The sequence below is a fragment of the Oncorhynchus tshawytscha genome, linkage group LG06 (genome assembly GCF_018296145.1).
Source record: "Oncorhynchus tshawytscha isolate Ot180627B linkage group LG06, Otsh_v2.0, whole genome shotgun sequence".
NCBI classification, from domain to species: Eukaryota; Metazoa; Chordata; class Actinopteri; order Salmoniformes; family Salmonidae; genus Oncorhynchus; species Oncorhynchus tshawytscha.
In genome coordinates, this window is record NC_056434.1 from 39,216,661 (window position 1) to 39,277,608 (window position 60,948).

At 41.8% G+C, this 60,948-nt stretch overlaps 1 protein-coding gene across 2 annotated transcripts; it reads left to right on the top strand.

Annotated features, from left to right (window-relative positions):
* The first annotated feature begins 29,271 nt into the window (after positions 1 to 29,271).
* On the top strand, positions 29,272 to 52,394 carry LOC112245352 (ammonium transporter Rh type C 1). 2 transcript variants are annotated; one of them, XM_042323245.1, is made up of 11 exons: positions 29,272 to 29,563; positions 31,386 to 31,578; positions 43,995 to 44,145; positions 44,352 to 44,499; positions 44,592 to 44,758; positions 44,924 to 45,061; positions 45,243 to 45,379; positions 45,500 to 45,624; positions 46,437 to 46,528; positions 46,918 to 46,985; positions 47,936 to 52,394. In XM_042323245.1, exons 1-11 carry the CDS (start codon positions 29,341 to 29,343, stop codon positions 47,973 to 47,975), a joined length of 1,482 nt encoding a protein of 493 aa, XP_042179179.1. In that variant the 5' UTR covers positions 29,272 to 29,340; the 3' UTR covers positions 47,976 to 52,394. The 2 variants fall into 2 exon arrangements, with proteins under 2 accessions (XP_042179179.1, XP_024269168.1); XM_024413400.2 differs by having other exon boundaries at positions 46,455 to 46,528.
* The last annotated feature ends 8,554 nt before the right edge of the window (positions 52,395 to 60,948 follow it).

The window sequence follows — 60,948 nt, forward strand, 5'->3', positions numbered from 1 at the left end:
ATTTTGATTTGTTTAACACTTTTCTGGTTACCACATGATTCCATATGTGTTATTTCATAGTTTTTATATCTTTATTATTCTACAATGTAGAAAATAGGATAACATTTTTAAAAAAACCTGGAATGAGTAGGCGTGTCCAAACTTATGACGGGTACTGTATGCAACTACACTGTATATACAAAAGTACGTCGACAACCCTTTAAATTAGTGGATTCGGCTATTTCAGCAACACCCATTGCTGACAGGTATACAAAATCTAGGACACAGCCATGCAATCTCCATAGACAAACATTGGCAGTAGAATGGCTTTACTGAAGAGCTCAGTGACTTTCAACGTAGCACCGTCATAGGATGCCACCTTTCCAACAAGTCAGTTTGTCAAACCTCTGCCCTGCTAGAGCTGCCCCGGTCAACTGTAAGTGCTGTTATTGTGAAGTGGAATTGTCTAGGAGCAACAACGGCTCAGATGGGACCGCCGAGTGCTGAAGCGCGTCAAAATCATCTGTCCTTGGTTGCAAAACTCACTACCGAGTTCCAAACTGCCTCTGGAAGCAACGTCAGCACAAAAACTGTTCGTCGGGAGCTTCATGAAATGGGTTTCCATGGCCCAGCAGCCACACACAAGCCTAAGATCACCATGCGCAATGCCAAGTGTCGGCTGGAGTGATGAATCACGCTTCACCATCTGGCACTCCGACGGACAAATTTGGTTTTGGCGGATGCCAAGAGAACGCTACCTCCCCAAATGTATAGTGCCGATTGTAAAGTTTGGTGGAGGAGGAATCGTGGTCTGGTGCTGTTTTTCACGTCTCAGGCTAGGCCCCATAGTTCCAGTGAATGGAAATATTAACGCTACAGCATACAATGACATTCTAGATGATTCTGTGCTTCCAACTTTGTGGCAATAGTTTGGGGAAGGCTCTCTTCCTGTTTCAGCTTGACAACATCCTGTGCACAAAGCGAGGTCCATATAGAAATGGTTTGTCGAGATCAGTGTGGACCTCACTAATGCTCTTGTGGCTGAATGGAAGACGGTCCCTGCAGGAATGATCCAACATCTAGTGGAAAGTCTTCCCAGAGTAGTGGAGGCAACTACATATTAATGCCCATGATATGTCAATGAGATGTTCGAAGAGCAGATGTCCACATACTTCTGGTCATGTTGTGTATCAGTGAGTGAGTCTGCACACATCGTGCTTCTGCACATGTACAGGGCCTTCAGAAAGTATTCACAGACCTTTCCTTTCCTACACACAATACCCCATAATGTCAAAGTGGACTTTGTTTTTAGAAATGTTTACAAATTAATACAAATTAATTTTGTCAGTTAGTATTCAACCGATTTATTAAGACAAGCCTAAATAAAAATGTGCTTAACAAGTCACATAAAAAGTTGCATGGACTCACTCTGTGTGCAGTAATAGTATTTAACATGTTTTGTATTATGACTATCTCATCTCTGTACCCTACACAAGTGAATTTCACAAACAGATTCAACCACAAAGACCAGGGAGGTTTCAATGCCTCGCAAAGAAGGGCACCTATTGGTAGACGGGTAAAAAATAAAATAAGCAGACATTGAATATCCCTTTGAGCATGGTGATGGTAATAATTACACTTTGGATGGTGTATCAATACACCCAGTCACTACAAAGATACAGGAGTCCTTCCAAATTCAATTGCCGGAGATGACGTAAACCGATCAGGGATTTCACCATGAGGCCAATGGTGACTTTAAAACAGTTACAGAGTTTAATGGCTGTGATAGGATAGAATGAAAATAAGGAAGCCTGTACAGAATACAAATATTCCAAAACACACATCCTGTTTGCAATAAGGCACTAAAGTAAAACTGCCTAAAAAAAAAATGTTTTGTCCTGTTTTGGGAAAATTCAACACGCCACATCACTGAGTACCACTCTTCATACTTTAAAGCATGGTCGTGGCTGCATCTTGTTATTCGTATTTTTGTCATCAGCAAGGACTAGGTCATTTTTTGGTGGGATAAAAATAAACAAAATAGAGCTAAGCACAGGAAAAATAATAGAGGAAACTTGGTTCATTCTGCTTTCCAACAGACACTGGGAAAAAAATGCAACTTTCTGCAGGACAATAACCTAAAACACAAGGCCAAATATACACGGGAGTTGCTTACTAAGACTGCATTGAATGTTCCTAAGTGGCCTAGTTACAGTTTTGACTTAAATCGGCTTGAAAATCTACAGCAAGACTTGAAAATGTCTGTCTAGCAATGATCAACAACCAACTTGACAGAGCTTGAAGAATTTTTTTAAGAACATTGTGCAAATATTGTGCAACGCAGTTGTGCAAAGCTCTTAGACATTTACCCAGAAAGACTCATAGCTGTAATCGCTGCCAAAGGTGATTCTAACATGTATTGACTCAGGGGTGTGATTACTTATGTAAATTAAGATATTTCTGTATTTATAAATGTGCAAACATTTCTAAAACATGTTTTCACTTTGTCATTATGAGGTATTGTGTGTAGACAGGTGAGAAAAAACATATATATTCAGGTTGTAACACAACAAAATGTGGAAGGGATATGAATACTTTCTGAAGGCTCTGTATCTTTCTGTGCTTATGGGAGGAGAGGAGTATACTGTATATACCGATAAAGAAACATGCTAAACCACATCTGTTATCCAACCCTGTAACTGTACAACTTGAACTATTGTGATATAACTCCCTTTTCTCCCCATTACCGATCCTCTACCCTCCCCTCCTCATGTTCTGCTTATTCATACTCCATACATTTAACCACAACAGGTATTTTGAATTGGGTATAAATACAACATTATATGTCAAACTGAATGTCCTTTCTTTATCACAGACAATGGTTTAGAGCACTATTCAACATGGTGACACATCAACCAACAATTTTCACCACCGTGAAACTGGATGTTACTGGGAAATGACACAGTGATGTAGTTCGTGGGGTGGTTCATATGTTCATATTTTCCAGCTCGGATAGCTTGTTCATTTCCACCAGAAAACAGCTATTGAGAGAGGAATTTGTGCATTTATCACCTAGATTAGTCACAGCTGTTATCAGACACAGGGCGTAATGTTATAATTCCCCTGTCTTCAGTAGTGCTATAAATCACAGCAACATCAACAACAGTAGTTGAGACCCATTCACTTAGCCAAATTTAGTCCTGTGTTTTTAAACACCAAGAGTGTTTCATAACGAATGGACTGTCGTACTGTATGTGGGACATCAGCCCTCCAAACCCCCACACAGCCCTCCAAACACACACAAACACATCCACACACACTATGTGTGTGGTGTTTTCATTTATGTACTGGTACTGTGGGTGTCAGGATAAGTAATGAGTTGTGGGAGCTACAGTGGTGTATGTCTTAACTATGTCTTAACTCCTAACTCAAAGCTCCTATTGCATGAATTGCTGAGGTGTGAGTGCCCTCTAGAGGTTCAATTGATGGGACACAGCAACATAGTGGCACTTGGATGCCGTTTTGCACCAGACACGGTAGTGTGTGTGTGCATTGTGGACGGTATGGCAGGGGATATGCTGATTTTTCTACCAAAAACAAACCTGACTTTAATGTCATATGCAAGCTAGAAGAGAATATCAGTGTCATGTTGTGAATGTAGCCAGTACCAATATAGCCTATTTTGTCCATAACCATTATTATTAGGTTTACAGGCTGATGTTTGACATAACAGCCACACAGTCAAAGTTTGACACAACTTTAAAAGCTGGTTGGACTGACAGGATGCACAGAGGGTTGTTCTGACATCACCTTGCATGAACTTGTAGACACAGACTCTTACCTGTGTCGGTATGTTGCTCTAATGAATACCAAGAGAGTGAGAGAAAAGAAAACCGTGAAAAAAATATTCAGCACTAAACAAGACTTTGATGCCAAGCCGTTCAACTTCAGAAGAAATCCTGTTTGAGATGAGTAGGACTATAAAGCAAATCAAACCTAAACCTACAGCCATTCATCAAGCTGGGGACCCCAATGAAAATAGATTCACAGGTGAACCCTGTAGAATAATGATGGTGGCCAACGTGAGCCCTTTGGAATTCGGGCACAGTTGATTTATTCCCAGGCTCAACCGGTCCTTTCCACAGGCCGATCCTGGCTCCCACTGGCACCATCCAAATCAGAATCGAATCTGTGCTCTGGGCCCAGTTTTTAGGAACTTCACATCTGGATCAGAATGATCCGGATTCTGTAAACCTCGTTTTTGCAATCCAGGATCAGATCGATCTGGCTGTTTTAAAGATGTCAGAAAGGATCATTCTGATCCAGATACCACAACATCAAGATCACAAAATCTGGATTTTCAGGGCTTTGAACAGGCTTACACCTTGCTATCTACTAGACAGGTTATGGTACTACTTCTACTCTGTCATAAGGAAACAGAGAAGAGTAAACTACATGAATAAAGGTAAAAATAATATGTAAGTACAAACCTTTATTTGACACTTCTCAATATAGCAACTGACCATATACCTATATTGCTGTCAATTTAACATAATGAACCTTTGCTTTCAAGTACATTACAAACAAGACATTTCAATGTAACTAAGGTGACAAGGTATATACATTTTTTATACATTCTTTCATTCGCCTTTCTAAATCCACCCTTCCAGTAGGACCAAGATAATCCCGATTTTCAGCATGAAAACTATCCTAATCACCTTTGAAAAATGCAATAAAGACATTTGATCCTGACTAAAGGGCAGATTGGATTACCAGATCCAAATCCCTATACGGAGGATCAGAATCAAATTTTTCAGTTTTGAAAAACCCAACTATAACATTTATTCCTGCAAATTTGAGGAACTTTTAAACATGCTACCTGAAGAAAATCAGCGTGATTGTTAATGTAGGCCTACTTAATTTGTGCTCAACTGGAATGTTTATTGGAATATGCAAGTCAAGTTCCCAAAATACTGTATCTGGTTTCCAAGCTTGCACATTTTGGTTCCTTGGAAGTTGTGGAAAATACGTTTTTGGTTTCCGATTGACTCTGGATTCTGAAGGATTTGCGATTTCCAACTTGTTGTATAATGTTTATGTCCAATGGCTATAATTTCTTGTTATAATTTCTCTTCATATGACAAGGATTGAAAAGGATTTGCCAGTAAATTGTCGACTTTATTCATGATGATGACTGCTAGCTTGCTAGCTAAGATTTTGAAGTATGACGTTTACATGATTAGTCCAATCAAAGCTGTGGTTGATATTATGTGATTTGATGTCATTTTATCTGTGGCCAATGGCCTTGAGCCCTCTTGGATGGGCACTCTATTGTAACTTTATGGCAGCACCCAAGGGGCTTGAATTGTTTAGCTCTACCCTTAGATTTTGCGGTGACGTAGTGTCCCCATGAGTGACAGAACACTGAGCCAATCACGGCGCAACTGGAGAACATTACCAACCCCTACGCTAAGGAATTTTCAACAGGCTGCCACACCACCAAAGAAAGCACTGAGCTAGCCTGAAACACCTGCATTCTGGAACTGCCTTACTCAAGAAAGCAAAAAAGAGATCATGTTCATATGCGGCTTTATTAAGTCAATAATTTTTTTTATTTTAAATTGTTTGCAAACTTATATGTGACACGTATTAATGCCAAAATAACATGCAAAACAGACAAAAAATAATAATAAAAAAGGATGAATAAATATATATTTTATTTTGCCCCAACTGCCCTGAATGACGAGTCGTCACTGGTCCTGTGTGAATTTAAGTATGCTCCCTCTAATTCTCTCTCTCTCTCCCTCTCTAACCTCCCAGAGGACCTGAGTCCTGGCTGTCCCCAGTCCACCTAGTCATGCTGCTGCTCCAGTTTTAACTGTTCTGCCTGTGGCTATGAAACCATGACCTGCTCACTGGACACGCTACCTTGTTCCGACCTGCTGTTTTTGACTCTCTCGCTCCTGCTTTCTCAACCTCTGAATGCTTGGCTATGCAACTGACATTTACTCCTGAGGTACTGACCTGTTGCACACTCTACAACCACTGTAATTATTATTTGACCCTGCTAGTCATCTATGAATGTTTGAATATCTTGAAGAACAATCTGGCCTTAATGGCCATGTACTCTTATAATCTCCACCCGGCACAGCCAGAGGAGGACCTGCCACCCCTCAGATCCTGGCACCCCTCAGATCCAGATTCCTCTCTAGGTTTCTTCTTAGGTTCCTGCCTTTCTACATCTGCATTGCTTGCTTTTTGGGGTTTTAGGCTGGGTTTCTGTAAAATCACGTTGTGACATCTGCTGATGTAAAAAGGGATTTATGAATAAATGTGATTGATTGTCTATATACTAATTCATCTGAAAGATACAGTATTCACAAATGCCCCTTTACCAGTTTATTTCAATTTTCAGACCACTTGCAATTCACCTCATAATCTGCAAGTATAAGTGTGGTAAGATAATTTATAATGCTAAAAACGCAACAATACATTTTCACACATTTCTTATTCAGTTCATTAAAATGTTTATTTTTATTCTTTCATACTTAGAATTAAGAATTGATTAGTTACATTTTGCAATTACTTACTACTTTTGAGCTACTACATAGCTAATTAGCTAACCCTTCCCCTAACCCTAACCTAACTCCTAACGTTAACTTTAACCTTAACCCCTAACCCTATCCCCTAGCTTAGCCCCTGTCGTGCTGCTGCCATGTCGTGTTGCTACCGTGTTGTTGTCATGTTGTTTTGCTACAATGCTGTGTTGTCATGTGTTGCTGCCATGCTATGTTGTTGTCTTTAGGTACCTCTTTATGTAGTGTTGTGGTGTCTCTCTTGTTGGGATGTATGTTTTGTCTAACTTTTTACATTTTTTATCCCAACCCCCGTCCCTGCAGAAGGCCCTTTGCTTCTTGGTAGGCCATCATTGTAAACAAGAATTTGTTCTCAATTGACTTGCCTAGTTAAATAAAGGTTAAAAAAGCAAACGTTAGCCACCTAGCTAACATTCGCATTAGCCACCTAGCTCACATTCACATTAGCTACCTAACTAACATTAGCCACAACAAATTGGAATGTAACATTTCAAACGAATTGCAATTTATAACATGTACAAATTACAATTCGTAACATATCATACGAATTGTAATTTGTAACATATACAAAATGGATGATGGACATCCACAAATTAATATATGTACATACCATATGAAACGTAACATATCATACGAATGAAGTGTCTCGGATTTACATTTACTATGTTACATCTACACCTGAGTCCCAGTTTTGCCCAGGGATGAATGAGATCTGCAGGAAGGATCTACTGGCTAGGAATATGAACAGGATGCTTCGACTCGTCCCTAAAGAGTAGAACATCTTCCCCAAAACCTGGTGCCCTCTTGCAGGGTAAAAGCTCACCATGGGAGACTGTGGAACAGCTGCATGTTGGCCTACTGTGTAAATCGCACATGCAAACACACACACATTTTCCAAAGGCACCAAAGTTCACAACACTGTGGGTGCAAGGGTTGAAGAAAATATTATGAAGGAACTAAAGCCTTAAATACCAAAGCTATAAAATGTAATAATTTGAAACCACACAACATCCCTTGCATTGCAGGTACATTGAATTTCAAGGTTACTGTAAGAGTGTGGAAGCAAAAGACCTTTATCCGCAAACTCGAAAATGGTTGCCATGGCAAAGGGAATCACATCAACCATCAGCCCCGGGATATCAACCCTGAGGAGCACATCATCTGCCAGAACTACATCTCCAAGGTAACCATTCCAAGACATGCAAGGCATGGCTACCTGCTCATCCATATGAACTGCCCTGCTGATTGGGCAGTCAGTTGAGTGTGATGTGATTACTGTACCTGCAGTGAAGGTAGTTGATGTGTAGGAAATAGGAATATACATTGAGTGTACAAAACATTAGGAACACCTTCCTACTATTGAGTTGCACCCCCTTTTGCCCTCATAAAAGCCTCAATTATTTGAGGGCATGGACTCTACAAGGTGTCGAAAGCGTTCCAGAGGGATGCTGACCCATGTTAACTCCAATTCTTCCCACAGTTGTGTCAAGTTGGTTGGTGGACCATTCTTGACACACACGAGCGTGAGCGTGAAAAACACAGCAGCATTGCAGTTCTTGACACACTCAAACCGGTGTACCTGACACCTACTACCATACCCTGTTCAAAGGCACTTAAATCTTTTGTCTTGCCTATTCACCCTCAAAATGGCACGCACACACAATCAATGTCTCAATTGTCTCAAGGCTCAAACCTTCTTTAACCTGTCTCCTCCCCTTCATCTACACTGATTGAAGTCGATTTAAGTGATGTCAACAAGGGATCATATCTTTCACCTGGTCAGTTTATGTCATGGACACTTACCCTACTACTATTCTCCTCTTCTTGTTTGCTGTGTGTGTGTACCCATCTTTTTGTTGTGGCAATACAGTGTGAATTGTATCCATGTCTCCAACTGGTCATTATCAGTCCTCTTACTGGGATTCTGGGACAGTTGCACCTATAATCGAAACCTGCACCTATATTGGAGGCCACGATATGGTGGCACTCTTTTTCAGACGGGGAAGATGTGGTCATTAAGAACCTGATCACGGCCCACCCGACCCTGAGGCAGAAATACAGCACAGGCTTCCCAAGCCAGCTAGGGCACAGCTCCAGAGATCCTGGACTTTAACATCCTGCTGGATGCCAAGCTCAAACCCTGGCTCCTGGAGGTGCGTGGTGTTATGCATGGATCTGGTAACCTAGCCAGGACCTAATCAAAACTCCTGACCTTAGGCTGTACGGTATGACGTGATTAATCTGTTGTATTTAGGTTTAATATGGCCTTTGGTGGGACCAGAGTTTTACTAATCAGGTCACATGGTTTTTTCATACTGCCCCAATAGATCCAAAGACGATGCAATCGCCATCTCACTGCACACTGCCCTATCCCAAGTGGACAAGAGGAATACCTATGTAAGAATGCTGTTCATTGACTATATTCAACATTCAACACCATAGTACCCTCCAAGCTCATCATTAAGCTCGGGGCCCTGGGTCAGAACCCCGCCCTGTGCCACTGGGTCCTGGACTTCCTGACGGGCCGCCCCCCAGGTGGTGAAGGTAGGAAACAACACTTCCACTTCGCTAAGCCTCAACACTGGGGCCCCACGAGGGTGCGTGCCCAGCCCCCTCCTGTACTCCCTGTTCACTCATGACTGTGTGGCAATGCACACCTCCAACTCAATCATCAAGTTTGCAGACAACACAACAGTAGTAGGCCTGATTACCAACAATGACGAGACAGCCTACAGGGAGGAGGTGAGGGCACTGGGAGAGTGCTGCCAGGAAAATAACCTTTCACTCAACGTCAACAAAACAAACTGATTGTGGACTTCAGGAAACAGCAGAGGGAGTACACCCCTATCCACATCGACGGGACCGCCATGGAGAAGGTGGAAATCTTCAAGTTCCTCGGCGTACACATCACTGACGATCTGAAATGTTCCACCCACACAGACAGTGTGGTGAAAAAGGTGCAACAGCACCTCTTTAACCTCAGGAGGCTGAATAAATTTGGCTTGGCCCCTAAAACCCTCACAAACTTTTACAGATACACAATCGAGAGCATCCTGTCGGGCTGTATCACCGTCTGGTACGGCAATTGTACCGTCCGCAACCGCAGGGCTCTCCAGAAGTCTGCTGCGGTCTGCCCCACGCATCCACGGGGGCAAACTACCTGCACTCCAGGACACCTTCACCACCCGATGTCACAGGAAGATCTCTTTGTTTCTTGGGACCTAGAACTAGCATCTATGTTTTGTCCGAGTTTAAAAGTAAAACATTTGCCGCCATCCAATTCCTTATGTCTGAAACATAGGATTCCAGGGAGGGCAATTTTGGGGCTTCACCATGTTTCATCGAAATGTACAGCTGTGTATTGCCCACATAGTAGTGAAAGTTAACATTATGTTTCCGAATGACGTCACCAAGAAGTAAAATATATCGTGAAAACAATATTGGTCCTAAAACGGAACCTTGAGGAACACCAAAACTTACAGTTGATGTCAGAGGACAAACCATCCACAGAGACAAACGGATATATTTCCAACAGATAAGGTCTAAACCAGGCCAGAACTTGTCCGTATAGACCAATTTAGGTTTCCAATCTCCCCAAAAGTATGTCATGATCGATGGTGTCAAAAGCAGCACTAAGGTCTAGGAGCAAGAGGACAGATGCAAAGCCTTGGTCTGACGCCATTAAAAGGTAATTTACGAGTGCAGTCTCAGTCCTATGATGGGGTCTAAAACCAGACTGAAGCATTTCAGATTCATTGTTTGTCTTCAGGAAGGCAGTGAGTTGCTGCGCAACAGATTCAAAAATATATTTTTAAAAGGAATGGAAGATTCGATACAGGCCAATAGTTTTTTATATTTTCTGGGTCAAGGTTTGGCTTTTTCAAGAGAGGCTTTATTATTGCCATTTTTAGTGAGTTTGGTACACATCAGGTGGATAGGGAGCTGCTTATTATGTTCAACATAGGAGCGCCAAGCACAGGAAGCAGCTCTTTCAGTAGTTTAGTTGGAATAGGGTCCAGTTTTCAGCATGATTGTTTAGAGGCCATTATTATTATCATGAATGTGTCAAGAGATATTGGATTAAAAACTTGAGTCTCTCCCCTGCGTTCCAATTTTCTGGAAGCTTGCTTCAGGGCAAGCGTATTTTCTGTATACCAGGGAGATAGTTTCATTTGACAAATGTTTTTTGTTTTTTGGGTTGTGACTGCATCTAGGGTATTAAGCAAGGTTACATTTAGTTCCTCAGTTCGGTGTTTAACCCGATTTTTGTACTCCAACTTCCTTGGGTAGGTGGAGGGAGTCTGGAAGAGCATCTAAGAATCTTTGGGTTGTCTGTGAATTTATAGCACGGCTTTGGATGATCCTTGGTTGGGGTCTGAGCAGATTATTTGTTGCCATTGTAAACGTATTAAATTGGTGGTCCGATAGTCCAGGATTATGAGGAAAAACATTAATATTCACAATATTTATTCCACGGGACAAAACTAGGTCCAGAGTATGACTGTGGCAGTGAGTAGGTCCGGAGACATGTTGGACAAAACCCACTGAGTCGATGATGGGTCTGTGGACTTTTCCTTGTGAATATTAAAGTCACCAACAATTTGAATAGTGTCTGTCATGACTACAAGGTCCGATAGGAATTCAGGGAACTCAGTGAGGAACACTGTAGGCCTGTACCCAGGAGGCCTATAAACAGTAGCTGGTTTTGGTTAACAGTATTGGTTAACAACATGCATAGTAAAGTTTGCTATATATCTTTGTCTGTCGTGACTACAACACGAGGCATATTGAAACATGGTAGCAGCGGTACTCAAAATAAACTGGATCTCATGTATGTAAATGAACAAGACATCCCAGATGGCAGTTTGGAAAAGTGCCGCGTTTACAAGCTAGTCATCGCACCGAACGTCAACGCTGCCTGGCTATTGTGAGTGACTCTGTGCTAAAAGCTAACTGGCTATTGGACACAAGCAGATTCGTGTGTAGCTAACGTTCCATTCTACAAATAAATGGCCATGGAAAACGCACTGAAACCTCGGAGAAAAATTGCCTTTGATGATTGTAATTTAGCACTTACCTGGAAAAGATGGAAAGATAAATTCAATTTGTACATGGCTCTTACAATGGAAGAAAAACCTGATCACTACAAAGTTAAGCTACTGTATTATCTCATTGGGGGAAAGGTAGAGATTTGTAAGACCCTCTGTGCAGGCAGTACAAAATACAATCTCTTTGTTGATGAAGTAAATGCAGCACTGGATGCATTTTGTGATCACAAGAAAAATTAAACAATTGAGAGATATAATGTTTTCATACGCAGTCACTGCCAAGATGAGAGCTTAGACAAATATCTCACTAAATTGAGGACTCTAGTGGAAACCTGCAACTTTGGAGTAATCACACACTCTCATATCAGGGACAGGATTGTGTGTGGCACATGTGACCCATTAAGAGGGCTCTTACTCAGAGAGACGGATCTCAGTTTAGAGAAATGCATACAGATTGGAAGAGCTGCAGACTCAGAGAGTGTTGAGGATGTTCTCTGCATCACATTAGGGCCAACGTTCTCCTACATCAACAGGAGAAAATCACAGACCCCAATGCAGTTCTCTTTGCAACCTTGCTGGTCAACTAGCGCTAGTTGTAATTGAACCTTTATTTAACTAGGCAAGTCAGTTAAAGAACAAATTATTATTTACAATGACGGCCTACCCCGGCCAAACTCGGACAACACTGGGCCAATTGTGCGCCGCTCTATGGGACTCACAATCACGGCTGGATGTGATACAGCCTAGATTCAAACCAGGGACTGCAGTCTGAGATGCAGTGCCTTAGACTGCTTCGCCACTCGGAGAGCCAATGTTATCACTGAAAACCTCATAAAAGACAGTCACCTAGAGCCCATTGGTGTTGTATAACAAGAGTACTCTGACACCACTGGGGAAGTGCATACTTAAAGTGATCAATCCACGCAATAAGAAAACCTACAGGGTTGAGTTCATCGTAGTCAACAAGAATGTGCACAGGCCCATTCTAGGCAGTAATGCTATCCAGGCAATGGAATTGATTACTGTGCAGCATCACAACATCCTGGCCATCGTGAAAATAACAGGATCCTGGACTAAAGAGCAAATAAAACAGGAGTACGCTGATAACTTCCAGGGAGACGGATGCTTACCCGGCAAACTGAGGCTGGAAGTGGATGAGCAAGTGGACCCTGTCCATCTGCCAAAGAAAAGCGTGCCAGTATATAAACCACTCGAAGAGGAGCTTGGGGATCTAGAGAAAATAAGGACGATAAAATTTGTTGAAAAAGCACAGATTGGATTAGTAGCCTGATCATAGTGCAGAAACCATCTGGAAAACTATGATTGTGTATTGATCCAAAACCCCTCAACAAGGCGCTCAAGACGAGCCATTACCCACTATCCACTATTGAAGAGGTGCTGCCAAACCTGAACAGAGCATGCGTGTTCTCTGTTTTTGATGTAAAAAAATTATTTTGGCATGTGGAACTGGAGGAGGAGTCTCACCATGTTCTCTACACCCATGAGATGCTACAGGTGGCTGCGAATGCCAATGGGAATCAGTCCAGCCCCCAGAGATCTTTCAGAGGATGTTGAACCAGGATATGGAAGGTCTTCCAGGAGTCAAAATTATTGCAGATGACATCCTGATTGTGGGAGAAGGAGACAACCATGAAGCAGCGACTCTGGACCATGACAATAACCTGAGAATGCTCCTGGACAGATGCAGGAAGCTCAATATCAAGATGAATCTGGAGATGCTGCAGCTCAGGCTGAAGGAAGTGCTCTACATTGGCCACCTGCTAACATCCAATGGGTTGAAAGTGGACCCAGGAAAAGTGATAGCCATCAGACAGATGCCTAGGCCTACAGATGCCCCAGGTGGCAATAAAGTAATAAAACCAAAAGCTTACCTAGACTTGGAAGAGTTCCAGTGTTGTGTTGGGTAGTCATAGCCAGCTAGCTAACATAGCATCCCTCTGTTTGAGCCGGGTGTTTGAATAGGCTAAACTAGCCAGCTGCATTTGCTTGCCTCGTTTTTGAAGAAATTAATTTGTTGAAAACTGTTCAACTGTTGTCTTTCTCTCTCCTTGAGTCAATTACTCACCACAGTTTATACACTGCAGTGCTAGCTAGCTGTAGCTTATGCTTTCAGTACTAGAGTCATTATCTGATCCTTCGATTGGGTGGACAACATGTCAGTTCATGCTGCAAGAGCTCTGATAGGTTGGAGGACGTCCTCTGGAAGTTGTCATAATTACTGTGTAAGTCTATGTACGGTGGTGAGAACCAAGATCCTCCAGGGTTATGTATTGAAGTCAATGTACCAAGATGAGGATGGAAGCTAGCTGTCCTCGAGCTAAACCATGGTGCTATCATACAGAGTGCTGTTGAGGCTACTGTAGACCTTTGTTGCAAAACAGTGTGTTTTAATAAATTATTTGGTGGAATGTGAACATATTTAGTATAGTTTTATCTAAATACTTTTAAAATGTTTTACACATTTTTATGAAATTCACTGAGGAGGATGGTCCTCCCCTTCCTCCTCTGAGGAGACTCCACTGGTGCTGACCCATACCTGGCCATGCTGGATCACAGAAATACACCATCACAAGGAACAGACAGCAGCCCTGCAATTGCTCTCATGGGAAGACGTACAAAGACACTACTATTAATGAGTGAAAATCTGCTGACACCGGTGATGACAAACTGTCAGAAGGAAAATCTGAAAGAAATACAGCAGAAATAGACAAAATACTATGATACCTCTGCTAAGGATCTCACAAAGCTGAAACAAAATGACAGGGTGAAATTTCAGCCAATCACAGGACAGAAACAGTGGTGGCAGTGGGCCACAGCAGTCAGACCTGTGGAGCAAAGGTCCTACGAGGTGAAGACAGAACAGGGACAAGTGTTCAGGAGGAACAGCTGAGGAAAAGTGGAGAAGTAGAGGATTTTCCCACTGTTGAGGAGCCTAGCACATAGCCAGTAAACAGAGCCCCTAGCTGACACCCAGCAGGGTGCAGAACACAACCCAGAGGTGGACGCTGCACCTCAACAAAAAGATCCAAACATCTCAGGTCAAGCACCTCCAGATGTAACACTCCCCACACAAGGCCTGGTAGGGCCACCCGAAATACTTATACACATGAAAGACTTTGTGTGAATGTACATTTCTTTAAAGAATTATGGTATTGACAGTCAGAGACATTAAGCAAACATTCAGTTCACATTCAGGTTTATTGCAGACATGGATTACAAGCCAAAGTTAGGTGGAGTCTGCCTTTGTTGTAAAAAAAAGAGAACATTTAGCAATATTGATGTTTCTCATATTGATGTTACACAGGAAACGGAAACCAATTTGAAAACGGAAACCAATTGTTGTTTACCGTCTTCATGTAGTTGATGTGCAGGTTAACAACATGCATAGTAAAGTTTGCTTAACTATATGCAGTTGAAGTCGGAAGTTTACATACACTTAGGTTGGAGTCATTATAACGAGTTTTTCAGCCACTCTACAAATTTCTTGTTAACAAACTATAGTTTTGGCAAGTTGGTTAGGACATCTACTTTGTGCATGACACAAGTCATTTTTCCAACAGTTGTTTTGCGGACAGATTATTTCACTTATAATTCACTGTATCACAATTCCAGTGGGTCAGAAGTTTACATACACTAAGTGGACTGTGCCTTTAAACAGCTTGGAAAATTCCAGAAAATTATGTCATGGAAGCTTCTGAGGAAAAAGGGGGTCGCTTGCAAGCCGAAGAACACCATCCCAACTGTGAAGCACGAGGGTGGAAGTATCATGTTGTGGGGGTGCTTTGCTGCAGGAGGGACTGGTGCACTTCACAAAATAGATGGCATCATGAGGACGGAAAATTATGTGGATATATTGAAGCAAAATCTCAAGACATCAGTCAGGAAGTTAAAGCTTGGTTGCAAATGGGTCTTCCAAATGGACAATGATCCCAAGCATACTTCCAAAGTTGTGACAAAATGGCTTAAGGACAACACAGCCAAGGTATTGGAGTGGCCATCACAAAGCCCTGACCTCAATCCCATAGAAAAGTTGTGAGCAGAACTGAAAACGTGTGTGTGAGCATGGAGGCCTACAAACCTGACTCAGATACACCAGCTCTGTCAGGAGGAATGGGCCAAAATTCACCCAACTTATTGTGGGAAGCTTGTGGAAGGCTACCCGAAATGTTTGACCCAAGTTAAACAATTTAAAGGCAATACTACCAAATACTAGTTGAATGTATGTAAACTTCTGACCCACTTGGAATGTGATGAAAGAAATAAAAGCTGAAATAAATCATTCTCTTTACTATTATTCTGACATGTCACATTCCTAAAATAAAGTGGTTATCCTAACTGACCTAAAACAGGGAATTTTTACTCGGATTAAATGTCAGGAATTGTGAAAAACTGAGTTTAAGTGTATTTGGCTAAGGTGTATGTAAACTTCCGGCTTCAACTGTATCTTTGTCTGTCTTGACTACAACACAAAGTATATTGAAACATAAACTATTTGTACTCTAATATCAGTCTGTCTCTCAGGAAGATGCTGAAGGAGATGCACATGAAGGAGGAGCTGGGTGGGAGCAAGTGGTTGCCTGGAAAATGGTGGAGCTGCACTGGTCTACAGCTTTGTGCAGCCCCTCGTCACCCACAGCAACAGCGGGATCAAAAGGGTCCCTTTCCCCCACCGCCATGGAGAGGTATGTACTGTATGTACCAGAGATACTGTAGTCAGTGCCGACTGTGATTCAAACCTGAGTGTAATGATTTGAGTTCTGATCAGATTTTACTTTCTGTTATCTGCCTAGTTAAATAAAGGTTCAATAAAAAAAATACAATCTGCGTAGGAAGTCAATACATGGAATGCAGGTAGAATTAGTTATCAAATCCACATATCATTGAATATACAGTGCCTTGCGAAAGTATTCGGCCCCCTTGAACTTTGCGACCTTTTGCCACATTTCACGCTTCAAACATAAAGATATAAAACTGTATTTTTTTGTGAAGAATCAACAACAAGTGGGACACGATCATGAAGTGGAACGACATTTATTGGATATTTCAAACTTTTTTAACAAATCAAAAACTGAAAAATTGGGCGTGCAAAATTATTCAGCCCCTTTACTTTCAGTGCAGCAAACTCTCTCCAGAAGTTCAGTGAGGATCTCCGAATGATCCAATGTTGACCTAAATGACTAATGATGATAAATACAATCCACCTGTGTGTAATCAAGTCTCCGTATAAATGCACCTGCACTGTGATAGTCTCAGAGGTCCGTTAAAAGCGCAGAGAGCATCATGAAGAACAAGGAACACACCATGCAGGTCCGAGATACTGTTGTGAAGAAGTTTAAAGCCGGATTTGGATACAAAACGATTTCCCAAGCTTTAAACATCCCAAGGAGCACTGTGCAAGCGATAATATTGAAATGGAAGGAGTATCAGACCACTGCAAATCTACCAAGACCTGGCCGTCCCTCTAACCTTTCAGCTCATACAAGGAGAAGACTGATCAGAGATGCAGCCAAGAGGCCCATGATCACTCTGGATGAACTGCAGAGATCTACAGCTGAGGTGGGAGACTCTGTCCATAGGACAACAATCAGTCGTATATTGCACAAATCTGGCCTTTATGGAAGAGTGGCAAGAAGAAAGCCATTTCTTAAAGATATCCATAAAAAGTGTTGTTTAAAGTTTGCCACAAGACACCTGGGAGACACACCAAACATGTGGAAGAAGGTGCTCTGGTCAGATGAAACCAAAATTGAACTTTTTGGCAACAATGCAAAACGTTATGTTTGGCGTAAAAGCAACACAGCTCCTCACCCTGAACACACCATCCCCACTGTCAAACATGGTGGTGGCAGCATCATGGTTTGGGCCTGCTTTTCTTCAGCAGGGACAGGGAAGATGGTTAAAATTGATGGGAAGATGGATGGAGCCAAATACAGGACCATTCTGGAAGAAAACCTGATGGAGTCTGCAAAAGACCTGAGACTGGGACGGAGATTTGTCTTCCAACAAGACAATGATCCAAAACATACAGCAAAATCTACAATGGAATGGTTCAAAAATAAACATATCCAGGTGTTAGAATGGCCAAGTCAAAGTCCAGACCTGAATCCAATCGAGAATCTGTGGAAAGAACTGAAAACTGCAGTTCACAAATGCTCTCCATCCAACCTCACTGAGCTCGAGCTGTTTTGCAAGGAGGAATGGGAAAAAATTTCAGTCTCTCGATGTGCAAAACTGATAGAGACATACCCCAAGCGACTTACAGCTGTAATCGCAGCAAAAGGTGGCGCTACAAAGTATTAACTTAAGGGGGCTGAATAATTTTGCACGCCCAATTTTTCCGTTTTTGATTTGTTAAAAAAGTTTGAAATATCCAATAAATGTTGTTCCACTTCATGATTGTGTCCCACTTGTTGTTGATTCTTCACAAAAAAATACAGTTTTATATCTTTATGTTTGAAGCCTGAAATGTGGCAAAAGGTCGCAAAGTTCAAGGGGGCCGAATACTTTCGCAAGGCACTGTATGTCTGAACTGTAAGTCACTTTGGACTGTGCTTCTACACCTGCATTGCTTGCTGTTTGGGTTTTAGGCTGGGTTTCTGTACAGCACTTTGAGATATCAGCTGATGTAAGAAGGGCTATAGAAATAAATTTGATTTGATAAAAATATCAATAAAATGACCGTATTGTGCTTTTCCTCAAGGAATCTCTGATCAGAAAGCTGTCCCATCACATCAGAAGCCAGTGCTGGCTTCCCCTCCTCTGGGCCAAGCTAGTAATTCAGGCCACCTACAGCCCCTGTTCGGGGGGCTCTCCCTCCCCCACTCAGCCAGCCAGGAGGCAGTGCTGTGAGGCTATGCTAAGCCCTACCACTGGTCCCCACGCTGGACCAATGGCTCCATGACCAGATTACTGTCTGTATGGGTGATCAAACTGGGCCTGCCCTCACAAATGGAGCGAACTTGCCGCAGCCTTGAACGGCAGCGTAAGATCACTCCCATAATAATATGGTAATTCAGCATGCTGCCTTACCCATAGAGACCTGCAGTTGACACCTATTAGTGAGACATTGTTTGGTGGGAGTGGTTTGGGTGGTGAATTTTACTCTGTCATTTTTGGACAAATAATTTGATAGAAGTTAAACATAAAGTGAATGACTATGTGGGTCGTTCCACCAATTTGGTGGTTTTTGAGAAGTGTAACTTGGTAAAAATAACAACAATGTGATTTCACTACATTTTTACATTCTGTCATAAAGAACACATGTTCAACATCACAAAATACATGTTATTCCATCTGAAAGTGTACATTAAAAAATATATATAATAAGTGCCTATAAAGTGCCAAATAAAGTAACAGGGTTGACCGTAACAGGGTTGACAGTAACAGTGTTGACAGCAACAGGGTTGACGATTTCTTCTAAAATCAGCCATAATTCCCTGTGTGACAGGGGGAATGGAAGTTGGTTGTGTGCGACAGGGAGTAGCAATTGAATGCAAACTAACAAATAAAAAAATGTCCAGCCTATCTATCTAACAGTGTTACATGTGTTATGCTTGACCCGCTCAGTTTTCCACCACAAAACACCAGGAAATGGCCAAGGAGCAGAACCAGCTCAGCTCAAAACACCTGAAAATGGCCAAGGAGCAGAACCAGCTCAGCTCAAAACACCAGAAAATGGCCAAGGAGCAGAACCAGCTCAGCTGCTTTTACTCTACGATCTGACTGTTATATGTTCAATGTTTCTTCTAGAAAAAAAGTCTATATAGTTTCACCATAGTAAAATGAGAGTTCAGTTAACTTAACAGGATTGACCTTAAAATTAGGGACAGATGTTAATTCATCACTAATCACATGAAATAAATAATAATCTTCAGAAATGAATTTGTTAAAGCAACAAAATAACTAGAGCTTTACAATGATGATGAAACTTCGTTGACGGAGGGATGGAAATGTCAAAATGCTGTATCAAAATAATGATTATGACCACAGTAACAGTGACAAAGTATGCCTACCTCAGTACTACGATCAGGGGGTGAAAGAAAATCACCTTTATTGAAAGAATTATCATCTGCGTGCATCTATCATAGTATTTGCGGGTTCCGGGGGGAAAAAAGCCTTTAATAAATCTATTTAATGCAATTCTAGTAATTTCACATGACTGAATACATTCGTTTTTTGGCCAGTACATAATATCATAGCAGCCAAATTCATAGACCTACACTGTTTTAAACAGCAATTTTAACACATCTGTTTAGTACATAATACTTTCAATGACAATAACATAATGATTTAGATAAAATCACCAATGTCTCTAAATTAGTAAATTAGTTTTGTAGCTTACGTCTTATTTCTCTATGCGTTGATTGGGGAAAAACGGTTATGTAAATAAAAACGGTTAGCCTACCCTACTTTTTATTAGCTCAAAACAATCAGCTCACTTGCATTCACCTCACCACCTTTCTCCGATGGCAAAACAGTGTGTCTTGTTTGCAACAAAACTGTCGCTGTTGAGAAATAACTACATCTGAGACGTCATATGGTTCTAAGCATTGGAGCCTACTTTTAAAAAGTGACTTTTCACCCCAGACAGAGGCTTGATGCAGAAAACGTTTAACCTGAACACCGACGGCGTAGGCTAGTGTATAAAGAAAGAACGAAAACCTTTTGATAGCCAAGGAACATGAAAGCAGATGGGGAAAGTTGGCTATGATGGAATAATTCAATGGGAAAACCTGCAAAATAGCAAATGTAAACTAGGGAAAAAACACACTACCCTCCCCTGTGCCCAAAAAACATCCACACAATCCTCAAAACAAAGTAATTTGTCACATGGGCTGATGTTTACAAAGGGAAGTTATAGTATTCCTCCCACAGTGCTTCTGTGTATGTGGTTATGACTGTGGCCATGTAATATACTGTGCCTCCAGGACGGTTGACTAAGTAAAACCTGTCTTGCATCTTTCTAATATCTCAGGGGGCCTGTAAGCAGATTTATACTTAATGCATGACAGGATAAACAGAGCATACAGTGCACTCAGAAAGTATTCACACCCCTTCACCTTGTCCACATTCTGTTGTGTTAAGTAGGATTAAAATGGATTTAATCCTCATTAAAATACTCTGTAATGTCAAAGTGGAAGAAAAATTCAAACGTTTATGAGAAAATAAAAAATGAATATACTGTCTTGATTAGATGAGTATTGACCCCCCTGAGACATTAGAATTACCTTTGTCTGCGATTACAGCTGGGAATCTTTTTGGGTTAGTCTCTAAGAGCTTTCCACACCAGGATTTGCCCATTTGTCCTGGTCTTCATCCCCACCTGAGAGGAGAGGTCGGCTGTCGACTGAAAATGTTATCAGGATGACCCCAGGGCCAACGAGATACGCCATATCCCGGGTTGACGATATAAAATCCGGCTTCGAACTGTTCCTGACAGAGTCAATCGAAACTATAGTGATAAACATGACCAACTTGGAGGGGAGACACATTTACAAAGACAACTGGAAGGAGGTAGACCGGACAGACGTCCAAGCATATGTGGGTCTCTTGATTTTGGCTGGTGTGTATAGATCCAGAAAGAATCTACCACCAGTGTATGGGATGCAGAGTCTGGTAGGGCAATTTTTCGTGCCACTATGTCACTCCAGACATTTCATGTGTTGTCACGGGTGATTCGCTTTGACAACCGTGATACAAGACCAGGCCGCCGTCAAGAAGACAAGCTGGCAGCGATCAGAGAGGTTTGGCCCAAGTCCAGACGTCACAGAGGATGAGCGTCTGGTCGCTTTTAGGGGACACTGCCCATTCAAACAGTACATGCCAAGCAAACCATCTAAATATGGAATAAAGATATGAGCAGCATGTGATGCCAAGACAAGTTATGCCTTGAACTTGCAGGTTTACACCGGGAAACCTGCTGACGGTGTTCCTGAAAGAAACCAGGGGAAGCGGGTGGTCCTGGAAATGACTGTAGGTCTCCAGGAGCACAACATAACATGTGACAATTTATTCACCTCGTATGCTCTTGGCCAGGAGCTGCTCCGAAAAAAATTACCTTGGTGGGGACGGTCAGAAGGAACAAGCCTGAGGTGCCTCCTGCCTTACTCACTACCAAGGACATGGATCGTTTTTCCTCTAAATTTGCCTTCACCGATACACACTCTCTTGTGTCCTACTGCCCGAAAGAAAGAAGAATGTGCTCCTGATGACAACTCTGCACAGGGATGCCGCTGTGAGTACCAGGGAGGACAAGAAGCCCAACGCTGTCCTTGATTACAACACGAACAAAGGGGGAGTTGACAACCTTGACAAGGTTATGGTGTCAATTCTATTCATTTGAATAAGTAAACATGTTTCAAATGTGATAAATGAAAACAACGCTTTGATGGAATTTTTCACATTACAATGCAAGACGTGAAGAATCACTTGTATGTACTCATTATTTTATTTACTGATGCACTTTTGCAGGTTGCTGGCACATACTCTTGTAACAGGTTGACGGCACGTTGGCCCGTGGTGGTGTTCTTCAACATCCTAGATGTGTCGGCCTTCAAACCATTTGTGGTGTGGATGGAGGTGAATCCAGGCTGGAAGCAGGGGAAATTCTTCAAGAGGAGATTCTTCCAAGAAGAGTTGGGGAAAGCCATGGTGGCACCCCTCATTCAAAGGCGCCAACACCTTCCTCGAACCCCATCCTCTGCTGGATTGGTGAGAGATATACAAGGGCCAGAAGCAAGATCTACGGCCGCCAGAGACAGAAGAGACAAAGGGAAGAGGTGCAATCTGTATGCACCAAGAGATGTCAAAATGAGCATTATGTGCCATAAATACAGTGCATACATTTGCAAGGCACATGCAGCAACCACCACGTATTGTCCAACATGTGCATGAGAAAACACAAAATGTAACCAAAATGTAACCCTAACCACCACTGATTGTGAAAATGTTAGGTTTTTGTTATTGTTAGTAATACTGTTATTGTTACTGTTGTTCTTGAATGTGTTCAGACATTAATTTTGTAATATGGTAAATAATACAAAATTAGTATCGCCCAGTATCCTCACGCGGCACTGGGAACCCAGTCAACCGCTCTGCTCCCCGGCGCAGGCGGGGGTTTAATGTCTCCCCAGCCCTACCGGCGCTTCGGCGACGGCGGTGGCGGAGCACCCGGAGGCCCCCCTAAACTTAAACCTTTGTCTGTGAACTGTGGCCTCTCGCTCTGGCGAAGGGCAGGCGGGGGAAAGGAGGGCAACCTCCCCAATATGGTTTTCATGTGTAATTATGGGCCTTTCTTTACTAATAAAATCATACCGGTCAGTTTTGACTGGGAACACAACAGATGTTATTTTGTGCCACTATTTAAAAAATGTGAAATGGTTTAAAAACAAATGTCCTTGTTAAACTTTGACACAAAGTAGTCTGTGATAAATAGCACAATATGTTTCATCTGAGTATTTGGGGCGGCAGGTATACTAGTGGTTAGAGTGTTGGACTTGTAAATGAAAGGTTGCAAGTTCAAATCCCTGAACTGACAAGGTAAAAATGTTGCCCCTGAACAAGGGGCTTAACCCACTGTTCCTAGGCTGTCATTGAAAATAAGAATTTGTTCTTAACTGACTTGCATAGATAAATAAAAGTCTAAATAATCCATACGTCATGCTTTTTTTACTCAACTTAGTTTGAGCTCAGGTCAATGAGGCCTACATGACATAAATAGCAAATAGAAGTTCAAAACCTGTAATGTTCACAAGAACTTAAGTTAATAAAAATATATAACACAACATTAGGTGATAATATATGTATTATTATGGATTTATAATCAGCTATAATGGGGCGGTCATTTTGTCTTGGGAACACAGAATTAATTAACATGAAACAAACACAACAGGAGGGTTAAGTCAAAACTGTAACTAGGCCACTCAGGAACATTCAATGTCATGTTGATAAGCAACTCCAGTGTAGATTTGACCTTGTGTTTTAGGTTAAAAAAAAATGGTCCTTGCCGAAGACAAGCATACCAATAACATGATACAGCCACCACCATGCTTAAAAATATGAAGTGACGTGTTGGATTTGCCCCAAACATAACGTGTTGTATTCAGGACAAAAAGTTAATTTCTTTGCCACATTTTTTGCAGTATTACTTAAGTGCCTTGTTGCAAACAGGATGCATGTTTTGGAATATTTTTATTTGGTACGTATTGTGGAGTAACTACAATGTTGTTGATCCATTCTCAGTTTTCTTATATCACAACCATTAAACTCTGTAACTGTTTTACAATCCCCATAGGCCTCATGGTAAAATCCCTGAGCAGTTTCCTTCCTCTCCGGCAACTGAGTTAGGAAGGAAGCCTGTATCTTTGTAGTGACTTGGTGTATTGATACACCATTCAAAGCCTTATTAATAGCTTCACCATGCTCAAAGGGATATTAGGCATCTTTTTTAAATGTATTTTTTTACACATCTCCCAATCGGTGCCCTTCTTTTGCGAGGCAGTGAAAATCTCCCTGGTCTTTGTGGTTGAATCTGTGCTTGACATTACTAGTTTGAGGGACCATTACAGATAACTATCTGTGTGGGGTTCAGAGATGGTCATTCAAAAATACTCTTTACCACTATTATTGAACACCAAATGAGTCCATGCAACTTATTATGTGATTTGTTAAGCACATTTTTACTCCTGAACTTATTACATCTTAATTGGGCATGGGACACAAGCTAAGGCTTGATCACCCTTTAGCTGGCCACCTTTGATGAGGGTGTTTAGTGATTAAAGGCCGAAACACCCACTGATTCGAAGGCACACTACTGAGGATGTGTCCCAAAATTGACATCTTAACCCAGTCTAAGAAATAAACCTCCCATGCCACTCTGTCAACATCACGGCAAATCTCATGTGAGTGCATTCCATCTATTGGCACAATGGACAGTTTTTAACATCTCGTCCCGTGTTTTATGATTCTGATCATCTGGACCAGTCCAGTGACTGCTGTGAAAGGACAGCTGACAACATAGGAAAGTCTGTGTGACAGCTTGGAGAGACAGCTGACCGGAGGAAATAGACCCCACTGGGGCTGTCATGGGCTAGCTACCCATGTTGGCAGTCTCCGACGCTGTTTCAGTATGTTGGAGACACCCGCTAAGTGCTACTGAAAGTCAACAAAGGAACATACCCCTAGAGCCTGCGAGAGCTGGGGCGCAAGATGGCTCATCGACTGATCACACGGTTACGGACCCAGGAACCGAAACGACTACGAGTAGGAACACAGCACATGAGACAACCATAACAGCAGCAGGACACACACTTCAGGTGTGCAGCTGTGGTTGGGAGAGAGTAACATCGGCAAGGGGGTTAAGGATCCATTAAGGGAGGAAAAGGTGCTTGGGAGAGCAGAGACAGGGACCTCGCATTGACCAGTACTTCTTACGAAGCAGCCAGTCAAATCAGTCGAATGAAGCACAGCGACGGGATGCAAACCAAAGTTCTCAGAGCATCAGCACCCCTGTAACCGAGGAGGATAACACAAGCACAGAAATGCCGGTGGGTGAACTCACCCAACCACAGAGACCTCTAAAAGAGGAAAAGATCAAAGGGCACAGACCGAGCGTGAAGTGGCCCAAAGCTGTTGAAAAGAGAGAGTGGGAAACAATCAACAACGACCTGACAAAAATCTTGGAACAACAGGTAGGAACAGCAGAGAAAAAGCTTGAAAGGATGGGAGACATTATCTACCACTACGGAGAAGAGCGCTTTGGAGTAAACGAAAGGAGAAGTGGCAAGACACCACCCGCGCCAGCCAAATCTAGGAGGCAGCAGGAGATCGAGATACTTGTCAGAGAGAGAAGGCAGCTGAGGAAGCAGTGGAAGAAGGCCTCTGATGCAGAGAGAGAATGTCTCATGCTACTCCAAGCAGACATTAAATGTCGGCTGGCAACCTTGCGAAGAGCGGAAAACTTAAGGAAACTTCGTAGGAAGAAGGAACACTCAAGAACACGGTTCTATAAAAACCCCTTTAAGTTTGTCAAAGATCTCTTTGCAAAGGAAAAGTGCGGAATCCTAAAAACTCCAAAGCCTGAACTGGAAGAACATCTGGAAAAGGTCCACCAGGACATGAAAAGGCATGAGCAGATAATCATCCCACATGACATCCCACCTATTCAATCACCAGAATTCAATCTGGACACTGACCCTCCAAAATGGAGGGAAGTAGAGAACGTTGTCCGAAGAGCAAGAGCGGCCTCGGCTCCTGGGCCTAATGGAGTACCATACAAGCTCTACAAGAACACCCCGGATGTTCTATGCTTTCTTTGGAGGCTCATGAGGATAGTGTGGCAGAAGGAAATAATACCAAAGGCATGGCGAAGGGCTGGTGGTGTGCTAATCCCGAAAGAGAAGGATGCGACAGACATCAGTCAATTCCGACCAATCTCCCTTCTCAACGTCGAAGGGAAGATCTTTTTCAGTATAATAGCACAGAGGCTGTCCACTTATCTGGAAAGGAACAAGTACATTGATACATCTGTACAGAAAGCAGGCATTCCTGGTTTCTCTGGTTGCCTGGAACATACTAGTATGATTTGGCACCAGATCCAAACAGCTAAGAAAGACAAGAGAGACCTCTATGTCATCTTCCTCGGCCTGGCCAATGCCTTTGGCTCAGTTCCCCATGAACTCCTCTGGGAATCCTTCAACATTTTCCACGTACCAGAACCCATCACTACACTGGTAAAGGCCTATTTCCAAGACCTGCAATTGTGTTTCACAACACCTGACTTCACAACAACATGGCAGCGCTTGGAAGTAGGCATAATGGCAGGCTGTACAATTTCTCCTCTGGCCTTCACTATGGCCATGGAAGTCATCATCAGGGCATTGAGATGGGTGGTCGGCGGTGAGAGAACTAAGGAAGGGCTCCGTCTCCCACCTATCCGAGCATACATGGATGACATGACTACACTGACCACCACTGCAGCCTGCACCAGGCGGCTACTTGCAAAACTGCAGGATAACATCAAGTGGGCCCGGATGAAAATCAAGCCAAGCAAATCTCGAAGCATCTCCATAGTCAAGGGACAGCTTAAAGATGTGAGGTTCTGCATTGGAGATGACCCGATACCAACTGTGTCTTAGCAACCCATCAAGAGCCTGGGTAGATTGTACAACGAAAGCCTCCGGGGTAAAGATCAAGTTTAGCAAGTAAGGCAGGACATCGCCGACGGTCTTGAGAACATCAACAAGACCCTACTGCCTGGGAGGCTCAAGCTTTCGTGCCTACAGTTTGGACTTCTCCCCCGGGTAATGTGGCCACTCACCGTCTATGAGGTCCCAATAACAACAGTGGAGAAGATGGAGCGAACCATTACCTCATACGTGAAGAAATGGCTGGGTGTCCCACGATGCCTGAGTAACATCGGCCTCTATGGCAAAGGGGTCCTTGAACTACCTCTTACAAGTCTAACGGAGGAGTACAAGTGCTCTAAAGTAAGACTTCAGATGACATTGAAGGACTCCAAAGACCAGACCATTAGCAAGGCTGCACCTCCCCTACAAACTGGATGTAAACCTCTGACCCACTGGAATTGTGATACAGTGAATTATAAGTGAAATAATCTGTCTGTAAACAATTGTTGGAAAAATTACTTGTGTCATGTACAAATTAGATGTCCTAACCGACTTGCCAAAACTAGTTTGTTAACAAAACATTTGTGGAGTGGTTGAAAAGCAAGTTTTAATGACTCCAACCTAAGTGCATGTAAACTTCCTATTTCAACTGTAGATTGCATGTCAAGGGTGCAGTTGATTGTTTGTTGGAGGTGACATTAAAATCTCTATTTACTCGATGTAACCTAAATCTCAAACAACTTCAAACACCTATAGGCCTATGTATACAATATAAGACACAATACTATTTTACAGGCTTTGACATATAGAGGAATCTTACAGCTTGCTCAATTATGCTTGAAACAAAGGATATATTTCTTTAAACTATGAGCACTGTGCTACCATATGATTACAGAGTCTAATGTATGTCCACGTGAAGATCACGTTTCTCCCATTTCAGTTTCCTTCAACACTTCATCAACGTGTGAGGTTTACTCTCAGTTTACACATACCTCTTTGTTTCAAGGAAATGTTTCTAAGAATGAGTTGAACACAGTGGACAATGTTAAAGCTGTCTAATGCAATTGGTAAGACTTAAAATCAAAGATTATACTCAGGGAGTTCAGGACTGTCTGACTACGTCATTTCAATGTGGATGATGAGGTAATATTTGGTTGAGACATTGCTCAATGTGATTACAACCTATATTCACCCACTCAAAAAGACAGCCAAAAGTTAGTTGATTTTCCATTGTGTTATCAATATGATTTCAAACAAAGCTAAACTAAATTCAACTTTAAATCAAGTTTGATCAGATTTAGTCTTATTCTTTAACTTGTATTTTTGTTTGAGATGGAGACTTGAATCGAACCTATACATTTTTAACATATACACCTCCAGTAGGAGGTGCTGCACAGCCTATTGTTTGTTTTTTGATAGATGATATAACATTGAAAATCTGACTTTGTTTTAAAGGTACAAAAACATATTTTATACGAGGTTGGCCTCTTTTGAAATTGAGTTACCATGATGACATAATCCTGTGGTTGAGATTTTTTCAATTTTATTTTACCTTTATTTTACTAGGCAAGTCAGTTAAGAACAAATTCTTATTTTCAATGACGGCCTAGGAACAGTGGGTTAACTGCCTGTTCAGGGGCAGAACGACAGATTTCACCCTCAAAACAACAGTCTACATTGATGACTCTATGGAAATCCAATGTATTTTACACATAGGTTCCACTTTCTTTTATATTTCTTTCGTAACCTTATTTTGCCATTCCAGTTAAATGAGAACACATTCTCATTTACAGCAATGACCTGCGGAATAGTTACAGGGGAGAGGGGGGATGAATGAGCCAATTGGAAGAAGTTGTTTTTGCCCAAAACTGGTTAAATCAACATTGTTTCCACTTCATTTCAACCAAAACATTCAATGTGATGAATCAATAAATCAATGTGGACAACTGGGAATTTCTTCTTTTTTTCACGTAAATTTGAACGGAAATCCAACAAAATTGTGAAATGTTTTGTTGATTTCAGGTTGAATTCACGTTAGTTAACAACTCAACCAAATGTAAATTACAAAATTGACTGTCTGACTGCCCCGCTGTCATTGCCTCCATCTTCCCCGTAAGTTCAATGACAGCAAACAAATATTACCTGGTCATCCAGGGGCAAGGGGGAAACACAAGGTGTGCAGTGGACCCTATCTTATTTTATTATATTCTACATAACTGTCTAATCTTTTTCTTCGTGATTATGTAGGAGAGGAGACTGTGACAGGAATCTTAGTATGTATACATTTTCTGCAGTATTTTGGGGTGTCCTGAAAAGAAGCTACGTGAGAGAAAAAAATCATGTTCATGTTTACCTCGAGAGGCGCGGAGATGTGGACTCAGAAGATTCCAAGCGGACACACCTCCGCCAACACCCTATGCGCCCTCCTCCCTGCTCACACATTTGAGATTATGTGGGCCCCCTAGAACTGCTGCCATTATCACTTACACACTAGGCTACTACTGTACAACATATTTGCCCGTCTTTATCCACAAGGCACCAAGGCAACTGGACCATTGTGGCGATACCAGAATGGGTTGTAGACAAAGCTTTAGGCAATGCTGTGACCGGCCGAAAAATACCAACGTCCGAATTAGTCTTCCAGCAGTGTGTTTCGTATGGCAAATTGTCATGATCATCTTATTCGGCATTTTTATCCGTTATGACCAAGAATCCGACGCACATTGGGCAGAGTATAGAAAATTTCAAAATATTTCCAGTGACATTGAGAACGACTTCTATTTCAGATACCCAAGTAAGTGACCCAAAATTATATGCTCGGTTGCCGTAAACTATGTTTTCTTTTTTTTAAATGTATATTTACATTCTGTTTCATCACCAACCAGTTGTGAAACAAAATAGTAATATATATTCCAACCAAATCTTTGCCAATTTGATCGTTTTATTCAGAAACGTTGGACATTAGGGTAGTCCTTTTCCTCTACAAAAGGATAACTTTTTATTGTCATGTTACAAAAAAAATGACAACGCATAGCGTAGTATTTTATTTAACCAGGCAAGTGATTTAAGAACAAATTCTTATTTACAATGCCGGTCTACCCCTGTCAAACCCTAACGACGTTGGGCCAATTGTGCGCTGTCCTATGGGACTCCCAACCACAGCCGGTTGTGATATAGCCAGCCTCATGCTGCCCAATTCCAAATCTCCACTACAATGACCTGAGCTTGAATGTACAATTAAATAGTTGAGCAGTTATTACATTAAAATTGACATTTAATAATTTGTTCAGAAATAGCATGTCATGTTATGGTGATCACACCTACTATTCAGGGTTGGCGTCAGAACGAATCAGTTGGATGGGTATTTGACTTCCATAGGGGGGCACTTTTTTTCAATGAACTTCCTATGTTGCACATATTTTTTTAAATAGATGTTATAGTAAAGGCGGCACGTGAGTTTCAAGTTTGGGGAAGTTCCCAAGTTATCCTACCGTCTGCATGTCAGTTATACTTTTTATATGTACATTTTTGTGGAACAGTTTCATTTCAATAATACCTTTTTCGTTTCTCAAAATCACTGCCATGTGGTTAATTATAAAAATCGGAATTAAACCGATACATTTTAAATGTTGAATCTAACGCAAGAGCACCAGCCTCTGAGCGGCAGGTAGCCTAGAGGTTAGATTGTTGGACCAGTAACCGAAAGGTTGCTGGAGAGAATCCCTGAATTGACAAGGAAAAAAGCTTTCATTAACTGCCTGAACCAGAAAGGTAGTTAGCCCAGTGTTCCCCGGTTGCCGAAGACATGGATGTCGATTAAGGCATCCCCCTGCACCTCTTTGAGTAGTTGGGTTAAATGCGGAAGACACATTTCAGTAAAGGACTTCAGTTGTACAATCCCCTTGACTGTCTGGACATGGTCCAGCAACTGTGTGAATGTAGGTCCATTTTACAGTTTCGATTTGGTTTTAGTCACTTTAAAGTATATTGAGTTATCCCCCCAGTAAAATACTACTTGAGTAAAAGGCTAAAAGTATCAAGTTTCAAGTTTCAAGTTTCAAATATACTTAAGTATAGTGCTGGAAAAAGTACTCAATTAACATACTTGAGTAAAAGTTAAAGTAAACGCTATACATCAAATTCCTTATATGAAGCAATCTATCTGCAATATTAAAGCTGATCTACTCCATAAAAAAAATGAAAATAGTGTTTTTTACCAGTACGTACCTTCAGCACCTGACAGACATTAGGACTATAAGGATGTGTCTTTTACATTTTTTACATCCAATACCCTGATCAATTAAACTTGTTTGCGGACGTGAGCCATGAATGTACTGGCAGGACTATTTGTTGCCATGTAAAAAACACTTAGGGGCCCAGACAGACTGTTGTGTTGGCCCAGACTGGCGGGAGTCTCTTTCCTGTAGAGGCAGAGCAGATTAACACTGATGAAAGCATTTCATCGCAATCACAATCACCTGCACTACTTTAGCTACTTCAACTTCAGTGTTTGCAATGGAGATACACATGTAAAAAGGTACTGTCTTCTGCTCGGTATTGTGATATAAGAGGATAACAACCCCCCCCACACACACACACACCCCTATCTCTCTCAGGTTTCCAGGACGTCCATGTGATGATCTTTGTGGGCTTCGGTTTCCTCATGACCTTCCTGAAGCGCTACAGCTTTAGCGCCGTGGGCTTCAACTTCCTCATCGCTGCCTTCGGCCTTCAGTGGGCGCTGCTGATGCAGGGCTGGTTCCAATCTCTGGACCCCATGGACGGAAAGATCAAGATCAGCATGGAGAGGTTAAAGTTTGATGGCTTTGGTCTAACAGTGTTAAATTCGTTTTCTTGGTCTATTGAGATCAGTGAATATTAGTATCGGATTTGAAAGGTGAAAGTGATGTGGGTTTAAAAATAATTATATAGAACTAGTTAAAGCATCCCTTTTTTCAGCGCAATGAATTATATAAATCCATACAATTTGTATGGATTGATATCATTTTTTTTTTAACAAACTCACCCCATTCAACATCAATGTATAGAGCTCTTCTGGCTGACCATTCACTGACTGTAGTATGTATAACTTTAGCATGAATGAGTCATATGTGAATGAGTCAGTCATTCAGAATTTAGACCTACGTCATTGAAATCAATCCATAGAATAACATATGTTAATGGAAAAGGATCATGTGAGTGTGAGTGCCAGAAAACAGCATATTAAAAAAAATATATATATATATTTTTGACCTTTATTTATACAGGTTTTTCTCATTGAGATAGCATTTCTTTTCCAAGAGAGACCTGATCCAATAGCAGCATTGGGAACAACGTTTCAGACAGAACAACTTACATACACTAACACAACATTAAACAAAACTATAAACACACATACAGTGCAACAAAAACATTTTACCTTAAAAACACGAAAGTCTTGACTAAAAACAGCTGTCCTAAAGACGGAGGAGAAGTGGTGGGACCAGTCTGTGTGTGAAAATCTATCATACAGTGTCCTCAGAAAGTATTCATACCCATTGACTTATTCCACATTTTGTTGTGTTACAGCCTGAATTCAATTCTCACCAATCTATACCCCACAACGACAAAGTGAAAACATGTTTTTTTAGAAATGTTTAGAAATGATTGAAAATTAAATGCAGAAATATCTCATTGACATAAGCATTCACACCCCCGAGTAAATACTTTGTAGACGCACTGTCGTGACGTTGTATTGATTAATGTGACAACTGCTGTTCATCAAACGATTAACTGTTTATAATTACGTGATTCGATTAATCAAGTAATTATTAACTCAGTAACCTGGGGCACCATGGGAAAATGTGGTTTTCTTGAGTTTCTATTTCCCAAATTAACTCAAAGAATATCAGAATATCGTTTTTACAACCTTCACTAATTAATTAATTTCCTCTACAGTCTCATCCTGAACGTCGCATAATCCGGGAATCTGCATTAACCCGAGTCCCACTAAATAAGTCCATACCACACAAATTGAGTTGATTATTTATTTACTAACAAGCTAAAATGATAATATAAGATACACATACACAAACACACAGTCTTGGCTATTGACTAGAATGTAGTACAATGAAACAGGTCCCAAGCGGGGCAACACAATATGACGCGTGTTACACAAAATGGGGATTTAAAATGAGAGAGAAAGACAGAGAGTGCACGAGAGAAGAACACACTTAGGTACATTTGTGAACTATTCTTAGTTTAACCCCAACCTTGCCCCGAACTGCCGCTCTTATGGGTCAGAATATAATGATGTAATTACGTGTCGAAGGTCTCTGATGGGCTATCTCCTCGAGGACCGAGTTCCTCCTTCTCCTCTGATGGCGGCACCTCTGTTGTCACTGGGTGTAACTCTCTGATTGTCCACACGATGTCTGTGTCCTTTCCACTGCTTTCATTCATACACTGGATCCCTGAGCTACACGGCTGACCGTACTCAGAAGACCCCCTTTCAGAGCAAGGGCGAGGAAACAGACCACTAACCCTCTCTGTTGTGGTCTGTTTCCTCGCCCTTGTTCTGAAAGGGGGTCTTCTGAGTACGGTCAGCCGTGTAACTCAGGGATCCAGTGTATGAATGAAAGCAGTGTAGAAACACGATTCCTTGGAAAGTGGTAACCGGGTGGTCCTGCTTGAGTTCACCCTCTTAGACACAGCTACTCATCCGTAGCATAGATTGTTCAAAGGTTCCTTTGTCTTCTTCAACCCTGTGTTGCGTTTTGGGTTTGTGACTACCTCGGACCTTGGCTGCAGCTCGTGGTCACCTAGTCTACTATGTTACTTCTTAACTCATATCTTTTATACCCTCGGGTCAGAAAGGGGCGTTTCCGTATTTATGGCAAGTTCTTACGGCGTCGCTAGTTACAAGGCAAGTGCTGGATTTTACTCAGATCCAATTTAGACATCTAACTTCACATTTTATCTTTACAAAAACATTCTATTTAATCTGGACATTTTCCACACAACGTACAGTATGAAAACATCAGGTACATATTGTGAAAAGTTTTCAAGTTACAATGTTTTCATTATAACGTCGTCATTTAACTTTTAATAACATAACAAAAACGACATTCATTTTAATATTCCATCTATCGTCATCACCACCATTTTGGCTGACGAAACATATTGTCCCAAAGTCCATCTATTGCACGTTACTTGTTCTGAGGTAGGTTCTCCATAGGCCCATCATACATTCCATTCCTCCACAGTGAGAGGACAAAGGGATTTTGTCTGCTGTCTTTATTAAGATTTACAATGGGCGTGAGGTGTCATAAAACCCCCCCACCTCCATACCTCTCTATCTCTCCTCCTCTGGTGGGTGTGAGATATATAATCTGTAGGAGTGTGGTCCATGGTAACCTGACCTGAACAGGCCAGTCATGACAGTCCCCCTCTGGTAGGTTAAACTTAGAAGGATTCTGCATGTTGCAATCCACCATAAGAATGACCATCCAATGTCCTGGTTTGTGGATCATCGTAGCAATCCCCCCCCCCGGTGGTTTACCCTGGTAGGATTTCTGCATGCTGCAGATCACCACTAGAATTGATATGGGAGGGGTGGCTCTCTCCAGCAGTGGCTCTGTGTTCCGGCCCGTTGTCCAGTTGTCCCTGCTAGTGGATCTAGGCAGTAACTTGGGCAGACGTTAATAACGCAAAACACTCAGGCAATACATCATTACATTTCTTCCCCAAATGAGCGGCATTGTGGCTTTAACTGGTGGTTGTATGGGGAACTTGTTTATGGCTCTATCACTTCAAAGGAAATTCAATAAAATGAATAAAAACAAAAACAAAGAGATATAGAAAATATAGCTATCACACCTTAATCACCTAATATGGACTATGTTCAAAATATGTCCAAGGTCTATCATGGCATTGACTCTAATGCCATATCTAGGGCGATCCTACTTGAAGGTGGGTAGTTAAGGCATTTGGAAAAATGGCACCCTGAATGAAAAAACTTTGGGTGGTTGAGTCATGGCGTTCGTAAGTCATGGTGGTGGACGCGAACGGTGTGTTAACCAACCATCGATTCCGTACCACCTCCACTTGTGTGGTGGTGGCCCCATCCCTTGTTTGGTTATTTTGGCTCTACAGCGTTCTTCGCTGATGATAGGCTTAAGACCACAAAGATGCTCAGTGTTATCCCTGACGAACGGTTTGCTTGGACTGAGGTAGTGGACGTCTTTGGTTAGAGTACACATTAACAGGTTAGGGGTGAGATAGAAATCTGTATTGTTTTCCTGATAAGCTATGTCTGGGGGTGTGGCAATTTTCATGTGGGTTCAGTCACGGCAAAATCCTACATTTAGAATCGTTTTCAATCTATAGATATTCTCCAATTCAACAACCGTCAGCATCAGTAAAAATCACACTTCATTACGATCACATCCCCAGACTATAGGCCAAATGTGACTGTAACAGCCTTACCATGGTTGTAGTAGCTGAGGTCAATATGTTGTACACCATTGAGAGGGGCACTAGATACGAGGGGATTCTATTCATGGCCAAGTGGTCCGTAGAACTGCTAAACTTCACAGAGAAAATCCTCCAATAACAATTGAACCAATTGGACATGGGCAAAGTCATGATTCCTGACCTCTACTAGCTTTCCTAAATATTGGAGGGTTTTGTTCAGGAGAGTGGCATGTGTGTTTACCACCAGAATAGTGTCATGGAGAGACTTTCCCACATGTTGCAACCTGAGTGCCTGTGCTTTCATCTGTTGCTGGATAAGTGGCATCTCTTCAGTAATCTCCCTAACATTTCGCTTGACTGTGGCTAGACTGACTGCGTTGACTTTAGTGGTACCTAGGGCAAATAGTGACCCTACGGCTGCACCTATCGAGAGTAGCGCCCGGACTAATCGTTTTTTCTCGCCTAGGCACTGCTAGTTCTGACTGGGTGACTGTGAACTTTTGGAGCTGGGCCAACATATGGGCAGTGTCTAGCTGGGCATGCTTAACTGCCTGGAAGGTCCAATCCCGGGCCAACTCAAATAAACCGCAGGTGAAATGTGTTGGCGGTACATGTTCTTTGCATCTAGGCGGACATACACCCTCTGCGTGTATACTCTGCAGTTAGTTATAAGGAGTCCTGGATCATCGCGGTGAACGATTCCCGTACGGGGTCCGCTTGTGATTACATCTGCTGGGTTGGTTTTGACAAGGGCGCAGAGTGTCAGGATCAGCCAAAGGAACTCCATCCTAAAGAAAAGCATAATCAGAGATATTGTTTGATTATTTCAGTTATTTCCTTTCGTAAATGAAAATGTTTTGACAACTGTTTTTCAGATTTTCCTATTTTGGACAGCACAGCGCAGGACAATATCAATAGTGACAACACGTATATCTTGTAGTTGGGAGGAGAAGAAAAGATGTTAGGTGCAATGCACTGATCTCCTGGAAGGGATCAGCTGAAGGTACAGTGACTTGCGAAAGTATTCACCCCCCTTAGCATTTTTTCTATTTTGTTGCCTTACTACCTGGAATTAAATTAGTTTTTTGGGGGGTTTGAATCATTTGATTTACACAACATGTCTACCACTTTGAAGATGCAAAATATTTTTTATTGTGAAACAAACAAGAAATAAGACCCCAAAAAACAGAATACTCAAGCGTGCATAACTATTAACCCCCACAAAGTCAATACTTTGTAGAGCCACCTTTTGCAGCAATTGCAGCTGCAAGTCACTTGGGGTATGTCTCTATAAGCTTGGCACATCTAGCCACTGGGATTTTTTCCCATTCTTCAAGGCAAAACTGCTCCTGCTCCTTCAAGTTGGATGGGTTCCACTGGTGTACAGCAATCTTTAAGTCATACGACATATTCTCAATTGGATTGAGGTCTGGGATTTGACTAGGCCATTCCAAGACATTTAAATGTTTCCCCTTTAGCAGTAAGCTTAGGGTCATTGTCCTGTTAGGGGGTGAACCTCCGTCCCAGTATCAAATCTCTGGAAGACTGAAACAGGCTTCCCTCAAGAATTACCCTGTATTTAGCGCCATCCATCATTACTTCAATTCTGACCAGTTTCCCAGTCCCTGCCAATGAAAAACATCCCCCCCCAGCATGATGCTGCCACCACCATGCTTCACTGTGGGGATGGTATTCTCGGGGTGATTAGAGGTGTTGGGTTTGCGCCAGACATAGAATTTTCCTTGATGGCCAAAAAGCTCAATTTTAGTCTCATCTAACCAGAGTACCTTCATCCATATGTTTGGGGAGTCTCCCATATGCTTTTTGGCGAACACCAAACATGTTTGCTTATTTTTTTCTTTAAGCAACAGCTTTTTTTCTGAACACTCTTCCGTAAAGCCCAGCTCTGTGGAGTGTATGGCTTAAAGTGGTTCTGTGGACAGATACTCCAACCTCCGCTGTGGAGCTTTGCAGCTCCTTCAGGGTTATCTTTGGTATCTTTGTTGCCTCTCTGATTAATGCCCTCCATGCCTGGTCCGTGAGTTTTGATGGGCGGCCCTCTCTTAGCAGGTTTGTTGTGGTGCCATATTCTTTCCATTTTTTAATAATGGATTTAATGGTGCTCTGTGGGAGGTTCAAAGTTTTTAATATTTTTTTATAACCCACCCCTGATCTGTACTTCTCCACAACTTTGTCCCTGACCTGTTTGGAGAGCTCCTTGGTCTTCATGGTGCCGCTTGCTTGGTGTTGCCCCTTGCTTAGTGGTGTTGCAGACTCTGGAGCCTTTCAGAACAGGTGTATGTATACTGAGATCATGTGACAGATCATGTGACACTTAGATTGCAAACAGATGGACTTTATTTAACTAATTATGTGACTTATGAAGGTAATTGGTTGCACCAGATCTTATTTAGGGGTTTCATAGCAAAGGGGGTGAATACATATGCTTGCACCAATTTTCCATATATATATATATTTTTTACATTTTAAAAAAAACTTCTTGCGTCGAGCAATCCCGTATCCGGGAGCGTAATCATAGCCTCAAGCTCATCACCATAACGCAACGTTAACTATTCATGAAAATCGCAAATGAAATGAAAGAAATATATTCACTCACAAGCTTAGCCTTTTGTTAACAACACTGTCATCTCAGATTTTCAAAATATGCTTTTCAACCATAGCTACACAAGCATTTGTGTAAGAGTATTGATAGCTAGCATAGCATTAAGCCTAGCATTCAGCAGGCAACATTTTCACAAAAACAAGAAAAGCATTCAAATAAAATAATTTACCTTTGAAGAACTTCGGATGTTTTCAATGAGGAGACTCTCAGTTAGATAGCAAATGTTCAGTTTTTCCAAAAAGATTATTTGTGTAGGAGAAATCGCTCCGTTTTGTTCATCACGTTTGGCTAAGAAAAACCCCCGAAAATTCAGTCAGCCAAACTTTTTTCCAAATTAACTCCATAATATTGACAGAAACATGGCAAATGTTGTTTAGAATCAATCCTCAAGGTGTTTTTCACATATCTATTCGATGATAAATAATTCGTGGCAGTTGGGTTTCTCCTCGGAAGCAAATGGAAAAATACACACAGCTGGAGATTACGCAATAATTGCGACGGAGGACACCAAGCGAGCACCTGGTAGATGTAGTGTAAAATGGTCAATCTTCCAATGATATGCCTACAAATACCTCACAATGCTGCAGACACCTTGGGGAAACGACAGAAAGTGTAAGCTCATTCCTGGCGCATTCACAGCCATATAAGGAGACATTGGAACACAGCGCCTTCAAAATCTGGGGCATTTCCTGTTTGAAATTTCATCTTGGTTTCGCCTGTAGCATCAGTTCTGTGGCACTCACAGATAATATCTTTGCAGTTTTGGAAACGTCAGAGTGTTTTCTTTCCAAAGCTGTCAATTATATGCATAGTCGAGCATCTTTTTGTTACAAAATATCTTGTTTAAAACGGGAACGTTTTTTTTATCCAAAAATTAAAAGAGCGCCCCCCATATCGAAGAAGAAGTATTTTTTTTCATTTCACTTCACCAATTTGGACTATTTTGTGTATGTCCATTACATGAAATTCAAATAAAAATCCATTTAAATTACAGGTTGCAATGCAAAAAAATAGGAAAAATGCCAAGGGGGATGAATAGTTTTGCAAGGCACTGTACTTAAGAATTTTCTTAGTGCCTTCGACTTGCTAGGTTTCTGTCTATTCGGTGCTGGCTAGCACCCCTTCTATTCCCATGGGGCGAGTGTACAACTTGATTTGGTTCCTGTGGACCCACTTTAACATTGTGTTTTGTCAACCTTTGATGGTTCTGATTTGATAAGCTACAGGTGACAGCTTCACCACAAACTCATGTGGCCCCGTCCAGTGGGGCAGAAACTTTGTCGCAAAGCCCGCGGGTTTGGTGTATATGTAGTACCACACCTTGTCCTCGAACAACCGGTGTGAGGCCTTTTTGTCATAATAGGTTTTGTCACCTTCTGTACTTCTCTCCAACTTTCTTTGAGTATATGCAAAGGTAGTCTGTATGCCATGTCTGCGGCGACATCTCCCGATTGGTACAGGAGATGCAGTGGAAGTGTCATTTGTCGGCCTGTCATCATCTCGAATTGTGTTATTGGCTGCCACATATTTCCTCAGGATTCTGACGATCGTCTGATTGCTCCTTTCTACCCTGCCGGAGCTCCTAGATTGGTACACGATGTGGAGTTTAGCTTCGACTCCCAGGAGCCGCCATAGTTTGGTCATTAAAGCTGCCGAAAAGTGGGTTCCTCTGTCGCTGTCCATGGTTACTCCTGGCAGGCCGAAAAGACTGAAAACGTGGTTGAGCAAAAAAATGGCCTTGGTTTCCGCTGTGTCATTGGTTGCGGGCAGGCACTCCACCTACTTGTGAATGAGCAAGTCACTGTGTGGAAATACTTGTTGCCTCTGGCCGACCTGGCAACTGGGCCGATCCAGTCGTTGTGGATCGAGCTCCAGGGGTAAGACACATGCTTGAGTTGCAGGGGTGCTCTGTGAAGTGGCTTAGAGGGTTGAAACTGGCAGCAAACTAGACACCCCCTCACGTATTGTGCCACTTCTTGTTCCATGTGAGGCCAATGGGCCATCTGTCGCAATGTTTCACATGTAGCCTTGACCCCCCTATGGCTTCCACATTGACTCGTTGTGGGCACGAGCTATCATTATCCCCCTCTGTGTTTTAGGAACCATCCATCTTCATGTGGTGTCAGTTTCTGAAACCTAAACCAGTAGGTCAAGTGTGAGTGTGAGTTTATGTTTAGTTGCATACTGCGAACGAAAGTCGTGTGAACCTGCCAAAACCAATTCGGACACTGGGTGATTGACAGGATCAGACAGGAAAGCCTTCAAAGTCTGAGGGACCCATCTTGGTTTTGCATTGCTACCAGGTCACCATTCAGGAATGAATGAGTTGGCAACACATTATGTTAGTGCGAAGACGTTTCCCGCGATGCTACATGGCTGTGCATTACTGCAGATACCATGGCCGCCTCGGTGGTTTTGCGTCTCGGCATTGAACACCCAGGGGGTGACGTGAATTGCACCAGATTTTGCTCTGCTGTCGGTATGGTCGTTGCCAAGTTTGTTCATGGCAAGGTGATTTGGAGTGTCCCTTGACTTTCTTCCAATCTTCCAGTATGTCGTGTTTGGTGATGAGGTCATTCTTTGCCACTTGAAGTGGTGATGTGTTTTTGTTTCCTAAACAGTAAGTGGCATAAGAAGGTGAGTCTGGCATAGTCTGAGTCGGTGTAGATTGCAAGTTTTGACAAGTCGTGTTTCACCGCCATTTGCAGTGTGATAAGCATGCCCACTTCTGAGGACTGGCTGGTCTTGTTGCCTAGCTGAAATTGAAGTGGTTTGCACGGAATGTCATTGTGCCATACCAGTCCCACACCAGCTTGCAAATGGTCTAGATGGCGGTAAGAACAGCCATCCGCAAATGCTATCGGCATGCCAAGACCCACGTTCTCTTCGAAGTAGTGATGGTTCGAAGGCAATGGCAGAGCTACGTCACCGGGGGTGGTGTGAAGTCGGTTTCATCATCACCACACATTTGACACACCACCAAAGCCCCACCCAAAGGCAGGTTTGACCCTTCGTTTGACCCTTTGACCCTTTTGCGTAGTTGACTACTACATCATGGCTCTGCAGCGTCATCAGTCAAGTCGCTATTATGCTGTTGTGTACAGCACCCACACTGATTAGTTGGCTTTTCAGAAAAGTCACAGGCTGGTGACATGTTTCTATGATCACCTTTTATCCGCGGACATGACTGGTGAAGTGTTTGACCGCCCAGACTGTCAAAAGCAGCGCTTTTATGCAGTCTGAGTACTTGTGTTCAGCAGTTGTCTGCCTCTTTTATTTTTTACCCATCTACCAATAGGTACCCTTCTTTGCTAGGCATTGGAAAACCTTACTTGTCTTTGTGGTTGAATCTGTGTTTGAAATTCACTGCTCGACCGAGGGACCTTACAGAGGTCTGTATGAGGTACAGAGATGAGGTAGTCATTCAAAAAATCATGGTAAACATGAGTGAGTCCATGCAACCTATTATGTAACTTGTTAAAAAAAATGTTTCTCCTGAATTAATTTAGACTTGCCATAACATAATTATTGACTCAAGACATTTCAGGTTTTTATTTTTAATACATTTGTAAAAATGTCTAAACACAGTATTCACCTTTGACCATATGGGGTATTGTGTGTAGACCAGTTGGAAATACAATCTATTGAATCCATTTTTAATTCAGGCTGTAACATCAAAATGTGGAAAAAGTAAAGTGGTGTGAGTCATTTCTGCAGGCACTGTATGTATCACCTGTTACTGTTGATCCTCTTGACTTGTGAGATGTACAGTCTGTACACAGTAATGGGAGGGCAAACAAAAGACATATTGGTGCTAATCATGCATTTATGATTCTGTTGAAGTTTCTCCAATCTTGTGTAAACAGATATGATATGTGTGGGTGCATGTCTGTGTGACGTGTGTGTGTAATCAAACATGTACCCCTGTGTACCCGTGTATGCCTCTGTGCCTGTGCACGTGAACAGATAAATGTCTAAGGGTGCCTGAGCACCCGCCCTTTTGCCCTCCTATGAGAAAAGTGCCCAAATTTTTATTTAACTTTTAGTCTATTTTCACTCGTTATTTAAATGAATTGCCCATCAAACTAGCTAATTTCTCCTGATTGAATCTTGGAAAATTCCCGATCCTCCTCCCCCACTCGAGTCCACCCCGACTGCACTTGTCCTGCAGGCAGAAGCTACAGGCGCCGAAAGGTAGTGTAGTAGGGACTACCTTTTGAGTTGCATGTGTCTTCTCACGGTTAGGAATAGGGAAGCAGAACAAAAAACAATCACAGTTAAAGACCAGTTAGATTGTTTCAACAGCAGAGCTAACTAGCTGTCTAACTAACTAGCTGATTTACATAATCTACATCCGCTATGATCAGCTGATAGCCCGCCCCTCTTTGCCCTCTCTTTGAGCAGTAGGCTGTAAACTTGTAGGGATGAGTGTGATTTGACAGAATATAAAGGCCTATGCTGTTGAAATTTGATTACAGGAACATTAGATAATGAACTATGAATGTAAGAATTTTAAGTCAACTGTGGTTTCGGGAGGTAGGGTGCCCTTTTCACTGAGCACTCTAATGCCATAATAATTCCCACGCTAATGCCATAACGCTAATGCCTTAATGCTAATGCCTCAACGCTAATGCCATAACTATAATGCCATAATAATTCCCACGCTAATGCCATAACGCTAATGCCATAACACTAATGCCTCAACGCTAATGCCATATAACTATAATGCCATAATAATTCCCACGCTAATGCCATAACGCTAATGCCATAAGAGCCGTTTCGTATCCTAGCAGAACAAATTGTTATAAAGTAAGATGCAAATTAAGGGCTCTATTCAATCCGCAGTGCTGAAGAGTTGAAATTTAAAGGTAATTTACAATTGAGCCTACATATAAAGCATTTAGCGTTAATGCAGTTTGCGCGAATGCATTGCCTTTACATTTTTATCATGCTGTAAAGCCAAACTTCAGTGCTACGGATTGAATCGAGCCCTTAAAACCTTTTACAGCAGTGGGCTAAATAAGGGTCACACAATGTTTTTTGGTAGTCTTAAACAAATCTACTTTGAAATTGAAGTATTCACCTCACACACATGGTTATCGGCTTTAAAAAAAGAAGACACTTGCACCATGTCAGATATTGAGTTTAAATGTATTCAATTTTGAGTTTGCATGCCAATATTACACTTTATATACATTGCATAAGACTGAAATATAACAAAACTGTTTGACATAGAAACACTGTATTTTCGGCATAAAGAAAAATAAAAGAGTATTAATTATGGAATTAAGAGAAATCTAACATTCCACCCATGAGACCACTAGGTAATTTGACTGCAGGAAAGGTGTACTCTGTGTTGTGAGGTGTACAGAGTCACAGTAAGCTCCAAAAATATTGGTTACAGTGACACATTTTTTGTTGTTTTGGCTCTGTACTCAAGCACCTTGGAAGTATGATCATATTTATTTTACAGTTATAAGAAATGTGAAATCTTATAGTAAGTTGTTTATGTTTATTATTGTTACTATATTTAGAAAGCATTTCAGTCATTTCAAGCCCTAATGCCCCACTTATGTTGAATAGGAAAAAAATATTAGATTTGTCATATTTTCATAGTATTTGTACTACGTACTTGAGCTTGTGTCCTCAAACGTGAGTACACCTCAGCAATTTATTTAAAAAAAATACCAGAAAGGTAAGTTCCAGACCTTTCCAAAACTATACAACATTAACATTCCCAAAAGTGTGTAAAGCTGTCGTCAAGGCAAAGGTTGGCTACTTTGAATAATTGCAAATATAAAATATATTTTGATTTGCTTAACACTTTTTTGGTTACTACATTATTCCATGTGTTATTTCATATGTTTGCTGTCTTCACTATTGTTCTACAATGTAGAAATAATAAATTATATTGTATTGTGTGTAGATTGAGGAAATATCCATTTTAGAATAAAGTTGTAACATAACAAAATGTCAAGGGGTCTGAATACTTTCTGAAAGCACTGTACTAACCTAGCCTGGTCCCAGATCTGTTTTTGCTGTATTACAATGACCAAATGAGTTGGCAAGTCAGCAAAAAAGGATATGGTACCAGGCTGACACCGACCCACTATACATTGTAATCCTGCTCTGGTTCCTTCCTTCTCAGTCTGATCAATGCAGATTTCTGTGTAGCCAGCTGCCTAATAGCGTATGGGGCGGTGCTAGGCAAGTTGAGCCCAGTCCAGCTGATGGTGATGACACTGTTTGGAATCACTCTGTATGCTGTGGATGAGTTCATCATCCTCAACCTCATACATGTAAGTCTTTAGTAAATGAAGGCTTTAATATTAAGTCCTGCATACATGGTTCTCACAAATGGTCCACAGTGATGCTGTATCAAGGTCTGTGCTTGATTGATTTTCTGAATACATTTACTGTTACAATAGGGTTTTGTGGAATAGATGTTGATATCCACATATACGAATAAGGTGGCTGGTTTACTGTATATCATTCTCCCTTACAGGCCAGGGATGCTGGCGGCTCCATGGTGATCCACACATTCGGGGCTTATTATGGTCTGTCCATCTCGTGGATGCTGTACCGGCCCAACCTGGACCAGAGCAAGCGTCTGAATGGCTCTGTCTACCACTCAGACGTCTTTGCCATGATCGGTGAGTCGGATTCATAATAGTTGACGCTTTGCACATTTTCCATACTGGTATATATGCAACTGTACTACCATGGATCCACCCCTGTCCCGTAGGAACCCTGTTCCTGTGGATGTTCTGGCCTAGTTTTAACTCAGCCATCACGGACCACGGGGATGGGCAACATCGAGCGGCCATCAACACCTACCTGGCCCTGGCCTCCACTGTCCTCACCACCGTAGCCATCTCCAGTCTCTCCCAGAAGACTGGCAAGCTGGACATGGTAATTGGCCATATGGTGTGCCTTACATACATTGTCCTGGTTCCAGATCTGTTTGGGCTGTCTTGCCAACTCCTATGGTCATTGGAGTAATGGCCATACCCGTTTCCTTTTTATCATACATCTCCACTCAAACTATTGGCCAACCGTTCTGTTCCTGTGTTCCAGGTTCACATCCAGAACTCCACGCTGGCAGGGGGTGTTGCCGTGGGTACGGCAGCAGAGTTCATGCTAATGCCTTATGGGTCTCTGATCATAGGGTTCTGCTGTGGCATCATCTCCACCCTGGGCTACATCTATATCACGGTAATGTAGAATATGGAGTCACATCAGCTTTGTTCATCAGATTTATTTGCAACTTTCAACGAAATGTGCCTCCCGAATGCAGTGAAGGAGTGTAATTGCTAGTTAGAGGCTAGTATAGTAGTGACTACTGACTGGGGTACTCCTATTTGATTAGTGGGCATGTATGTGTCTGTTCCCTCAGCCTTTCATGGAGAAGTATCTGAAGATCCAGGACACGTGTGGCATCCACAACCTCCACGCCATGCCTGGGGTCATAGGGGGCATTGTGGGCGCCGTCACTGCAGCAGCCGCCAGTGAAGGGGTCTATGGCAAGGCGGGGTGAGTTATGTCATATCATTATGCACATCCAATGCTGAAACAATGAAGTCTGCTCAGTTTGTCTGCTTCCAATAGTTTTTTCCCCCACCTTAGATATAGTAAATGTTTTTTTTTTAATAGGTTGATAAACACATTTGACTTCACGGGGAAATGGAAAGACATGGTGCCGAGCCGGCAGGGAGGACACCAGGCAGCAGGGCTCTGTATTGCCCTCTGCTTTGGAGTCGGAGGAGGAATCATTGTTGGTGAGTTGGACACAATGTAACCGTCTCTAGATTAGGTTGTGTGCACTGATCAAAACAGGTTCTGAGATCCCAGGCCACCACACAAACAAGGCTAATATACTGCAAGGTCAAAGATTTTAAAATGTACAAAAATCTGGTTCACACGCTCAGTCCCAGAGATGCAGTACATACTGCTGTATGTCCTCACGATTGGCTGCCCCCACCACCCTTCGGTCATCATCTGCTCGTGGCACCCAGCCCACAGAACAGTGATGGCAGCACAGATGGAGAGAGGAAACATCCATTCTGAACAGAAGTATTCCACCTCACCCACACATTTAGGGGTCTACTGTTCGTTATCTGCGTGGTAGTGAACCATGAAGGTTTCAGTGGTGGTGGTGGAGGCAGCAGCAGTGATGGCCATCTCCCTCCATCAGCAGGCCCAGACTGATGCTGAAAGCTCCTTTTTCAGTTGTGTGGTAGCTCATTAAGTCAATCAGGCCCAACTCCTGTCTCCAAGGGGAGTCTACAATAAATCAATTAGGAAACACTAAAGGAAGGAGAAACACAGCAAACAATAGAAATCATGCAACATTTGAATAAGGCTCACAAAGTATATTGAATAAAGAAAGGTCACTGCCCACTCAAAATAAATGTTACATTCATACAAAAAAGTATGGTCTCCATTTTGGGTTAAATATAAGGAAGACAACATGTGACACATTCATGAGTGTTTTAGTGAGGACAGGTTTTGAGGGAGCTGACAAGTTCATGTAGTATTGTGCGGCTGGAGTGGTGTATTTGAATAACTGCTGTATGTACTCTGTGGTGAGGATGGTGTTTGTCCCTAGGCTGTATCCTGAGGATGCCTATCTGGGGGGATGCTCCTGATGACAACTGCTTTGACGATGAACTCTACTGGGAGGTGAGATACTGTCCTAAACCATTAAAGTCCAAATGCATTCATAGCATGAAGACTGAAGTCATTTTCGACCGATCTTTCTGAAGGTGATTTCTGAGCATTTTTTTTGTTGAGAATTTGAATCAAAACAATGTGTCATTGTTAAAGGGCAGTATATATATATATATTTTTTTTCCCCCTAAACTGTTTCCCAAATACTGTCACGTCCTTCATGGAATGGTTAATACCAATATTTAGCTATTAGCTTGTTTCCAGTCCGAGGAGGTTTGCTTATTATGACTAAATGGTCTTTGGTTTGTAGAGGCTAAGGAAGGATATAGCAGTGGAAACTATTTACCTCTTTTTTTACATGCTTTTGGAAGTTCGAATCAAATGCTGATTTCTGCCCTCAGTTACCTGAGGATGAAGAGAGCATTCCACCTATACTGGAGGACAACAACCACATGCGGAACAGGGATGTGTAAGTAACAGATTTGTGCAACAATAGGATTATGGAGGTTGGATTGTAAGGCTTTTGTTCATTATGCCTTATGATACGACAATAGTTCCTGTTTTTTTGGTTAGACATGTTACTTGACCTGGATTTGAACCTTTTTTCATCAAACGTCCCCTTTAATTTTTGTCAGATGGTCCAAAACCATCCTCAGAGAATTGCTTTAATTTACATCTAATTATTTTTTCTGGAAAAGGCTTATTATAATAAAGATTCAAATCCAGGTCATGTGACATGATTAACCAAAACACAGGGCCCTAAAATGCCTTTGTCCTCATAAAATGTGTTATGTCAAATATCCTCAAGATGGCAGCAGACCACTGTGCTATATGAAGTGTATGCCCACCCCTAGTGCATACAATCCTTGTTTGGGCCCACACAATAGCCCACACAATACTGTGAAAAATTGCCACAAATTAGTTGACAACATGTTGTTTCAGACTTTTTGAAAAGCTGAATTGGTCTTTGTGCTCTACGTGTGTGTGTGGCAATCTGTTCTGTGTGTTGCTCATCTGTTCTGTGTGTTGGTAGGGGTGTTCCATAGCCCTGGATGGGTGCTTTCTGAAAGTGACCTTGAAGTTATCCCGTAGCTGTTGTGCTTGGCCTGAAAATGACAATGGTACTGCTTTTAGAATAGGTCATTTTCAGGGCAGTGTCTGGGGATTTAAAAAAAACATTTACTCTGTGTGAGAGGAGGATTTTGTCTAATTAGGTGGAATCTGTCTATTTGATGTAGAACAATATAGAAAAAGAACAGGAACCAACTTTCTCTCAATTCCCTTTAAGCAAAGCAACGTGAAAATAGAAAGTACTGGTCAGAAAGTATGAATAAACGGTCTGAAGCCTATGTGTAGTCCTGGGCTGTACCAGTTTCACGCAAGGGTTGTAATCTTAACGTAACCTTTTGTCATTCACAGTACAGAATCCCATTTCTCTATGGAACAGAGTCAGAACTGACGCTAGAGCCTGATGTCATCTCCCCCCTACAAAAACTGATGGTTCTATCCTACACTGACTCATGCTGGACAGAAAACACTCCTATCCTCCTGTTCTGTTCATGGAATTTAGTCTACTTTACATTGGAATCACAACAAGAACTCCCTGAGAAACAGTGACAATTATCTTTGTTTAATGAAATAGTTTTGGCAAATGATAGAATAACCAGACAAAAATAATGGTGCCATGTTTCTATCACCAGTCAGGCCTAAGTCGAATCCTAAGCAGGTAACCCTACATCATTAATATTAACAGTAAGATAGGTGACTGTACACTTTATTTTCCACATTGTCATTGTGTCACCTTACCAAATAAAGACCACATGCCAAACCACTGGTGATGCTGGTGTGAGAGGAATTATTGCATTAATCGGAATTTGTGGAGATTCTGTCCTTTGTGACAGGTATAATCAAATACAATTGTCACATGCTTTGTAAACAACAGGTGTAGACTAACAGTGAAACGCTTCCTTACGGGCCCCTTCCCAAAAATGCAGAAGCAGAAATGGTCAGGAACCCTAACACGGCAGCTATCCACTGCAGCGCCATCTTCAATCTTCTACTGTATGTCATCTTTTGTTTATAGTTTAGGTTGATGTTTTTTAGGTCCAGTTGGTTTTATGGTTTATCCAAATGGCTCTATGGAATTTCAGCTCAAGCTTTCATCGTTTAGTCATAGAACCTGATTAAATTTGCATCGCTGCATTCAAGGAGTGTAAAGTATATTTATGACTGTAGAGAAAGGGGGTACATTACCGGTGTTTATAGTGAGATGTGAATTTGATTAAACTAAATCAAGGCAAATGAAAACTGCTGTGTTTGGATGTCTTCACTTATAACCTGTTTTACATATTTAATTTATTGTTCATTCTAATCTGTACGTTATGAAGCATTTTATTAAATCTAGCTACCCATTTGTGCAACCTCGTCACGAAGTGTTTGAGACTATTGTAGTGGAGTAGGTCTACTGTAGCAGGTCTTCACAGGTCCCCCAAACTCGACGACCTGAGAGGGTCCAGGTCCAAAATTCCTGATTGTATCATTTCTCGGGTGTATGTAGCTACCAGTGGTGGACCCAACTACAGCTCTGCATTGCCTAAAGCATTTATTGACTTATAGATGGCCTAGCCAACACATAAAACTCTGTTCATTAACCAGAAGTGAAACTTCTGATAAACCTTGTCACTCTGGTCCAATTGGATCCTGGTCTTGGTCCAACTTTTTGCACCTGAGAAGACCTCTGTGTAGCTTATTTTTTCACAAGTATGTGGTGCATTTTCACTAAGCACAGCAGTCTAAACAGATACTCAAAATGGCTAATGTTTAAAAACTAAGCACATTCAGTTGACTGAGTAACTAAATTTACACGTTGACTTGTTCACTGCACCAAATCACTCTTAATTTGGATACATATTCGATATGAGTATTTGCTTTTCAAAATGCGATATTCACTTTAATTATTATTTTCTTTTAATTTGTTAGTACAATTAACTTCATCTAACCACTCAAATCTGAAAACTACTGAACCAAAGTTATGTAGTGCCTAGTTAACGTGTGTAGTTTGACAACTGCTGAACACTATATTTTTACCTCAAATGTATCAGTTTATAAATGTTGGAAGGTAAAACTAAATCATATGTCTGTAAATAGTACATCATTCCCCATCTGCCGGTGTGCTTCAATAGGACAAAGTGGAAAGTCACCCTGCACTACCATTGCTGAAATACCTGATTTGTATATAACCATATAATCCATATATTTAATTGATACACTAAGATGATTAATTCCAAGCAGAGAGACGGGCAATACTGTATCAGTTGACAAGTCTTGTAGAAAAAGTCATCTTGTACAAGGTTTCATTGGTCAAAACTGGAATTTCACGAGTTAAGGACCAGACATTGAAATGGGTTTAGAATTTTTATTGAGGATATGGAATTGGACGTGAGAATGAGGATGAGAATGGACCAGATGAAGCAGAGGGCTGCAGATGAAGGATCCAGGGGGTGGAATCTAGAGATTGGAGTCTTAGGTAGACATGGTCAGGCCATGGTAGTTATGCTGCTGTGGAAAACTCCAAGTTAGTCTGACTCTGGAGAGGAATTGAGCTGTTCTGGACTGCAGGTGCTGAATGGTTGGCGATATAGTTGAGGTAGTACAGGCATATGGATGAGATGCCCATGGAGTTACCCAACCTTAAACCCCAGGAGAGCAAGCAGAAGCGACGGTGGCAAGGAAAAGAACTCCCTTGGAGGAAGAAAACCTTAAGAGGAAGCAGGCTTAGCTGAGGAGCCAATCCTCTTTTGGCTGATTAGGTAGGATTCTGTGTGTGAGGTGGATGGTGTCTGTAAACTGAGGCAGGAACTGGAGAACTGCTTGAGTTAATGCAGGTTCTAAGAGATGAGCATGTTGTGGGCTGTTGTCAGAGTGGATGTAGGAATGATAGGCTTGAGGGGACCAGCATCCAAGGAGTGTTTGGGATGCCGTGTCGAGATGCCATGGATGCAGCTCTGATGTGGAAGTAGTGTCTGGAGAATTGGTCAGATAGGGATAGCTTGTCTCAGATGTGAATGGAACCATTGGCGAGGTGATGGAGCCAGATTCGGTGATGAATAGTGGATCAGATGGAGAGGCATGTTGAGCTTATCTGGGTTGTAGACAGTAGGTGAGTGGTTTGTGAGGGCTGAGGATAGATGGTAGCCGGAACAGGTAGACTGGTTTACTTCTGCCCAACTGATCGGTTTACCTTGTTTGATGTTGAAGGAAACTTTTTCGAGGATGGCGTTGTCTGATATGCTGAGATGAGAAGTGATTTAGGTAAATGATAGAGGATGTCAACTCAAAACGTTGCAGGAAGTGCTTCAAAAAGAACCATTTTGAAATGTTTATCTTGTATTTTTTGCTAATGCAATAAATGGTAGTTACAATTACAAAAGGGTGAGCCTATCATTGGGCTCCTGAGTGGCGCAGCGTTCTAAGGCACTGCATTTTGGTGCTAGAGGCGTCACTACAGGCCCTGGTTCGATTCCAGGCTGTATCACAACCGGCCGTGATTGAGAGTCCCATAGGGTGGCGGACAACTGGCCCAGTGTCATTAGGGTTTGGCCGTCATTGTAAATAAGGATTTGTTGTTTGTGCTTCTGACTTGCCTAGTTAAATAAATAAACTTAAAAATCATTATCTGATGTGTTGGTGATTAAACAAAATGTGCTCATGGAATTTCATGGGAAAAATTTGATTTTTCATGAATGACACGGGTGAAAGTGTGAATCCCCCATTAATGCACAATTAAAGGTTCTGAACAGATTTTTAAGGTCTTGCCTATGGAAAGACTTAGCACTAAAATGAAATTAAAACATTTATACTAGGAGGATGTCATATCATTGGATGAGTGGGTGAGTGACCGACTTTTCCCCCTCATATAATTTGCCGGTGGCTGCAGCTAGAGATGCAGGCGTAATTTGGTTAGTTAGCAAGAATTGTGAATCGCTTTGCTAGCTAGCTAGCTATGCTGAACTCGAACAACTGTTAACCAGTTAGCATATCTCTTGCGTTCATAAATTCACTCTGGCTAACTACTCCGATTTCAGAGCACTCTTGTCTGAGTGTATCAGAGCGCAGAATAACTGATGAATTTACCGACTTTCAACACCCTCTGAATATGACTGGCGTCAGTAAATGGCGGCAAAAAAAAAGTAATTCAATTGTTGCCAGCAGCGCAGTTAGTCACCAACGCTCTAGATAAAATGAAAACGGCCTAACCAGCTCTGCTAGGGCGAGCAAAACGGTCAGTGTTAAAAACGAAGTGTCATATTCTTCCTGGGAGTGTATATGAACAGATTTCATGTCCACTTTAACTCAGTGTAAAGGGAGTAAGGGGATACAATACTGTTTGTGCCGATACGTAAACTTATTGCATCGTGAAATGTGAGATGTGTATCTGAGCAGAAAGTTGGGCAACTATGTGGAAATCTTTAATTTTTTTATTTTCATTTTGATGTGTTTGTTGTTATTGTTGTACTTTTTTTCTATTACACTATTTTGTTTCTGATTGTTATCATTGTTTCTGTCTTTGTTGATGTTGTTTTTGTTTAATATCTATCAATATAACAAAGAAAGAAACATTAAGAACCTTTACATTGAGAATGTCAAGGCAATATATACTGTCTGTCACTCAATTGTGTTTTTCAATTATCCTTATGTTTAAAGAACTGTGATATTTGTTTAAAACAATTTAAGATACAGTATATAGGCCCTACCACAAATATGGATATTTTTACTCCTATTGTAACTAATGTAATCAACTGCCTTTGTGATGTGAAATTAAATCATTAAAACTAGTTTACAGTGAGAATGGAATAGCTGTTTCATTAATGACGATGTATTGTATTCAAAAGAATGTGACCTTTGTACAAATAAAAACACTACACAGTAGGTGTATCACCCCATCTCCCACACTCAAACTCAACTCATACCAACCCTTGAGACTTCACCTCATCCGATATATTTGTTCATGTAATTATTGCACAATACGCCCCAATATATCACAATTTATTGCACATCTGAAAATCACTACCCAAATGCAACATCCCAGGATGTCCTGGTTTGTCCTCATCATTTAGCTCTAATTAGAGGGCTCTGACCCTAGTGTCAATTTCCAGTCACCTCACACAACCAATGTCTGGTAACGCACCATCACTCTGACCCAGACCCTCCATAGTCCTGTCTGCAGAGAGATCACACAGGGGTCATGAAGTCATTTCCCATGCTCTCCTGTTACACCAGAGTGACCACAGGAGCGATCACACACGCATGCATGCACAGGAGGGAGAGATCATGTCCATATAGTCACCTGGGAGACTAGAATGACCATAGGGACAGGAACACATCAGAGCCCAGCCCACAGCATCAGCCTAAACATGCCCCAGGGTCAAAGGTTTGACCTAGTGCAAGGTCACACTCAGGGCTCCACAGGTAGAGGCGCATGAATGACTTACCAGAGGTTTCAGGATTCAGATTTTCATCTAAATCCCACTTAACTCAGCATGGATCTGTAAAAACAATATGTCCCATTGAGTAGAGAAAGAGTAGGTGAGATGATTATGGCCTTTATTGCTAGAGGATCTTGCTTTAGAGCCTCTGAATTGAGCTGAGAGATTATAATGAGGTTTCCTGAATGTAAAAGGGTATCTTCTAACAGAAGAGCTCTGTTGTGCATGGTGTTTTACCTTCTTACAAAAAACAGAATCATCCACTCTTTCTTTAATTTAGCCTACTACTACTGTATGCATCAATATGATCTGCCACTATGCATTTACAGTTCCCTCTGCAGTGATATTTTGTTGCCCCGTATTAGAGAGTAGCTCATGAGTGCGGATGATTCCCACATCAGTAGCAGCGAGGTATCCTTCTCCTCTCTCTCACAAAGGCAGGCTTAGAGGTGTTTTCTTTTGTCATCAGTAACGTGTTGAAGTAAAGGAGGTAATGGTGCCACAAAAGCTCCAATTAAAAGAGATGCTGTCCTGCTGGGAAGGAAGGGAGCGACTCTCCCCTATTCAGACACCAACTGCACCCAGCCCCCTCCACACACACACACACACACACACACACACACACACACACACACGCACACGCACACACACATACATATATACAGATGTAAGAACCTAATTTGATCACTCTTTTGTTGCTGATCATTTCCACAGCAGGAAGTGCACACTTGTAGTGTGATCAAGGTTTAAAAAGACTTCTAAAGTTTGTCATTTTCACTTCAAATGTCACACTTAATTTTCCCGAACAAAGAATGTATCAACCCCTACAAATAATGTCCATGAATTATAATCCACATAATAATTCACATTTCCTTTTGCTGCAGGATTATCTTCCTGCTGTAAAACACTGGCTCAAATTAAGATCCTACATCTGTACACGCACACACACACACACAACCCTACACACATTTTCCCTGACCCCCCCCCACCTCTCCTCAACCACGGCCCCTCCCACCATCCCAAACTCAGCACGTTTATCAATCAACCACTTAAAGGGCGGATAAGAGACCCCATTAAAACTAATTCAGAGGCCCATTTTATGGTCCTAGTCCTTTCCCAAGGGGTCAGAGAAGTTGGTGCTGAGAGGGACATGACCCTGGGGGCAAAGAGTTGAAGAGGGAACGGGGAACCAAGTTGAGGAGGGAAGGGGGAACATAGTTGAGTAGAGAGAAGCAAGGGGAAGGTGAAGGAGAGCCAAGTATACTACCATTTTTACAGAGACACTGACCTTGGTAATGGATGAGACTGAAAGAGGTGAGGTGGTGGGGAAAATGAGTGAAGGAGAAAGATAGAGAGAGAGAACGAGAAAAAGTAATTGAAAGACAGAAAGGGAGAGGGAGGGAGAGAAGAAGGCATGAAGGAGGGAGCAGGGAGGGACAGAGAGGCTCCTCCTTTTCAGAGCTGATGCCTGACGGCCTGACGGCCTGACGGCCTGCCTTCTAGGGTCAATCAGGACTGTTGATTGACAGGTGTGCTGACTGAGAGGGTGGGCAAGTGTGCTGTGGACGAGAGTTAAGAAAGGAGTAGAGACAAAGCACACACCCACAAAGGGCCACAGACGCTCATTAATGATAAAGAACTGTATCATCTCTACTAAAATGTTGGTACAAAGTTATAGTCTGTTTGTAGTCTGCTGTACTTGAAAACATAACTGTGAGTAGCCTTAAAATACACACATTAGACAACTTAGAAGTAAGCCCATAAAACTTTACGAGCATTTATAAACATTTTAGAAAATTTTTGTTTGACCAGATACAATGCTATTTCACAGTAAACAAATTAACAACTGACTTTCAGCAAGCGTACAGGGAAGGGCACGGAACAATGCTGAATGATGAAGAGACACACACAAACACAGACACACGCATACGCACAAACGCTATAACACATACTCTACACACACACAGAGACACACACAGACACACACACACATTGTAATGTTGTGGTATTGTGGAATTGATATTTTAAGTTTGTAATAAGACAGTAATAAATTTACCACGAAAAATGGGGAGGAAAAGGGGTATAAAAAGAGAGTAATAATCTAATGTCTGTATGATGTATTGTTTTATTAAGCTGATGTGTTTTGTTATGATGTGCTTGTTTTAACCCTGTTTGGACCCCAGGAAGAGTAGCTCCTGGGGACCCTAATAAATACAAAAATATTTATTGCGTGATTATTTTATTTTATTTTGGGGATAAAAAATCATTCATTTAGATTTTTGATCAGGGAGCTAAAGCCAATCTAGACAATGAACTCCACCCACCACAGTTGGTGACGATCTCTCAATTGGATGATAAACAAACAAGATGGCAGTTATAGTTCCCTTTTTATCCATCAGACTCTTGATCCAATTTTATAAATTGGTTTATTTAAATGTCAGCTCCAGAGAGTTAACTTTATGATTGCCAAAGAGTTGTCTGTCTCAGACCCTCAATGTGTAGGGAGGCATTCAGGGCCTTATGTTCAGTCTCTCATAAAGACACTTGTAAAAACATCCAGTGAAACCATTCAGAAGTCCATAAAAGTGTTCATAAACTCTACTTATCCCACCTCTTCTCCTCATATTATACCCAGCCTCTCTATAGTTTTCTCAAAACACAGTCTGTCACAGCCCACTGACCACTGGCCGCCCAAGGACACTAACTGGCCACAGAGGCAGGTTAAGTGTCCCTATCGAACCACAGTGGAGTGGAACAGCAGATTAGCCATGATCTTATCTATCCTATCCACTGGTAGCCGGCCCCTTTATACGCTCCATTACACTGCCGTTTAAAAGGAACAGGTTCGTCCATTCAGGTCCTGGCGTATGAATCCCAGATGCAGCGCAGAAGAACAGGCCCTTTCAGCCACAGAAAATAGGTCTTTTTGGCACCTTCTAATTGTAGTTGCTAAGGACCCCAGGGTTCAATGGCGAGGCCCCGTTGTGAGGGGAAAATGCCCCGTGGTCGCCTGACAACGGCTGCCAGGGGAAGCAGAATGTGTGGGGAGGGACGGGCGAAGTCGAAACGTCTCTCTTAAGACAGGAGGGATCTGGTGATTGACAGGTGGCTACATGCTCTAGTGCCGACCGCATGGGAGGTCTGTCCTTCCTGGGTCCTGTGTGTGTGTGGGGGGGAAGATAATCCTGCAGCAAAAGGAAATGTGAATTATTATGTGGATTATAATTAATGGACAACCCTGCCTGCATGCGTTTGTGAAGTGCATTTGCATGTGCTAGCATTAGGTAGCATTGATGGAGCTCTGAAAGCACTGTTTGTAAGTCCATAAAATGGGGTCTCTCAAGTTTCATTTTCTAGCATATTTAGCAAACAGCCCTGTTCACTATGGTCTGAAGGGGGCAGTACTGTCCATCTACTCAGTAAGTCAAGGGCCACTACATGTCTGCTGTCTGGGTGCCTGCCTGGGCCCCACCAGGACATCCATCACAGCTCTTTGTCCCCCCCTAGTCAACACTAGTTTCCCAGGGCCCTCAGACGGATGTGTAAACGGCTGTCTCCTTCCAAACCTACCTGAACAGATGTTTTCTGTTCTTAGTCTGTATAAAATATAGCTTCTGTTGCAATTTGTAAACAGCCTGTAAATGATTGCTGATATGTGTTGTGTTAACTATGAATGTCTTTCAACATGGTGTGCAAAGTTCTTCACTCAGCAAAGTGAAGCACAGCGCCTTCAGAAGGTATTCATACGTATTGACTTATTCCCCATTTTGTTGTGTTAAAGCCTGGTTTCAAAATGGATTAAATGTCATTTAAATCATCTCACCTATCTACTAACAATGCCCCATAATAACAAAGTGAAAACATGTTTTTAGAAATGTTTGCACATTTATTGAAAACAAAATACAGAAACATCTATTTTACATAAATATTCACACCACTGAGTCAAAACTTTGTAGAAGCACCTTTGGTGGCGATTACAGCTGTGAGTCTTTTTGGGTAAGTCTCTAAGAGCTTTGCACACCTGGATTACTCTTCAAGCTCTGTCAATTTCTTTCTTTTTTTGTGTGAATTTGTACCCCTTTTTCTCCCCAATTTCATGGTATCCAATTGTTAGTAGCTACTATCTTGTCTCATCGCTACAACTCCCATACGGGCTCGGGAGAGACGAAGGTTGAAAGTCATGCGTCCTCCGATACACAACCCAACCAAGCCGCACTGCTTCTTAACACAGCCTGCATCCAACCCTGAAGCCAGCCACACCAATGTGTCAGAGGAAACACCATGCACCTGGCATAACATAACATGATGCAGACACCACCATGCTTGAAAATATGAAGAGTGATACTCAGTGATGTGTTGTGTTGGATTTGCCCCAAACATTATATTTAGAACAAAAAGTTCATTTCTTTGCAACATTTTTAGCAGTATTACTTAAAGCTGAAATATGTAACTTTTTGGGTGACATTCTCATTGAAAGAAAAACTAAGAAGCGGTAGATCTGTTCTATGTGGTCTATTTCTTTGCTTCCCGTTCTTAAGATTAATTTAGCTTCTTTTACTTTCGGTTTTGTACACCAGTTTCAAACAGCTGAAAATACAATATTTTGGTTATAATGAAAATATATTTCACAGCGGTTTAGATGGTACAATGATTCTCTACACTAGACTTGCTTGTTTTGTCACATAAACTGAAATGAGGCAATCTATTAGAATTTTAGCAACCACGAAATGGCAGAGCGATTTCTACATAATTGCACCTTTAAGTGCCTTGTCACAAACAGGATACATGTTTTGGAACATTTTTATTCTTTACAGACTTCCTTCTTTTCACTCTGTCATTTAGATTTGTGTTGTGGAGTAACTACAATGTTGTTGATTCATTCTCAGTTTTCTCATATCATAATCATCAAACTCTGTAACTGTTTTACAATTACCATTGGCCTCAGGGTGACATCCCTGAGCAGTTTCCTTCCTCTCCAGCAACTGAGTTAGGAAGGACGCCTGTATCTTTGTAGTGACTAGGTGTATTTATACACCATCCAAAGTGTAATTAATAACTTCACCATGCTCAAAGGGATATTCAGTGTCTACTTTTTTTATGTAAACATTTCCCTATCGGTGCCCTTCTTTGCCAGGCATCGAAAACTCCTGCCAGGCATCCTACCTGGTCTTTGTAGTTTAATCTGTGCTTGAAATTCCCTATTCAATTGAGGGACCTTACAGACAATTGTATGTGTGGGGTACAGAGATGGAGTAGTTATTCAAAAATCATGTTAACCACTATTATTGACCGCGGAATGAGTCCATGCAATTTATTATACGATTTGTTACGCATTTTTACTCCTGAACATATTTAGACTTGCCATAACAAAGGGATTGAATAATTATTGACTCAAGACATTTCAGCTTTTCATTTCTTATTAGTTTGTGAAAGTATCTACAACTATAACTCCACTCTGACTTTATGGGTTATTGCTTGTCGATAATGACACAAAATCTCAATGTAATCCATTTTAAATTCAGGCTGTAACACAACAAAATGTGAAAAAGTAAAAGGGTGTGAATACTTTCTGAAGGCCCTGTTTTAATGGTGGGGATATAGTGTGGATTCTGATTTTATGTGTTTTATATGCATATAATACAGTATATCATGTGTTTATGCAATGATTCTGTGTGTTTGTGTACGTTAGGACCTCTTTGTGTCTGTCTGTGTACCCACTTTACACACCCCTGTCTGGGAACCAGCACCCCGCCAGTCCCCAGACAATCCCTCAGCAGTCCACCTGTTCATTAAGGCCCAGGGGGTTAAGGGAAACAGACAGAGCGGTGGGGTGGGGTGAGGATCTAAAGGGGGTGTAGGATACACAGCCTCCCCTGTACTCTCAACCAGACGTCTGGGACAGTCTGGACCCTTCTCTCCCAGACAGCCCCCCCAAATGTGTTCCATAAGCCCCCTTCCCCCTTTACCCTTGACCCCCTGTCACAGTGGCCCTCCAGACAGGCTGGGGTTAAAGTTTAGCCTAGCAGCCACACATCAGACACGGCTGATGGACCATGCCTGATGGACCACTGATGTGAATGGAGAATAATGGTAATCAAATTGAGAGTCAGCCTGTTGGAATGTTGCTGGTGCATTCCTATAGACATGGATCCAAAGATCTTTTGGGTCCTTTAAGAAGGGTCTGTGACAAGCATAGTGGATGACTCTAGATATTCTAAATGTGTAGACCGTGAAGACAAATTAAAACTGTGTTAATGTTTCAAGGGCCCCTTGCCTTCCTACCCGCTGTGAGATTATATTTTGATTCAAAGTCTACGATTTATAGGGAAAGTTGTGGTATATGGACTTGACTATTTATTTGATAACTATAAAGCGTATGAACAATCCGTATCATATGGCCAATGGCTTTTAAAAGGAAGATGTGCATTCACGTATGTTTAAACATATGAAAGGACATATTGCTTTAATTGCTAAGTTGTCAATGTTGTTGTTGTTAAAGGTACCTCAGACCTGTACAATATGATAGACAATTTGCTATTCAATATCATTATTGGTTTTACTATTAAACATACACAGTTTCAGCCACTGTTCTTGGTAACATTGTTTTGTTTCTGTACCCACAGCTCACAGCTCAAACTTGACCTTTTGACTGTGTTGATTCAAACTGGTTTCTACCAATCCCCACGCTCGTCCCTGCCTCTTTGTTATAACTGATCTATAACAGAGAGGATGGGCTTCATCCTCTCTGCACTGAGCAGCTAGTCCATCCACGTAGCATGTAGCTCAGATAGCTCTCTCTCCCCCTGACTGTAAGCATGTGCATGCATATAAGTGCGACTGTCAATACATGGCCCTTTCTTTCTCTCTCCTCTCCTCTCCTCTCTCTCTCTCTCTCTCTCTCTCTCTCTCTCTCTCTCTCTCTTTCTCTGGAAGAATAAGAAAATAAGAGAAACCCTTCCATTAAGACTAAGATAACATTGGGAGATACACCACTGATCCAAACACATTTCAAGCCAGGTGCAAACACAGACAGCAACCTCTTATTCGCTGACTATTGAATGATTCCTAGCTCTAATGAATCCTGGGCTCTGATCAGGGGTTCAACACTACAAAACATTCAGATAGAAATGTATTGTGTAGAACAAACCTGATTGTATGCCATGTAGAATAGGAGGGATCATGTTAGCACATTTCTATGCAATGTTTGGAACGGTTCACTTTTCTGAATACACCCCTAATGAGTTACTCAAACTCATTGGATTGTTTTCTACAGTAGGGAATGAAATTGCACCTTTCTCATTCAACATCATCAGCACATAGCCTACAAGCAGTAACAGGCTATTGGTTTGTCTCTTGCTGTGAGAAGGAGAGAGGCTGTGTGTAGTCTACATTCCTCTCCTCCACCACAGGACATCAACATTAACATTCTGCCCCTAGATCGTATACCCTGAATAAAAGAGACCAAAATGCTGTACTACTATGAGAGAGATATTGAGAGCAAAACCAGCACTTTTTCTTTTCACCTCCAGTCAACATGCTTGTAAGATTAAGTTATTCAAGATCTCTCCCACACACACAATCACACGCTCACGCTCACATACACACGTAAAGATGCCACGTCCTCCACCCCCAAAAGCCTATTCACAATGGTGCCTGTCAAATGGTGCCCGCCAAAGAGTTCTTACCCAAATAGTGCCCGCCCATCACCGGTGCTCTAAACACTCCCTCCATACTGCTGAGGTGGAGGCCTTGTCACGTTCAGGATTAAACCATTGGACTAAATGTAGGAGTCCATCTAAAAGCACACACCATTTGAAACCATTATGTACTTTGCTGTCCACACTTATTTTCACACACCTGTATGCTGACTCTGAATGGCATAAAACAGTTTTCTTTTACATTCATATATATGACGTCAGAGCCCGTAGCATCATTAGAAGAACATCT

What these genes read in the sequence shown, in the direction of transcription:
- LOC112245352 (XM_042323245.1), top strand. Translation starts at nt 29,341, where the DNA reads ATGGGTTGTAGACAAAGCTTTAGGCAATGCTGTGACCGGCCGAAAAAT. An exon ending in TCATCCTCAACCTCATACAT is followed by an intron (nt 44,146 to 44,351) that starts GTAAGTCTTTAG and finishes TCTCCCTTACAG; the next exon opens with GCCAGGGATGCTGGCGGCTC. An exon ending in CACATGCGGAACAGGGATGT is followed by an intron (nt 46,986 to 47,935) that starts GTAAGTAACAGA and finishes TGTCATTCACAG; the next exon opens with TACAGAATCCCATTTCTCTA.